This window comes from Sceloporus occidentalis, unplaced genomic scaffold (assembly GCF_023333645.1).
Source record: "Sceloporus occidentalis isolate IW3139 unplaced genomic scaffold, rSceOcc1.0.p SCAF_3, whole genome shotgun sequence".
NCBI lineage: Eukaryota > Metazoa > Chordata > Lepidosauria > Squamata > Phrynosomatidae > Sceloporus > Sceloporus occidentalis.
The window spans coordinates 17,387,438-17,459,526 of NW_028316983.1; the positions used below are offsets into that span (position 1 = coordinate 17,387,438).

At 41.0% G+C, this 72,089-nt stretch overlaps 1 protein-coding gene across 2 annotated transcripts; it reads right to left on the reverse strand.

Annotated features, from left to right (window-relative positions):
* Positions 1–4,022: 4,022 nt before the first annotated feature.
* Positions 4,023–36,293, reverse strand: LOC149315609 (uncharacterized). 2 transcript variants are annotated; one of them, XM_089513737.1, is made up of 6 exons: positions 36,181–36,293; positions 29,006–29,162; positions 21,691–21,760; positions 19,707–20,017; positions 15,825–15,924; positions 4,023–12,415 (listed from the first exon to the last, which is right to left on the reverse strand). In XM_089513737.1, exon 6 carries the CDS (start codon positions 9,851–9,853, stop codon positions 8,693–8,695), a length of 1,161 nt encoding a protein of 386 aa, XP_089369863.1. In that variant the 5' UTR covers positions 9,854–12,415; positions 15,825–15,924; positions 19,707–20,017; positions 21,691–21,760; positions 29,006–29,162; positions 36,181–36,293; the 3' UTR covers positions 4,023–8,692. The 2 variants fall into 2 exon arrangements, 1 of the variants encoding a protein (XP_089369863.1); XR_016280379.1 differs by lacking the exons at positions 19,707–20,017; positions 21,691–21,760.
* Between the last annotated feature and the right edge of the window lie 35,796 nt (positions 36,294–72,089).

Here is a 72,089-nt window from a genome sequence, read left to right on the forward strand (position 1 = left end):
TCTTGACTGCAGTCTCCATTCTGATTAAACTACAAGAATTCTTTTACTATTTCAGTTTCCTCATTGTCTAGGATGAATTTATGTAGATCTTCTGTAGTCATTATTTTTGTTGTCTTTGTTCAGTGGCAAGTCTGCTTTTGCACTTTATTTTTTGACCTGCCTGGAAACATTTCATAGTGTAAACTTTCTCCCAAAATGTGAAGTCCAAAGAGTTAATTTGTCAAATAGGACAAGACAGAACCAGCTTGTGGGTCTCTAGTCATTGTCCATCTCCTCCACTTTCAGCTGTTAACTGCATGAGGGAGAATGCCTTCATATACATATACCAGTGTATCTCTGGTGCTTAAAAAAGTTTAAAAAAAACCCGTTTTTGTAATCATGCTCAGTTTCTGCAGAACCATACTTAACCCTCTGATCTGTCCTATCCAAAGTCTATTTTTCTGTTTTACAGTCTGAACATTCATCTGGAACTTGCAATGCTCCAAATGCCTTCTTAGCCAAGTGGTTCTTTGCCTGAGCCTTTTGCAGCTGGGTTACATCACTCTCTCTTACTTGGAAATGACTAATTTAATACAAAGATGATTAGATTAAAAATACATTGGCGTAGAAGACTATCATTCAGTTACTTCTTTGTTCAGTGTTTGGAGACCAGCAGAAAATTTAAGGATTTAAATTAATCATCCTGAGATTAAATAAAAATCCAACTCTCAGTTAACCAGCGGGTGATCCCATATACTGTTATTATATGTCTTTCCAATGAGAGCCTTGTCAGTCAAATTGCACATAGACCTTGTTTGAATGATGTGTCGGTGTCCATTTCTAGCATTTGTTTTGGCTGTTAACCTTAAACGACTTACTCTGGCATAGTCTCCTTGAAGTTTTGCTTACAAAGACTTTGAAAAGGAATGAGCTTTCAGTGGTACAAGCAAGATATCCTTAAACCATTTATTTGAAACCACATGCATTGATTCGTTCAAGGAGCCTACAAGGAGTCCCCAACTATTTCCCATTCAACATTTGCCTTTTTGCCTGTTGCACAAAGTTTCAGGGAGCATCAGTATGGAGCAAATGGGCTGCTGGGAAATCAGAGTATGCAAAGTAATATGAAATCAAGGCCTCATTTACACAATTAAGATCTAGACACTGCTATCTCAGGATTGCTTTTCTGAGAGAATATTACTCCAGAGTTCACTAAGAAAGAGTTGCAAGGGTGCAGTGCCAGATCCAACATTTTAGAAGGGATTCAGATTGCAAGACCCTTTTCTGAGTGAACTCATCTTATTCTAATTGCTGCTTCCATTGTCTGTATTTCCTGATCCATTGGACCCAAATATCACCAGCTAGCAGAAAGTAGAGGAGGCCAGACTAAGATATGGTGAACACTTGTTCAGAGCCAATAGGCAGAAAAAGTCCCCAACAGGAGTCTGACCACCATTTAAAAAACTTTTTAAAATTTAATTTTAGCTGAGCTTTGTATCATAGAATCATAGAATCGTAGAGTTGGAAGAGACCACAGGGGCCATCCAGTCCAACCCCCTGCCATGCAGGAAATCCAAACCAAAGCATACCCGACAGATGGCCATCCAGCCTCTGCTTAAAGACCTCCAAAGAAGGAGACTCCACCACACTCCGAGGGAGTTTGTTCCACTGTCCAACAGCCCTTACTGTCAGGAAGTTCTTCCTAATGTTGAGGTGGAATCTCTTTTCCTGGAGCTTGCATCCATTGTTCCGGGTCCTAGTCTCTGGAGCAGCAGAAAACAAGCTTGCTCCGTCCTCAATATGACATCCCTTCAAGTATTTAAACAGGGCTATCATATCACCTCTTAATTTTCTTTTCTCCAGGCTAAACATACCCAGCTCCCTAAGGTGTTCCTCATAAAGCATGGTTTCCAGACCCTTCACCATTTTAGTCACCCTCCTTTGCACATGCTCCAGTTTCTCCACATCCTTTTTGAATTGTGGTGCCCAAAACTGGACACGATATTTCAGGTGGGTCCTAACCAGAGCAGAATATAGTGGCACTATTACTTCTCTTGATCTAGACACTATACTTTTATTGATGCAGCCTAAAATTGCACTGGCCTTTTTAGCTGCTGTGTTACACTGTTGACTCATGTTCAACTTGTGGTCTACTTGGACTCCCAGATCCCTTTCACATGTAGTTTCATTCAGCCAGGTGTCCCCCATCCTATATCTGTGCATTTCATTTTTCCACCGTAAGTGCAGTACCTTACATTTCTCCCTGCTGAATTTCATTTTGTTAGCTGTGGCCCAGCTTTCAAGTCTATTCAGGTCATTTTGAATTTCGATCCTGTCCTCTGGGGTATTAGCTATTCCTCCTAATTTGGTGTCATCTGCAAATTGGATAAGTATGCTCCCAATTCTGTCACCCAGGTCATTGATAAAGATGTTGAATAATACTGGGCCCAGGACAGAGCCCTGTGGGACCCCACTGGTCACTTCTCTCCAGAATGAAAAGGAGCCATTGTTGAGCACCCTTTGCGTTCGGCCAGTCAACCAGTTACAAATCCATGTAACAGTTACTTTGTCTAGCCCACATTTTACAAGCTTGTTTGCAAGAATGTCATGGGAAACCTTGTCAAAGGCCTTACTGAACTCAAGATATACTATATCCAGAACATTCCTTTCATTTACCAAGCTAGTAATTTTATCAAAGAAAGAGATTAGATTTGTCTGGCATGACTTCTTTCTCTGAAACCCATGAGAAATTGTATTGAATTATTGAAAGCCACTTTGAGTCCCATGCTGGAAGAAAGATGGGATATAAATTAAATGGCTAAGTAAATAAATACAGTGTGTGTGTGGTATTGGGCATCCGTGTTATCTCATAGTAACTGAGAATATCATACACCATAGAATAAACATTACCTAGGTCCTAAACACACTGCAGAAATAATCCAGTTTGAGACCACTTTAACTGTCGTCTGTAGTTTATTGTTGCACCAGAGCTCTCTGACAGAGAAGGCTAAATGTCTCACAAAACTACAGTTCTCAGAATTCCCTAGCATTGAGCCAGGGCAGTTAAAGTGGTCTCAGACTGGATTATTTCTGCAGTGTGTTGTGGACCATAGTATTTGCTAGTGGCTTTGCATTTCAGGTGAACATGATACTTACTAGACAAGGATGTAGATACTGCCTCCTGAAATATGAATTCTGCCCCTCTAATAATTTTTCATCATTCTCCAAATTTCTTGCATTGTAGTAACTTGAAAGTTCAGCTGAGCATTTGGAAATGGAGTATGGGCATCTAAACAAAAGGGACAGACAAAGTTACCAAGTAACCATAACACACAGCAAATAGGAGTTTTAGGTGTGAATGATTTGCCATGACTCAGTTTCCGGAATGCTAGAAATTTTGGGACTGAAGGGAAATTTCACAGAGAAGGGCAATGTCCTCACCACACCACCACTACCCCTCAGCTGCATCTGTTGTACTCTTAGGAAAGGTTGCATGCTACTACTTACCGTCTTTGTGAAAAATGATAGACGGCATTTCCCAAAACATGGTGTACAAATTAAACTTATAAAATAATACTAGGGCCACCATCTCTTTGGCTACATTGGCACTGCAGAAACAATACAGTTTGACACTATTTTATCAGCCAAACTGCAAACTACAGTTCCCAGAATTTCAAAGCACTGAGCAATGGCTGATAAAGTGGTGTCAAAGTGGATTTTTTTTTTTTTTTTTTTTGGTAGCATGGATGCAGACTCTGTCACTGGAATTCCAGAGATACAGAAACCCCTGAAAGACCAGGAGAGTTAGCAAGGTCTGTGGCATAGGCTGGCACCATAATACACCTGCTGAGACCCACATGATAAGTAGTAGGGAGTCCAGGCCAGTCTCAGGAGTCTCCAGGCCATGCTGTTGCTGCTGCTTCTCCTCACTGTTGGGGACTTTTGCCTTCATAAGTGGACACAGTGGCATTACAACAACAACAACAACAACAACAACAACAATAATAATAATTTATTTATAGCCCACCCAATCACAAGGAATCCAGGCGGGTTACAACAGTAAAAATAAAGATAATAAAATAAAATACAATAAATAAATAAAATACAATAAAATTAAAGAGAGCGAAGTGAGAACATTCACAGTTAGGCCTGATGGAAGTTGGGCCTCTCTTTTTCACTCCCTCCCAGGTCTGATGATGATGTCATGGAGGGAGGGCTCTTCTTCTTGAGGCAAGGATTTTATTTTAATTAATTTTAATTTAATTCTTCTCATTAAATTTAAGAGAAGAATTGGTGGACAGAGTGACATAAGTCACAGTAAATGGGGAGTAGAACTAGGTAGGGAAGGCCTGCTGGAAGAGATCCGTTTTAAGAGCCTTCTTAAAGGCTGTAAGAGTAGAAATGTCACGGATCTCCTTCGGCAGGTCATTCCATAGCTTCGGAGCTGTGATGGAAAAGGCCCTCTGGATGACTGAAGTTAGCCTAGATTTTATTGGCTGAAGTAGATTCTTCCCCGAGGACCTTAGACATTACTAGGGGGTTCAGGGGATGCAGATCGCACCAGGTAACACCCTAAGGGGGGTGCATAGGGGGGGCTCCTCACACATCTGCATTTTGGCAGAAATGGGTTGTGGCATTCACCTGTATCCTTTTTTTTTAAAATATAATCTTTATTACAATATATAATTTAAAAAAACAGAGTATACAGATTTATGTTCTAACAGACCAATTATTATATACTTGTACTCTGTGCCCCCCTCCCCCCTATTTCGCCTCTTAATCTATCGTTACTTGCTTAGCTAAGTTACATTATTCCTCAACAGTGTTAATCACACTTCTCCTATGTCTCTCGAATACCCCCACCTCTCTAGCTTATCTATTGAGATTATACCTTTATCTTTCTTCTTCGTGCACCAACTACAAGACAGTATAATATATCATCCATTTCTATCTATTTCCTTGTGTCTATTATCCCTTTATATATATCTCATTCAGTTTTAACCATGCTGGATCTTCCTCTGTCCCCTCCTCACCTTTAAGCTTCATTGTTAATAAATCCATTTCAATCACCTCTAAACATTTCTCTAACCAAAGATCTATTCCCGGTGGTTCGTCCCTTCTCCAAAATTTTGCCATTATCATTCTCGCTGATGTGACTAAATATAATAATGGCTTGATTTTTTTCCTCAGTTCCTTATCTTCTACTATATTTAATAGGTACACTTCTGGTAACATAGAAAATTCTATTTGTATTATTTTAGTTATTTTTTTATGTACTTCTGTCCAAAATTTATGAATTTTTGAACACGTCCACCACATATGGTACAAGCTTCCTATACTTTTTCCACACCTCCAACACATATTTTTCCCGTTTTTATACATTCTTGATAGTCTGTTTGGGGTCAAATACCACCTATATATCATTTTGTAATAGTTCTCTTTTAAGTCTGAACATAATGTGAACTTTAGATCCTGCCCCCATGCTTTTCCCCAGGCTTCTAGTCGAATATTCCTCCCTATGTTTTGTGTCCATTGTATCATATTTTGTTTTATTTGTTCCTGTTCTAGTTCTAACTTTAATAATAATTTATAGAATTTTGAAATTTTCTTTTTCCCTTTGTCTAATATAATCAAGTCTAATTCAGTCTTTTTTGTAGTTATTCCAAATTGCTTTACGTCTGTTTTGTATCTTTCTTTTAGTTGATAGTATAAAAACCAGTTTATTGTAAATCCTTCCCTATTAAGTTCCTCTCTTGTTTTTGGTATTAATATCCCTTCATCCATTTTCAATAAATCTTTATATTTAAGCCAATCCTTCCCTTCAATTTTGCCTCTTTTAAGAATCGCCTCGTGTGGAGATGCCCAATCTGGTAATTCTCTATAAATTTTCTCTTTGTACATTATCCATACTTGCCATAACACTTTTCTTAGTATATGGTCTTTAAATTCCTTATTTAAATCAACTTTGCCCCACCACAAATAAGCATGCCACCCGTATCTCAAATTGAAACCCTCTAAATTTAACAATTTTTCATCTTTTAATTCTATCCACATATTAACCCAGTCCAAACAGCTAGCATAAAAATATAGTTTTAAATTTGGTATCCCTAATCCTCCCCTATCTTTATCATCTGTCATTATTGTCCATTTTATTCTTGCTTTCCTTCTTGCCCACACAAAATTTTTTAGGTCTTTTTCCCATAACGTAAATATATTTCTATTACATATTATTGGTAGATTTTGAAACAAATACATAATTTTTGGTAATACACACATTTTTATTATTGCTATTTTACCCAATAGTGATAGTTGCAGTTTAGACCATTTTTCCATATTTCTCTTAATCTCTTGCCAATTTACTCTATAATTATTATCAAATAATTCGTTATTCTTTTTTGTAATGTATATTCCTAGATATTTTACTTTTTTATGAATTTTTATTCCTACTTCTTTTTGTAACCTGTCTTGTCTGTTTTTTGTCATATTACATATGATCATTGCCGATTTCTCTTTATTTATTTTAAGACCTGCATGTTCTCCGAATTCGTTAATTATTTTTAAGATTTTGTTAACATTTTCTAAAGGGTTTTCCGTAACAATCATCACATCATCCGCATAAGCTCTAATCTTAATTTCTTTCCCTTTAAATTTACACCCTTGGATTTCCTCATCTGCCCTTATTTTATTACATAATATTTCTAAACACATTATAAAAAGCAATGGTGATAGTGGACAGCCTTGTCTTGTTCCCTTTTTTATATCGCACTTTTTTGTTCTAATTCCATTAACTATTATTCTTGCAGATTGTTCTTTATAAATTTCTTCTATCCACTTAATCATATTTTCCCCTAGATCTAATTTTTTGGTTAATTTTAACATAAACTCCCAATTCAAATTATCAAATGCTTTTACAGCGTCTAAGAAGGTCATCGCCGTTTCTAAACTAGGATTTTTTTCATAATACTCAATTAGATCAATAATTATTCTTATATTTTGTTTGGCCTGTCTCCCTGGGAGAAATCCGCATTGGTCTTCATTTATCCATTCCTTTAATACTATTTTTATTCTTTCTGCCAATATTGTTGTTAATAATTTATAATCTGTGTTTAGTAATGATATAGGTCTGTAATTTTGTGGGTATTTAGAGTCTTTCCCTTCTTTTGGTATAAGAATTATATTTGCCTCTTTCCATGTCTCTGGTACCCCCTCTATTAAAATATTATTGAATACTTTTTCCAAATACTCTACTAAATCTTCCTCAAATATTTTATAAAAATATAAAGAGTACCCGTCGGGACCTGGCGCTTTCCCTTTTTTCCCTTTCTTTATCGCTTCCTTTATCTCTTCCCTCGTTATCCTTGAATTTATTCTATCTTTAATTTCATCTTTTATATTAATTTTTTCTATTCCCTCTACATACTTTATAAGTTTCTCTGTCTTGTTTTTGTTTTCATTTTTCCTTCCATATAAGTCTTTATAATATCTAAGAAATATCTCTCTAATCTTAATTTGGTCCGTTACCCTCTCCTGATTTTCTGTCATCATCTCTGATATCTGTCTTTCCTCTTTCATTTTTTTCACTTTAAAAGCTAAAAATTTCCCTGCCTTATTACCATGTTCAAAAAATCTCTGTTTGGCAAATTTCATTTTCTTTACTATTTCGTCTGCTGTGTTGGTGTTTAATTGATTCCTAAGTGTCTTGATCTCTTTTTCTATCTTTTTACTATTGGGTTTTTTAATTTTTTCCTTTTCTTTTTCTTGTATTTTTTCCGATAATACCCTAATTTCCTCTTTTTTTCTTCTATTCTTTTCCGCTTTTTTCTTTATCAAATGTCCCCTAATTACTGCTTTAACTGTATCCCATATAACTGTCATTTTAGTATCTTTTTCAGTGTTTTCTTTGAAGAAAAATTTCAATTGTTCCTTTATCTCTTTTACGATTTTTTTTATCTTTTAATAGTGAATCATCTAATCTCCATCTAAAATCAATTTGTTTTTGTATTAACTCTAACCAAATTTGATTGTGATCCGAATTTTTATTTATTCTTATTTTGCTTTCTTTAACATTTTCTCGAAGTTCTTTTGAAATTATAAACATGTCAATTCTTGATGCTGAGTTGTGTGGGTGTGAGAAAAAAGTATAATCTTGGCTTTGTCCATTTTTGTATCTCCAAACATCTGCTAATGACATTGTATCTACTAAATCAAAGATTTTTTTTGGTAATTTCCCTTGTTTATCTTTTATCTTTTTTGCCGATCTTCTATCTACTTTTGGATCTACTACCCCGTTCCAATCTCCCATTAATATGTGCGAATCATAGTCTAATTTTTTTATCTCTTTATACAATCTCTTATAAAATTTTGCTTTATTCTCTGTGGGTCCATATACACCTAATACCAGAGTTTTTTTCCCATTTACTATTATTTCCAATCCTACAAATCTTCCTTCTTTATCATTCATTACCTCCACCACCGGGATTTTATTCCTTATGTAAATTGCTACTCCATTTTTCTTTTTATCCCCCGCTGAAATGTATACCTCGCCTAATTTTGGGTTTTTCAGATATTTTTCCTCTTTCTTTTTAATTCTGGTCTCTTGAATGCTACAAATATCCCAATTTAATTTTTCTAATTCATGGTAAATTATTTTTCTTTTATATACGGAGTTCATTCCTTTTATGTTCCAAGAAAGGAACTTCATTGTCCTGTCTTCTTATGTTCCTTCTGGGTCTTTGTTGCTTTCTTCTTCCTCCTTCTCCCAGTCCTTCTTCCATTCACATAATAGTTCAGTATTCTCTTTCATTAGCTTGGTTTCTTCATCCCATTCAAGGTCCACTCCTCCAATAGCTCCCAGCAGTTGTACTTCCTCTTCTGGATCATTCTCTTTTCCTGGATCTACCTGTCCTTCTTCATGTTCTTTTTCTTCCTGTTGGGTCTTCTTTTTTTCTTGTTCTTTCTCTTTTCTCCTCTGCTCTTCATTCATGTCTCTGTTCATCTTTTCTTCTTCTTTGAGCCATTTATTGTAGAACACTTTAGCCTTTTCTATTGAATCTATCTTGTAAAACCTCTGTCTCCACGTGAAAGATATTCCCTCTATTGGTTCCCATCTGTATCTTATATTCTTCTCTTGTAATATCTTTGTTATATTTGCGTAGTCTCTTCTTTGACGTAATATCTCTCCAGGGACATCTTTAAACACTATAATCTCAACTCCATCTATTGTTATCTTCTTCGCGTAACTTTCCTGTATGATTTTATCTTTGATCCTTTCTCTAGTAAAGTACACCACAATGTCCCGGGGCAAATTCTGGTTCCTTGCTGCAGCTGAATTAATCCGAAAAATTTTATCTATATCTAGATCTAGATAATCTGGCGTGCAGTCTATCAATTTTGCTAATACTGGTATCACCTTATCATATATGTTTTCATTGTATTTCTCTTTTAATCCTCTTATTTTAATACATTTTCTTCTGTCCTTTAAGTCTCTCAATCTATTTTGTTCCTTCTCTTGTCTTTGTGTTATGGTTAATTCTTGTGTTGTCCTCTCAAGTTCCTCTGTCTTCACCTCTAATTTAGTTGTTTTCTTTTTCACTTCTTTTACATCTTCTTGCATCCCTTTTATTGTATCTTTCAATTCGTCTATCTCTCTCTTAAAGTCCCGTCTTAATTCATCACGTGAGTCCTTAATTTCTTGCCTTATGTTAGTTTCAATTTTTTGAATAGCTTCTAATATTTTCCAATTCGGGTCAGTTGTTTTTAGTTCTAAAGATGGCCTTCTTGTCAGATTATGTTTTGCTTCTACTTGTTGCATCATCTTTCTTTCCTTTTCTTTTTCACTTCCTCTTGTTACTATTGTCCTTTCTGGTTTTTCCATTTTATTTTGATTTCTGTGGTAAACTCCTCCAATCAATGGGTGGCACTGTCCTGTTTGTATAGTCTTATTTTGTTTTCTGTAATAAATTCCTCCAAGCACTGGGTGGCGCTGTCCTGTTTGTATAGTCTTATTTTGTTTTCTGTAATAAATTCCTCCAAGCACTGGGTGGCGCTGTCCTGTTTGTATAGTCTTATTTTGTTTTCTGTAATAAATTCCTCCAAGCACTGGGTGGCGCTGTCCTGTTTGTATAGTCTTATTTTGTTTTCCGTAATAAATTCCTCCAAGCACTGGGTGGCGCTGTCCTGTTTGTATAGTCTTATTTTGTTTTCTGTAATAAATTCCTCCAAGCACTGGGTGGCGCTGTCCTGTTTGTATAGTCTTATTTTGTTTTCTGTAATAAATTCCTCCAAGCACTGGGTGGCGCTGTCCTGTTTGTATGAAGTCTCTCACAATACAGTCTTTCTCTTGCCACCTCTCTTATTTAGCTTATCTTCCGGCTTCTCAGCTGCAATTATTCCTCCTAACCTCTTGGTGTCTCTGCTGTTCCACCCGATTCTTCCTGTTAGCCAGTTATCTCTCTTGCCTCCCCTCCTTATCTATCTCCTTCCCTTCTCCTCCCCCACTTCCTGTCTTACATGTGGTTCCCGACCTTGAAAACGCCGAACCCGGCCGCCATTCCAATCCCTCTAGTCTCACACAGGCCCACAGGTAGACTTAAATTTGAGTTCCTTTTAAATCTTTCTTTGCTTCGCTCTGTCCACCGTCTACTTCTCTTCCTCGTCCGCCGCCGTCTACTTCTCTTCCTCGTCCGCCGCCGTCTACTTCTCTTCCTCGTCCGCCGCCGTCTACTTCTCTTCCTCGTCCGCCGCCGTCTACTTCTCTTCCTCATCCGCCGCCGTCTACTTCTCTTCCTCGTCCGCCTCCGTCTACTTCTCTTCCTCGTCCGTCTCCGTCTACTTCTCTTCCTCGTCCGCCGCCGTCTACTTCTCTTCCTCGTCTGTCTCCGTCTACTTCTCTTCCTCGTCCGTCTCCGTCTACTTCTCTTCCTCGTCCGTCTCCGTCTACTTCTCTTCCTCGTCCGCCTCCGTCTACTTCTCTTCCTCGTCCGTCTCCGTCTACTTCTCTTCCTCGTCCGCCGCCATCTACTTCTCTTCCTTGTCCGTCTCCGTCTACTTCTCTTCCTCGTCCGCCGCCGTCTACTTCTCTTCCTTGTCCGTCTCCGTCTACTTCTCTTCCTCGTCCGCCGCCGTCTACATCTCTTCCTTGTCCGTCTCCGTCTACTTCTCTTCCTTGTCCGTTGTCTTTTGATTCTCTTTCTCTTCCGCTGTTATCTTATCTTCCCTACTCGCCGATCTGCTTTATTCTTATTACACTCCCCCTTTATTTTCGGTCGAGTTTACTGACTGCCTTGTTGTTTCCTCTTAACGTTTTACCGACAGGCAAGCCTTCTTTCATATAATCTCAATCTCCTTCTCCTCTCCTTCCTTTCCTTCCTTGATAAGTCCTCCGACAAGGTCTTCTTTATGAGGACCTTCCAAAAACAAAATAACTGCTTCTTTCCAGGCTTGTTTTCCCTCCCCTAAAAACCGGCTCAGCGAGGCTTGGTTTCCACCCCAGTCTTGCGGTTGCGGTCTGCTCTCGTCTTCCAACTTTTTTGCCTGAATTAGAGGGTATATTTACCCAATTCCGGGCTCAAAAGCTGTGTGAAGACCCCGTGAGCCCACCTGGGTCCCCTTTAACTGGGGGAACGATCTTCCTTTCTTAGAAAAACCACAAAATGGAACAGCCAATCCACCTGCTACTGTGGGTTGCTGTTAACGCTTCGCCATCTTGGCCCCTCGCCCCACCTGTATCTCTTTAAAATGCTGAAGAGCGTATGTAAATGGGGTGAGGCTCAGTGGGAGGAGAAAGGAGAGGGCCCAGGTTTGTTTGTTTTTTTAAATCAAATTTCAATTTTTATTTCAAATTTCAAATTTTATTTTATATTGGAGAGAGTTTGACAACCTGGAAGCAGTCACTGAGAAGGCTCTCTCCTGAATCCTCACCAAACATCCCTATGATGGTGATGGAGCCTAGAATGACCCCAGAATCATCTGTGATACACAGCAGTCCCATGGCAGATGTCCAGGGCTCTCTTAACAGATGTAGCAGTATGAAAAACTATCTTAGAGGTCAAACATGGCTTCAAGTGTGAGTAGGGAAGGTTGGTGGCTTCCATGATAGGTTTAGTATTTTGGATAAATCCTTTTTGGTTTTTAGACTAAGACCCAGAGCACATTTATTTCTGCACTGACATGGGAGCCACCAGCTACCACTGGGTGTGAGATGGTCCTTAGCAAAGTGTTCTCTGTTGATCTACTCTCTGCATTGATGTACAGCCCTACCAGCTGTACATGAATCTTCATGGGCTTACCTGGTGGCAGCAGAAAACAGAAGCAGCACTCTGATTTAATTTCCCATTATGGTTCTGAGGTCATGTCACTCCAGCATGCTGTGGATGAAATAAACAGCAGCTCCTAAGCCCAGCCATTCAGCAGAGTTGCTTGTTAATCCCACAATCAGCTGAAAGAGAAATGACAGCTAGAGAACCGGCAGCAGTTCATGGCATAGCTCTTGATGAAGGGTACCACTTCAGGGTCCAAGGGAAGATGGAGACATTATTAATGTACTTCTATACTCATGTTTTTGGATTATATATTTTTAAAAAAGCTCTGGACATATTTTAGCTGTACTGATTGCCATAGCATTTGATGTCAGAAATTTCTCAGCATTTCTTCCTATGACTTCTCCTGGCAGGTACTTCATGTTATGAAATTTTAGTAAAGAAAACAAAACACATCACTAAATAAACAAATATAACTCACCGAAGTTGGGGGGGGGGGGAGGTGACATTTTTCTAACCTTGAAAAACTGCAAAGAGGCAAGTGCCCTCTAAATTTCCACAGGAGGTAAAAGTCATTAGTGAACCCATGAAAGACAGCAAGCAGATTATTGTGAAAAAGATATTTGTGCAGTTACTTCAGTGCCGCTTTATTTAAAAGTTTCAGGTTGCTCGTGTTTACACAGTCTGTTTGGCTGCGGTTGCTGGATGGCCATTGCCAAAAAGCAGACAGAGCCAGAACCTGGCCCAGACATTTAGAAAATCAAGAGAGAATGTGTGTGGTGGAGGTGGATGTAGAGGAGGAATTAAGGACAGAGTGAGTTAGTTTTAATGTCTTTTAATGAAACTGAAGAGAATCATTCTCTCATATGAACTTGACTGTCAGTTGAAATCATCCTCAGAGCCCCTTTTCTGTGTCTTTCTGAAGTGAAGTAGGTGGTAAGCAGAAAGAGGGCCTTTTTGTAGTGTTACCATGCTGGCTAGGAGATACTGGGAATTAGAGTCCACATGCTTCCTAGCTCTCCCCAGATTCTGGAGTTTCCTCCCTACAGGTATGCATTTGGCTTTTTAAAAAATTACGTTTTAGGCAGAAGTCAGACTCTGTGGTATTCTCTCTTGCTACTTTTCCAGGGACAGTTTAAACTAGCAGTTTTATTTGTTTTCTACTCAAGGCTTTAGTCTGCCAGGCTTGTGATTATATCTAATGCTTTTATGGATTTTAATACTGTTTTTACTTAGTGACACACACACACACACACACACACACACCATGGCTTTCAGCTTGCATTAATACAGCTACCTTGATGCTGTTGTTGTTGTTAACTGCCTTTGAGTCAACTTTGACTCATGGTGGGTCCTTGGATGCGACACCTCCAAGACCCCTTTCTGCATAGTTCCTTCAGGCTCCTAGCGATAGTCTCCTTGATTGAATCTATCCATCTGGTAACGATCAACCTCTTTTTCTCCTACCTTTTACGATGCTATTAATAGGATGCTATTATATACATGCAACAGTTTACAGTGTTGACTTAAAACGAAGTCCCATTGAGTTCAGTGCAAATGGACTCCCAAACAGGTCTGAGTCCAGGTTTTGGGAGGCTTTGGGTAGGCTGCCTTCAGTGCTCCACTCCATTGCTGACCCTGACCCAGTGCCCTTTGTGAAGTCAAAGGCTTTCATGGCCGGCATCCATAGTTTTTTTGTGTTTTTTTCGGGCTATGAGGCCATGGTCTAGAAGAGTTTGTTCCTGATGTTTTGCCAGCAGCTGTGGCTGGCATTTTCAGAGAATGCAGACATAGAAGAAAGTGGGGTATATATACTATTGGTTGAGAAGAGGTGATTTGTATGTTAGTCTGTGTATTGTTCTGTTGCTGAATGGCAAGGCCTACAGGGTGTCCATTTACTTAATGATCTACTGTCTGCTGCGAATCCCTCTAACCTTGGGTGGTTTTCATTTGCATTTGCTGGATCTTGATTTGGTGTTTTTCAGGACTGGTAGCCAAACTCTGTTTACTTTAAGGGTTTCTTCTTTCCTCAAATCCCTTCGAATCCCTGATCAGCCATGGAAACTCACTGAGTGACCTTGGGTAAGTCGTACTCCCTCACCCTCAGAAAAAGCCAATGGCAAAGCTCCTCTGAATAAATGTTGCCAATAAAATCCTTATAATTGGTTTGCCTTAAGTCATAGTTGGCTTGAAGGCACATAACAACAGCTAGCTCCTTGAGATTTATCACAGGGAGAAAAAAAATACTTCATTTCAAGAATCTGCATTCTTGTGAGGCTTATGGGGAATCCAGGGAGACAGATATGCACAAAGTTTAAATGGCTATGCACTAAAAATGTATCCAGTCAAATAAATATGTGCAAACACACTCTAGTTAATGGAGAAAAATAGCTACAAAAGATTAAATGTATATCTAGAAGACTCAATGTGACATGAAACAAAGATGGAAAGAAAATCCTGGTGGGAATAAGAGAAACACAGTGGCATGAAGACACTAACGGAGAACTGAGGTGGGGGGGTGTCCCCTTAGGCTGTTGCCTGAGCAGCCACACTAGACCCTGAAGGGAAGGCACTCCCCCCATGGTTTGGCCCACAACAATGCCACTATGTGATGGTGGTCATGGAGGATGAGGCAATCTGGGAGTCTGCCCTGGTGGATCCTGTTGAGATGCTTGAGCCTCATTATACCAGTGCTGATTACCAAACCTTAGATACACATATATAGGTACACAGACACATTCATACACAGAAAAGTGGGCAGTTGCCATGACGGAGACAGACAACACAATATATCCATCATTGGGATGTGTTTTTTAATTACCTATTTTTATCTATGAGAGTCAGTGTGGTGTAATGGTTTGAGCATTGGACTACAACTTTGGAGAGCAGGATTCACATCCCTGCTTGGCCATTCACTGGGTGACCTTGGGTGAGTCACATACTCTCAGCCCCAGAAAACCCCATGATAGTTTTGCCTTAGGGTCACCATAAGTCAGTAACAACTTGAAGACACACAAAAGCAAATGTGTATCCATAAGTGACAAGCTTTCAAAGCTCTGACAACTTTGAAGTGATAGACAGCTGAGAAACTTGTATGCACATTGAGTCCCCAAACTGGGGAAAAGATGGGAAATCATTATCAACAGCATCTCCACCCACACATCCATCCCTCTGCAGCCGCTATTGAAGCAGAGATTGTTAGTGATGACAAATGTCAGCAGTCATGCAAAAAGGCTCTGTGTGGTTTGTGATCTAATGTTAAAAACATACACATGAGAATTAGCCCAATTGTGCTAATTAGGACAACTCAGTAGGGTGTGCACAGAATTATGTTACATGTCTTCTTCTCCAGCCAGGCAGTTTTGTGTTTCTTGTTGTGGAAGTTTGGGATTGAAAAAGATGTGTTTGTAACAGACCAATCCTGCCTTAACCATGATGAAGTTCAAGAACTCCTTCTGCCAGTTTGATCAGCACGGATCACCAATTATGTCAACAAGCTATCATTTCAACTAGTAATTAACACACTGCTTAATCACAAAAATCAACACTTTATGGTTCTAACACATAGTTTTATATCCTGTCAATTACCTGATGGTTTTCGTCTTCTCTGTGTCAAAGGGAAGCTCAAAGATTTCCTGTTCTGTTATTTGCTGTTATTATTAGAGTAGCACCTGGCACCTCTCACAACCTAAGATTTAAATATTGGAGACAGAGGTAAATGGGAAAGTGAGGCAAAACTGTTTAATATGGGCACATATATAATCTTATAGTACAGTTATAGTAGTTCATAGTACAATCTTGATCACTATTTTCTTTAATCTCAACAACATCACTCCTTTCTCACTCAGACAAGTTGTACCAGTTAAATCTGCTTTGGGGTACACACAGCTAGAGAATCGGCAGCAGTTCATGGCATAGCTCTTGATAAAGGGTACCACTTCAGGGTCCAAGGGAAGATGGAGACATTATTAATGTACTTCTATACTCATCAGTAAGAAGATATTATAAGGAATGCTGTTATTTAGGATACATTGATCTAAAATTAAGATCCTAGATTCTAAACTCTTTTGCCAGTCCTCACCAGAACTGAGCCACTGAATCAACTGGATTTTCTCATGTGTTGACTCATCATTCAACAAATAGTTCAGTAGTTTATTCTAGTTAGGACTAAGCAACAAGATTACAGTTATGGTGTTTTTACAATATTTGCAAACTTTCCTGAGGGCATTCCCAGTTGGGTGGTATTTAAAAATTTGAAAGAAAGAAAATTAGTTTGAGGCTTTTGGGTGTACACACTCCCTTCACCTTTTTTTGCAGTTAATGCTTAACATATTTCAACAAGTTTCTCTAGCCCTGACTGTAAAAATGTATTGCTTAACTAGCAACAAACATAAAGCATATGCTTATTCAGACTACATTATACAACTTTTATGTCATCTGCACTTAAAACAACAAACCTGGGCAGACTTGTGCTGTTGGTGTCTCTGTCTGTCTTAGAAAAGGTATCTAGGATGGTAAAAGAATGCCAGCAGTTGGAGTTTTGTTGCATTTATTTAGCTATTTGTCATTCCAGTTGCTTACAACATAATTTACCTTGCCTTTTAATCTCAGAATTCCCGAGGCAGTTTACATCAAAAGAATTTAAAGTGATCCTAAGAATAACAGTTTAAAGCTGAGATTGTGTATGTGTTTAGCTGAAAGAAAGCACCTCTGAACACATTAGTAGGAGTTTGTGCTAATAAAAATCAGAGGGGATTGCATCAACATCCCTGCACCCAAATTGAAGCATTTGCACTATTATAACACACTGTCTTTGAGGACATAGTTCAGAAACTTCAGCAGGGTTGCTAACAAGACCAAAAAGCTGCAGTCAGAATACTTGTTAAAACAGGCATGGTACAGCCCTCCTAAATGTGGTGTACTCCTGGTGATACTAGGGTTAGGGACCATGCAGCAATCACATGGTCCCTAAACCTAGTACGGAGTGGTGTCATAACAATGGCCATGTCCCGTGTACTTCGCCATTGTGATGTACATTGCCATTGTGATGTAAGCGGCGCCACACATCACTTAGGTCGCGAGTGCACCATTGGCGCACTTGTGACGTCTGCCCTGCGGCGCAAAAAGAACCCATTTTTTCCGGGTTCTTATTACTCCGGAGGGAATCTGCGCAGTTTGGTGGCTGTGGCTTCCCTCTGGAGGGAATTAGGCCGCCGGCAGGCCACCCCTTTGGGGCAGTCAGTACCGCACCACAGTTTCAAATGGTTCATTTCTGTGAAAATTCATATATGGATTAGGTCCAAACTATGTGAAATACTTATTTCCCTATACAAACCTGCATAGGAGATTATCACATCTCTGCTGGGATAGACCCAGGATGTAACTTTCTAATGGATTCTAGGTGGGGCCTGACCAAAGCAGAATACAGTGGCACTATTACTTCTCTTGATCTAGACACTATACATCAATAGAAGTATAGTGTCTAGATCAAGAGAAGTAATAGTGCCACTGTATTCTGCTTTGGTCAGGCCCCACCTAGAATATTGTGTCCAGTTCTGGGCGCCACAATTCAGAAAGGACATTGAGAAACTGGAGCGTGTCCAGAGGAGGGCGACAAAAATGGTGAAGGGTCTGGAAACCATGCCCTATGAGGAACGACTTACGGAGCTGGGGATGTTTAGCCTGGAGAAAAGAAGGTTAAGAGGTGATATGATAGCCCTGTTTAAATATTTGAAAGGATGTCATATTGAAGAGGGAGCAAGCTTGTTTTCTGCTGCTCCAGAGAACAGGACCCGGAACAATGGATGCAAGCTACAGGAAAAGAGATTCCACCTCAACATTAGGAGGAACTTCCTGACAGTAAGGGCTGTTCGACAGTGGAATGCACTTCCTCGGAAGGTGATAGAGTCTCCTTCCTTGGAGGTCTTTAAACAGAGGCTGGATGGCCATCTGTCAGGGATGCTTTGATTTGGATTTCCTGCATGGCAGGGGGTTGGACTGGATGGCCCTAGTGGTCTCTTCCAACTCTACGATTCTATGATTCTATGAAGGCAGATCTTAACACATTTATCCATCACTGGGCACTATGCAGCCCATAAGCAACTTGGGCTTCTCCGGGCTTGTTCCACATCTTTTCAAGAATGGAAAATTGCATTCTTGAAAAGTTGTGAGAGAAGCCCAGGTTGCATACAGGCTGCATACTGTCTGGCTATGGGTGAATGCAATAAGATCCGATTTAAGAAAGTTACATCCGGGTCTATCCCAGCAGCAAAGTCTCAAGATCCATAATGGGTGATTTTCAGTGTGTCATCCTGTACAATGTTTAGAAATATGGAGGCTGAAGGAAAATTTTATGGAGGCAAAATTCTTATTTGAGGGGAGAATTCCCTCATTTTGCCCCCTCTCCACTATATCATCTACTTCTGATATTGTGAAATGTAGGTCAGATGGTGATAAATTTGTTTATTAACTTAAAAGTATTGTCCACAAAGAACTTGGCAGACAACCATTTAAAGAGATTTCTAAAGTTGGGGAGAGAGTAATTGTTTCCTAGGGGTATACAATACACATAGATTTAATTTTGTCTTTCCCACCAATAATTACATGCATTCTTGCGTGCATTATCTACATAGAACTACATATGTACTTGAAACAATTACTAAAGAAAGTCAGAGAGAAAAGTGTTAAGGCAGGCTCGCTGTTGAACATTAAGAAAACAAAAATAATGTCCACAAAAGAGGTGTAGGAATTCAATATAGATGGAGAAGTGACTGAAAGAGTTAAAGATTTCCCATACTTTGGATCAGTCATTGATCAAGATGCGGACTGTAGTCAAGAAAACAGAAGAAGACTAGGATTGGCAAGGGCAGCCATGGAAGAAATGGACAAGATTTTAAAGTGCAAAGATACTAAACTGAATATCAAAAGCCATTGTCTTTCCCATCACCATGTATAGATGTGAGAGCTGGACAGTAAATAAAGCTGACAGAAAGACAATCAATTCATCTGAGATGTGATGCTGGAGAAGTGTGCTGTGGATACTGTGGATGGCCAAAAAGACAAATGAGTCCTAGATCAAGCCTGAACTCTCCCTGGATGCCAAGATGACTTAAGTGAGGCTGCAGTACTTGGGCCAAACAGCCACATTGTGAGAAGAGATAGCTCATTAGAAAATGCAATAATACTAAGAGAGGTGGAGGGCACAGAAAGAGAGGAAGACCACATGTCAGATGGATAGATTTAATCAAGGAGGCCATGGCCTTGAACCTGCAGGAACTAAGCAGAGCATTTGAGGACAGGGGGCTTGGAGATGTCTCATTCATACGGTAGCCAGGAGTTGAGGCTGACTCAAGGGCAGTTAACAAAAATCATGCAACACCAGTTCAATAGTAGCAAAATAAAATGAATGTTCACACCACAAGCAACAATCCTAATTTCAATCTGGTTTCAATTCTCCAACAAGAAACTAACCCATCTTCAGCCAAAAATCTGTTTTATTCAGTTCTGTTCTTTCCATAAGAACTTGCAAATGGCCTTGCTGGACTGGACCAAAATAATCCATCTCATTCAGTGTTCTTTTTCCAGAAGCAGTCAGCCAGAGAGCCAGTGAGCCAGCTTCCTTTCCTTGCAGTTTGGAGTCTTCTTTACAGATTTTTTCAGTAACAATCACCACAGAGGTACTGGACAATATTTTTGTAATCTTCTTCCCTGCATTTCAGTTCAAACATTGTTTTCTCAGCAACAAAGATAAGGGCTGATACTCAGCTTCTTAATGTCTGTGACTGGCAAAATGCAAAGCAGACAGAGAGCCAGTTAATATCATATCACCAATTTGATGTACAAAGAAGGAAAGAGGCTGTTAAGTGTTTTAATGTGTACAAAGCCTAAAGCTGGGGAGGGGAGAATGAAATAACATAGTGTATTATCACAGCTTTCTAGTCTCCCCCCCCCCTCACACTTTCTGAAATAATCTGTACATTTTAAGTTTCCCACAGTGATATACTTTAAGTTTTTAAAACAACACAAACATTTATCTTGGCTAGCAGCCTAGTGCCAAGAACAAAAATTATCAGCACGGCTAAATGACTTAAAAAGACAAGGTATTCTCTCTGAGGAGACGCCGAGAATGTAAAAGCACTCTGTGCAGGCGTGATCCTATTCACAGGAGGCCAGCGAAAACAAACCCGTCCAGCCTGCTATCTCCTTTAAAGCTGAACAATTTCTTTCATCACCTGCCCATCATCTCAATAGGAGGCTTGTGTACTTTTTCCTGACTTGGACCTACTTTAAACACAATTAAATATATGTTTCAGGGACGTAGCCAAGGGGGGGGGGGTTCTTGGGGTCCGGACCCCCCCCCCTTCCATTAGAAAAATGAATGGTGTGTGCTGCTGCGCTGCCGCACTCAAGCCCCATTATAATGGTGGCACTTAGTCTGGACCCCCCCCCCCCTTCCTAAAATCCTAGCTACGTCCCTGTATGTTTTATGCCCTGTTGGGTGTGATTTTACGAAGTGTCCAGGTCTTTAAAGGGGAATGGTTATCTGGACACAAAAGGCACAGTAGAATTGATATCATTTGCTGTGCACTTTTATGACTATGCTTCCAGCCTAATCCCAGGCTAGTCTACACTTAAGTGTACAATGCAAATGAGTGCATATTTTTTCACATTTGCATTCATACTTAATTTGCTTCACTTTCCTGTGCAAATTTGCATCTATTCACATCTAGTCACCCTCCTCTGCCAAAAATGCTCAGCCATCTCAATGCATGCAAAGCAGACAAATGGCCACAGGTGTGATAATGCACATTTCTGAGGATTTCAGTGGATGCTCTGGTAAAAAATGTGAAGACTTTTTTTACACAGTATTCAAGGAGTTTTTCGAAGGCCCCCATGCAACCCCCCCCCCAACCCCTGAGAATTGCATCTGGCTGGATCCCATTCTATTCAACTGGAACAAGGAATATTTTAAATGTGTAGACAAGCCCTATAAATGCTTACTTGGAAATAACTCCCAATGAGTTCAGTGTCATTTACTTCCAACTACATTCACATAGGATTGGAGCCACAAACGGTTGCATGCCTGTTTACTCTGATGTAAATCAGATAAGTTCACTGGGACTTCCTCTTAGGGAAATGTGAAGATCCAGGGAGACTTAGAGGCTAAACAGACTGGCCAAAAGGGCTAGCATAGTTTCGGCGCTCTGGCACTGCGGCAACTTTGCTACACATCAGAAGGAGCACTGAAAAGTGCTGCCACAGCAGCAAAACCACATTTTTTCCTCTCCTCCTTTTTGGCCCGGAAAAACACGAGATCAGGACTGTGGCGTGCGGTTGCTGTGGCCCCAATCTGGTGCTCAAAAAGGCGGCATCATGGCCTGTAGGATGGTCTGTTTAGGCCCTTAGTTCACTTTCAAACTACACAGTTATAGCAATATGATTCCACTTTAACTACCTTGACTCCATTCTTCCTTTTAAATTTCTTCTTTTTTTACTGAATGGGTTGCCATTACTCTGAAATTGCACTAAAAATAAAAATAAATACAGATTGAAAGATATGCTCAGACAGAGACCAGGGCAGAAGCAGCACCATGGTGATTTAGAAGAGCCATGTGATAATAACTGTCCCAACCTGGTATGTTTGCTTTTCCTACACTGATTGTGGTGTCTTAAGAGCCTGATGTGATAAAGTTCTTTTTAGTGTAACGTCAAAAGGATCTCAATGCATTTTCCTCTCAGATGGGTGGACAGCAATGGCCCTGTTAACTGGTGGCCTTTTGACCATGGTTACTTGACTTCTAACGGATGCCTCTGTACTTCAGTATGTGTGGAGTCTTAAGGCACCTTCAGACTGGCCAGAAGCAGTTTGGCAGCAGTTGCAATTTTACTATTAGGATTGTTAAACATATCCATATATTATACCTTCTGTCCTAGGCTATTTCCTGTGAATTTCCAGGACTACTTACAACTTCATAAACGCAGGGCAGAGCGTGCATTATCTCTCCCCCCTCCCCCAGCCAGGAATAAATTCCCACATCTTTATCCATTCTCTCAGTTCTTTCTCTACCATCCCAAGGTGATGTGTTGCATGTGTTTCTAACCTTTGCTACAGAGGTTTTCCACTGACCTTCCTTTCCGCATTGCATTTCAGACGGAACACTTCTTCCACCTTTCTTCTACAATTATATTGCTAAAGTGATACAGCAATTTAGCACTATAACCATTTAAACATAATAATCAGATGTGCAAGGGAGGGAATGTAGATGCTTTTGGTGGAGCATAGGAGAAGGTGTTGGGTTCATGGAGGAGGTGAGAAGGAAGCCTTGCCCATAACACAGTTGACCACTCCTTAAACAGGAAAAAGAAAGTGGTTGAAAGCTCAGTGTATGTGGGGCACTGTTGGCTGCAGGAGCAGAAACAAACATTACAAGATGTGAAATTCAGAAACAGAATAGTTTACTGGAGCTATTGGTCCATCTGGATTAGAGTCTATGGATTATACTATTTCAAGCTGTATGTTTGTATGCATACAGGGGAAAAGCAACTATTTCCTCCCTGTCACACAGCAAATCAGCTTGTAAAGAAAATGGTCACACCTTTCTCCCTGACATTCATATTTTTTTACTTATTGGGTAGTTTCCTGAGCATTTGTGGGTTTTTTCTTTCTTTCTTCATATTGTGAACATTTAATCTGCTAATTCTCCCACTTGCATTCTATAGTACTAGGAACAGGACTACTAAGGCTTGAAATCTTTATCTTTATGGAGTGTGGCAGTGAGAACAGGGAGTCCAAGGACATTATCATATGAGCCCTGTTCTCACTGCGATCACACTTGTTAAAGTAAACAGAATCCTGCCTATTTCTGAGCAGCCATTATTGTTCAACTGGGGTAGCTTCTGCCATCATGCTCTCTTCCCTACTTCCCCTTAACCTTGCCTCTCTGCCCTCTGCCTTATCCAGCATGCCTTCCAATTGTTGTTGTTGTTGTTGTTGTTGTAATTATTAATGTTATTATGTTCACACAGATCTGAAGTTCTGCTAATATGATTTAATACAATTTAAATTTTAAAAAGAAAGAAGAAAAATAGAATAAATTAAATCAGGTTCGTTGGGAATAACAAGGTGGAGAGGGGACAGTGGGACAGTGTGGCAGCAACATTCCACATGTGAGGACTAATGGGAATGCTGTGAGATTCATAGAATCATAGAATCATAGAATCGTAGAGTTGGAAGAGACCACTAGGGCCATCCAGTCCAACCCCCTGCCATGCAGGAAATCCAATTCAAAGCATCCCTGACAGATGGCCATCCAACCTCTGTTTAAAGACCTCCAAGGAAGGAGACTCTATCACCCTCCCAGGGAGTGCATTCCACTGTCGAACAGCCCTTACTGTCAGGAAGTTCCTCCTAATGTTGAGGTGGAATCTCTTTTCCTGTAGCTTGCATCCATTGTTCCGGGCCCTGTTCTCTGGAGCAGCAGAAAACAAGCTTGCTCCCTCTTCAATATGACATCCTTTCAAATATTTAAACAGGGCTATCATATCACCTCTTAACCTTCTTTTCTCCAGGCTAAACATCCCCAGCTCCCTAAGTCGTTCCTCATAGGGCATGGTTTCCAGACCCTTCACCATTTTTGTCGCCCTCCTTTGGACACGCTCCAGTTTCTCAATGTCCTTTCTGAATTGTGGTGCCCAGAACTGGACACAATATTCTAGGTGGGGCCTGACCAGAGCAGAATACAGTGGCACTATTACTTCTCTTGATCTAGACACTATACTTCTATTGATGCAGCCTAAAATAGCATTGGCCTTTTTAGCTGCCGCGTCACACTGTTCACTCATGCTCAACTTGTGGTCTCCTTGGACTCCTAGATCCCTTTCACACGTAGTTTCATTCAGCCAGGTGTCACCCATCCTATATCTGTGCATTTTATTTTTCCGCCCTAAGTGCAATACCTTACATTTCTCTGTGTTGAATTTCATTATGTTAGCTTTGGCCCAGCTTTCTAGTCTATTCAGGTCATTTTGAATCTTGATCCTGTCCTCTGGGGTATTAGCTATTTCCCCTAATTTGGTGTCATCTGCAAATTTGATAAGTATGCTCCCAATTCTGTCATCCAGGTCATTGATAAAGATTGGGAGCTCATTGATGGGTTTTCCCCATCAATGGAAAGGGATGCTCTCACCATGCATAACAGGCACAGCAGTTACTTGTTGGAGGCAATGTAATGTGATAAATATCGCCAAAGGCATTATTTTACAACTATAATTCCAGTTTAAAAGCCACTTGTGATAATCTCCTAAGAGTAAGGCAGACGGTGTCAGAGTCCCGGGTAATCAAAAAGTCCTAAGTTTTCAACCTTTTGAGACCTGGTTCTGCTACGTTCCTCCCTCTGAGGTGCTTATAACATTAATAGGTTGTTACAGTGTGTTCCATTTAAAAACCACTTCTGTACTTGGAAGTCTAGCAGAATGGCAGTTCACTCATTCACATCATCACTAAATTTACGCTTCACTGCAGTTGGCTCCTGTGTTTGGTTTGAGTCTCTCCAGACAAGGAAAAAAATCTCTGAATGTCCCAGGTTCCTGTATGAATCGATTTTATTTTGGAGATCTACATGATGCTTTCTCCATCTTGAAGTATTCCCAGCGAACTCCAGACATTACCAAGGACTTTTCATTCCCATTCCCTGGGTCAGTTTAAATTAACCCAGCATTTTCCAAAATGAAATGTACCTCTCCATGGCTGTCTGTTTGTGTTATACTGGAACTGGCTAAAATGGCTGCTGCCAAGAAACACAGCGATTATTTCCAGGACTCAGATTCAACAGAAATCAAGAAAGGGAAAGAGGAATGCTAGCAATAAAAGAAAATGATCCAAATGCTTAAATGGTTTAATTTTGCTAAAACACTTTGACTATATCTCCTGAATAATAATTAAAAGGGAAATTGGGAAAAGTCAATTTCTGAAATATTACCTGTGTCTAGATGTGGAAAAGGCAAGGGGAAGAACACAAGAGAGTGTGGAAAACCCAGGATATTTCTATAAAGAGTTTGGAAGTAAAGTATGCAGGTAAAGTCAAAATAAAAGGAACCAGACAAGCCCTTTCTTATACTTGAAACAGAACAATACCATTTACAACCAGCCTCTTCCACCATGCTTGGTGTTTTTTTAACAACAAAAACAACAGGAAGCTGTAATTGCAGATGTGCGATCACATTTATTAGAAGCAGTATGCATTTCTCTGCTGGGGATCCTCAAGTGAAGAGCAATGGAACCACACCTGTACCATACACACTTTTGTTGTTGTGTGTCTTCATGTTGTTTCTAACTTATGGCAACCCTAAAGTTAACCTATCATAGGGTTTTCTTGCCACATTTCTTTAGAAAGGGCTGTGCCATTGCCATCCTCTCAGTCTGAGAGAGTGTGACTTGGCCAAGGTCACCCAGTGGGTTTACATGGCCAAGCTGGAATTTGAACCTTGGTTTCCAGAGTCATAGTCCAACACTGGCTCTCTATATCCCATATTGCAATGAAGTGTTTGAATCCAAAGCAATTATTAAACCATAGTATGGTGGAGGTGTGTGCCGTTAAGGGTTTATCTCCATTGGGAAGAACAAATTTCCAAATGACCCAACAATGCTACAGCACAGCACAGCACCAGGAGAGCCAAGATGTTGTGTGATAAACTCCTGGCAAAGATGGGATTTATACAGTGCAATTGCATATAACAGTGTTATGCCATAAGATTTTGACTTCCTGATTTTGAATGGGGGATAGAAGCAAAAATGAACAGTGTTTTTTTAAAAAGAAAACCTAGTAGATGTATAAACCTTATTTTTTTCTTTTTCTTTTTTTCTGACTGCTTGGATTTCATGTGAAAGTGGGAAGAAGGCATAGTGAAGAATAAAGCTGTGGTGAAATCTGTCCCTTTAATGGCCAGGAGCCTATCGGTCTGCATGTTTAACACATTTCTTCTCCTCTAATGTTTAGCACAGGCTGTGGAAAGGAGGCAGGGATAGCCAGAAGAAGCCATAAAGTTCCAAGTTCTGTCGCGCTGAATTCCTTGGCACTTTCCAAAAGGCGCCTGGGAACCACAGCAATAGCTTCCAGCATCAGATAATGACTGATATACAGCATGTGTGTCACTCTGAGCTGTTTGAATGTGAAATGCAGTGTGACTATAAAATGGGTTTACTAGACAGTAAATAACTTCTCAAATAGGCAGTGGGAGTATTCAAATATTCCTTTTCTTTTTTCTTCCATCTTGCTTTTTTCCCCCTCCAAGAAAACATTATTTCTACGTGAATGGAAAACAGAGCAAATTAGGGAATGGAGCATGGGGAACATGACTTTCATATGACTGCAAAATTGGCCTCTATGCCTTTTGGAGAAGAAGAAATATGTCTCTGTAGTCACTGGATTGTACTGATCAGAAAAAGATTCACCAGCCAAACATATCTATGAGGCAGTACACACTAGCAGTGAAACGCTGCCCCAAACTACGGGGCAGCCCTATGATGCCGCTTCCTCTAAAAGACGTGGGCACTCAGACTCCCACACATCATCTATACGTGTGGGCGGTGCATTCAATAATGGCACTACCTGCATGTCGTAGGGCTTGGGAGCGTGGGGTTGGTGCGCACTCCAGAGCCCTATTGCCGCCAGGACACAGCTTCCTGGCAGTGTGTTCCAGGCCTATATTATGCACTTTTAAAAAAGCACAGAATCATTGTTGGAGGCAGAAATGGGAATCATGTGGCCCTCAAGAAAACAACTTGAATTAATCAAGGCAGGTACGAATGTGTAACTACCTTAGTTCCATAGCTACATCATGTCTCCTGACCCAACCCCTGCCAATCCCAACTAACTGGGCAGCAGCTACTGTGATCAATGGGGGTTGGTTCCTGTATCAGTCTGGAAACAGATGAATGATGTCCTCACCCCCTCCCATGAGTGATCTCTGATGCAACAGCCAGATGCAGGGTCCCTTTTGCAATGTTCCCTCACTCAAGCGACTGTTCACACAAAAGAGAGTGGGACTGTTTGCTTCCCAATCAAGTGGGAATTGTTTTTTTTATTGGATATTTTATTTGTTTTATAACAATAATATAAACAAACAATACAAAAATAAGAAAAGGCTTTGAAGAGTCATATAATCAAGTGGGAATTGAGAGACTTTCATAGTCCCTAACATATCTCCTAAACGGAGATCGTGAATCTGAACCAGTCATGAATAACTCTAGGGCTGCTGCCACGCAACAAAAATAAAGCAGTTTGATACTACTTTAACTTCCATGACTCAGTGCTGTGGAATTTTGAAGTTTGCAGTTTGTTGTGGCACCAGAGCTCTCTGACAGGGAAGGCTAAATATGTCACAAAACTACAAATCCTAGAATTCCATAGCACTGAGCCACAGCAGTTAAAGCTGTGTCATCCTGCAGTGTGGCAGCAGCCTAGGTTATACATTCTTAATTGCCTTAGTGATTTTTCTCTTCATGTTGATTTGGAGCTCCCAGCATTCCTGACCATTGGCTATATTGGTTAGGACTGCTGGGATCTGCAGTCCAAAAACATCTAAAGGGATGCATGATTCCCATCCCTACTTTCAGGTAAGAAACTGGAAACCATGAATAATCCTTCCAGACCCTTCTTTGTTCAGCTGATGATTGCCTTCTGATGATTGCCTTCTTTGTTCAGCTGATGATTGCCTCCTTGACCACATCTGAAACTATTTCTGTTATAGGAGCCCTGGTGGCGTAGTGGTTAAATGCCTGTACTGCAGCCATTCACTCGAAACCACAAGGTTGCGAGTTCAAGACCAGCAAAAGGGCCCAAGCTCGACTCAGGCTTGCATCCTTCCGAGGTCGCTAAAATTAGTACCCAGACTGTTGGGGGCAAATTAGCTTACTTGCTAATTAGCTTACTTGCTGTTCACCGCTATGATCTTTGGAATAGTGGTATATAAATAAAACAAATTATTAATTATTATTATGTGTTTTCAGCTAGGCAGCAAAAAAACCTGTCTGAGCATGCAGGTGTGTTGTTATAGCCCTCCATCAAGTCTTTAATCTTTTAGGATTCATGGTAAAGGGAAGCAGAGGGATAAAACAGTTTGGAAATGCTCTTGGAGTCAATGTTGTTTGATTCTCAGGTGGGGGTAACAGTGACCAGCTGTTAGGAGAGCCCTTCTGATCTGTGCCATAAGCAAGCTGCATCTTTTTGATACCATGCAGTTCCTGTGAATTTTGCTTTTAAAAATATATTGCCATTCATTTTATACCATCACCCATCAAGCATTGCAGACAATTAGAAACTCTGCAAAAACATGCATTTTAAAGCAGGTAAATGAAAAACAACACAACATATCCAAAATTAAAATGCACATTGTTATTGTTGCTGCTGCTGTGTGCCTTCAAGTCACTTCCAACTTGCCCAATGTCACTTCCAACTTGTGGTGATCCTATCTTTCTTGCCCAATGTCACTTCCAACTTGTGGTGATCCTATCACAGGGCTTTCTGAGGCTGAAAGTGTGTGACTTGGCTCATGATGTCCCTAAATTCAAAGCACTAACAAGACAGCAATATAGGAGCTGCCTGACAAAATGTCTATTTTACTCCCAAAATATATTTGCTCCCAAAGTCCTGGGATTAATCTCAAAACATTCCTGCCTTCCAGAAGTTTATCTCCTAAAATGTAGTCCATTGCTCAGTTCTTCCCACTCATAAAATGTTAAACCTTTGAAATAAAATCCAAATATAGCATACCATATAGTTACAAAATCATACCCTCCAACTGTCCTGATCTGGCAGAAACAATCCCAGTGAATCATCTGTTGCCCCATTTTTTTTTCAGCTGCTTTTAAAGCATCAGTTCCTCTGTCTTCTTCACATCTCCTCCTTTGTCCCTGGCTTGTTTCAATTGCTGCAAATTGAGGACAAAGTGCAAACATAATTTCCATTCAATCATCTCAACAGGGGAGGAGAGGAAAGGCAAGGAGGGTCATAATCTTGCCCTTTCCAGTAAGCTCAAACGACTCTGAGCTTCTTGTAAACTGGGCGCTCTTCCTCATTAATAATTTGTCATCTCGACCACACTCTGACATTGCTTAGCCACAAGTGTCCTGGTTTTCATTTGTGAAACATTGGTAAGTACGCAAAGAATTTGGCCTTGCACTCCTCTCTGCTCAGATAAACAAAAATTTCTTTACTTTGAAATCAAAGTAAGAAGGTTTTAAATTCCTAGTCATGGAGGAATAGTATCTCTATTCACTATCGTATCTTATTCCATTCTATCTTATTTCCCCTCTGTCTCCCTGCCCCAACATTTTACAAGGTGTGTCCTCCCTTTATTATTCCCAACAGGGATAAACCAATTAGTTTATAGGGGTTAACCCAATTCTATGCTGTATGGGGCTGTTGGACAAGATAAACATTACAGGATCCTCTCTGAGTGGACAAACCAACAGTAATATTCAGATGCTGGAAATGTTACTTTTTTGGACTGCATCTTCCAAAATACCCTTACCCCACCTTTCCTCCCAAGAGCTCAAAGCAGTACACTTTGTTTTCCTCCTCTTATGTTGTCCTCACAACAACCCTGGAAGTAGTTCCAGCTGAGAGAGAAAGTAAATGTTGAAGGTCACACCCAGTGAGTTTCTTGGCTGAGTTGAACCTGGGATGGTCCAAAAGCTGATCTAAACATCTAATCCAAGGGTGGGCATCTTGAAGGGGCAGGGGCCCACTTTTGCTTCTGTACCCCCCTTCCTGCCATATGTAGTGACATTCCTAACACACCAGGCTGTGATGTAACATCACTTCTGGTTTCAATTTTGGCTGGCAATCTGCCTAAATCGTGAAGCCCATGAAAGGGTGAAGGGGTGGTGGTACAATAGCACTGACAAGAGAATTACTTCCTTTCAAAACGCCACCAAAGTGCATTTAAAAATAACACAGGCCTGCAAAATTGAGGATCATGAAAACTTTTTTTTAAAAAAATTGTGCTGGTTTCATTGGAATCTGATGCCCTAAATCCAAAAATGACCTCTTATTTGCTCCATCGGGTACAGTTTTTTCACAACTTGCTTTGGCATTTCTATGTTGTAATTTGTGACTGAATGAAATTATCCTGCAAAGAACTATCCTTCAAAGAGTGAGAAAGGGGTAAAAGTCTTCTAATACGCTTTAAGTTCCTGAAATGAAACACAAAAATTTGTTCAAAACAACTAAAAGAAATTGCACTGGAACATCAGTGTCTGTACTTAATCAAAGCTGGGTAACAACTGAATTGATTAAAAAATATCAAATTTGTAAAGCAACTGTGTGTAGTTTGACAGTTTTATTGTGTTTTTCCAATTCACACCCAAAATTACATTAAAACAGTTAAAATATTGAAAAAAGTTTTCCCCCCATAATAGGCCTATGTAAGAGTTAGAATTCAGCATGGGTCTTACATCTTCATAATTGAGGATGTGTGGGAAATAGAACAGAGCAGTTTTGCAACATTTATATTTACCTAGGGGCTGCCATGATGTTTCAACATTTAGTTATCTGTTGTGCAATCACAACCAATGGAGTGACTGATAGGTCACAGTCCCGATGTGCAATGGATATTGATGTGCACTGAAGCATTCCCGATGTGCATCTGGACACTTGTTAGGAAGTGCCAGAGTGCAACTAGAGTTCCCTTGCCCAATGTGCATCAGAAGGACCATTTTGTACCAGAAATGTACAGTGCACATCAGAAGTGCCCAATGCATGCCAGAAGTGCCTGATGTTTATCAGGAATGCTTGATGTACAACCAAAGCTACTTGATGGATATCCAAAAACTCTTCCTGGTACCTGGATGTGTGTCTTCACAATTCAGTAACAGGATTTCATTGCTGTAGAATTCAAAGATATACCCGTGTTAGTGTGTGGAATCAGTATGTAGAGAAATCTTGTAGTACCTTTGAGACTAACTGCAAGAAAGACCTTGGCAGCATGAACATCTGAGGAAATAGTCTGAAGTCTATGAAACTCAAACTGCCAACTTCTTTCTTTCATTTAGTCTCAAAGGTGCTACAAGATCTCTCTACTAAGGATTTCAATGGATTTCTGTAACATAGTTACAGATTCATAAAGTTACAAAATGTAGACTGTGATGCAGAATCTCAGCCAACATTTGAAAGCAACTTTTTGTGTGCCTTCAAGTCACTTTTGACTTATGGTGATCCTAAGGCAACCTATCATGTGGTTTTTTTGGTAAGATTTGTTCAGAGGACATTGTACATGCCTTAGTTACATCCCATTTGGATTACTGTAATGTATTCTATGTGGGGGTGCCGTTGAAAAGTGCTCAGAAACTTCAGCTGATCTAAAGAGCTGCAGCCAGGCTATTAAATGGAGCTGGCTAGAGAGAGCATACAGCTTTCTTGTTGCAACAGCTCCTTTGGCTGCCAGTCCATTTCCGGGCACAATTCAAAGTGCTGGTTTTGACCTATAAAGCCCTATACAGCTTGGCTCCAGGGTATTTAAAGGACTGTATCTCCCTGTATAAGCCCCCTCAAAGTACTGAGATCATCTGGAGAGGCTCCTCTCTCTGCCCGACCACCCTCTCAGAGGTGTTTGGTGGGAACAAGAGAAAGGGCCTTTTCAGTGGCTGCTCCTAAACTCTGGAGCTCCCTCCCTAGGGAGGCCAGGGCCCCATTCATACTGGTCTAAAAGACCTGGAAGGAACTGGGCTGATCCGGATGCCCCTCCCCCGAATCGCTCCGTTAGCAAGTGCCCACTACAAATTTGAAATCGAATGCATTTTGACCTGCAAATTAGAAATCGAATGCATTCTGTGTCTGCTGGCGAGGTGGCTGCTGCCAATCAAGCTATCGTCATGGTGACGTTTGCAGGGCATCGGGGAAAGTGTCCTCCCTTTTTAAAGAGCCAGGCACAGGGGTTTCAGCGGCTGAAGCAGGGAGAGAGATGCCTCTCTCTCTCTCTTTTTTTTTTATAAACCTGTGGGCTTTGGGGTCAGATCTGCCCCTGTCCCAGGCAAAGGATGGGATTGCCATGCATTTTTTTTATGCTTTTAAAAGCAACATTAGCTTTCCCTTTGCTTCCCTTGCTGTATCTGCTCAAGAAGACAAACCATGCGCATATTTGCTCCAAAAAAATTGTTAAAAATGTAACATTGATTGTTTGCAACATTTGTAGCTTCCCCCTCTGCAGAAGGCAAGGAGATCCAAGGATATAAAGTGCAAGCCCAGCTCCATCTGCCTCTGGAATACAAACATAATGTATTCAATGCGCATATTTGCTCAAAAGAAATTGTTTGAATTTGAAAAAAAAAGGGGGGGGTTGCCTGACATGAGCTCTGTTCGTGACCTGAATTTTTTCCTCCTGCAAGGGAAGGAATGCCCAGCGACAGAGGGCTTTGGGCAGGGGATGCAGGCTCCTAAAGAATGCCTTCCCTTGCTCTCTTCTTCCCAGGGCTCTTTCCTCCTCCCCCTCCCCTCCGATGAGGGGAGGAAATGCCTTGCCCTTTGCCCACCCTCTGACCTAAATCCCTCCCTCAATTTGCCTCGATCGTGATCGAGGCCAAGTTCTCATTCCCAGAACCCGGGGTTTTCCAAAAGAAACGGTATTTGCGCCGATTTCAAAAACACCGCGCTAGGGGCCATTTAACACGGAACGGGTGTGCAAGCCCCGGATTCGCTTGTGTGAGATTCGGGGTGAGTAGGAACTTCACGTGATTGAATCGATTTCAGAACCGATTTTTTTTGTAATGTGAATGGGCCCCAGGATAGCTCCATCCCTGCTGTCCTTCCAGCAGCAGGCAAAGACATTTCTATGCCACCAGGTTTTCACATGACAGGGATGCTGTTTTGTTTTTGTTTTAGAGAGTTTTTAAACTTTAACTTTTAATAATGTAATGTTTTTAATTGTTGGAATTGTTTACTTGTTTTTTAAACTTATATTTTGCATGTTTTATAGTGTTTTAACTTGGACTGTTTTAGATTTGTAAGCCGCCTTGAGTTCCTGTACTGGGAGGAAGGTGGGATATAAATGATAATGATAATAATAATAATAATAATAATAATAATTCTCCTGAGGCTGAGAGCATGTGACTTGCCCAAGGTCACCTGGTGGGTTTCATGGCCAAGCTGGAAGTTGAACCCTGGTTCCAGAGTCACGGTCCAACATTCAAACCACTATGCCATGCTGGCTTCTAACTAGGAATTATTAATCATTATGCTGATGAACTAATTTCAGCATTGCTCATTTTTGGCATGCTACTTTCGAAATGTAACGTTGTTCCCCCTTACCTTCAAAGTTAGAAGTTACAATTAAATGTTGCTTGTAAGTTCTTACTTCCAAATCTCTGGCCCTTGGTTGTCATTCTTGTTTCCTAGAATGTTCAGTAACAGCTGGGATGTAGGCAAGCTTTTTCTGTGGTGGTACCCCTCCTCAGCCATTTGCTCCAGAAAAAGGTGTTGTGTTCTGTTTTCTATTTGAAAGTGGCTAAGCTTATACCCAAGTAAGTAGATTTGCATAGGATTGTGCTGTATAGCAGGGATGGAGAACTGCATACAATTCCCACAATCCCTGCCTGGCTAGGGTTGAACTATAGACCAAACCTACTTTGAGGGCCAAAATTGCCCAACTCTGACTAATACTGAAAAAGGCATTTGGAAAAGGCTGCGGACTGTTTATGAATGTAGCATGCATTTTACATTCTCCGTGTTTATCATTCGGAAATTGTTAAATAATTTTATGGCATTTTAATCAGAAACTAATTTTTCACATTATGGTTATGTTGACCACTTTGAGAGCCTAGTTTAGGGTTAGTAGGTGGGACAGAAATGAAACAATAAAAATATTATGGAAGTACAGTTCATTCCAGCTCCCTTTATTGGACAGCCTGGGACATATCCATATTGCAGCACAATGCAGTAAAATACAATATATGCCAGTGAGCATCGATGAGAAGGAGCCTGTTTGTTCCTATTTCTGCATTCTAGTCTTTCACTCCTTTTCATTTTTAACTTTCACATTAAGTAAGTTCACTGACAGGGCTGTCTTGCTGTTAACATCATTCATCATTATTCCTTTTATGGTCTTTCTTTGGGAAATGATATGTTGTTTAATTTATTTTATTTACAGTCTTTATAGATCTTCGTGTAAAAAAATGTTACCAAGTCAGCTTAGACAGAAAATAAAACATGGTAAACATTAAATAAGAGTAAAAGTAAAGCCAACAATAAAATACAGTGCAACATGGTCTAAAACTGATTCAACAGGCTTTCCCCATGGCTTTTAAAACTTGTGTTTAGCCTAACACAGATTTTAAAGGCCTGGGAAAATAAAATGAGCATTGCCTAAGCTGAAACAAGAACAAATTATTCAGAAGGCTTAATTTGGGGGAAGGATAGTTCACAAATGGGAGAGCCACTACCAAAAAGGCCCTTTTATTAGAAATGGTCACCAGTGGCTTCCACTGTTTCAGCTGTCCTGGCTCCAACCTATGGAACACTGGGATTTGTAGTTTGTTGTAGCACCAGAGCTCTCTGACAGTGAAGATTAAATATATCACAAAACTACATATTCTAAATTTCCATAGCATTGAACCATGGCAGTTAAAGCAGTATCAAACTGCATAAATTCTGCAGTGTAGATGCACCCTATGTCAGTGTGTGAGTGGATACATTCCAGGTTAATACCTGTAAAATACGTGCTACATACTAAGGACATCAGGAGTGAACAAAGCTTAAAACAGACTGAATGAAAGGAATGAAGCAGGAGTTTGCACTCACATCCTCCCTGGGAAGATATGAGTAGTGTCTCAGCTGTCCCTCACTCACACTGCATCTACACTGCAGCATTAAGGCAGTTTCATACCCCTTTAACTTCCATAGATGATGATGATGATAATAATAATAATAATAATAATAATAAATTTTATTTATATACTGCCATTCCAAAGGATCAAGGTGGTTTACAAAAATACATAAACAATTACCAAAACATTTACATAACACATACACAACTAAAAATTCAACCCCTTACCTTAACTAAAATACTAACATCAAAATACAGTTACATTAATTGCATTAAAATATATTAAAATATACCCTTCCCTGCCAGCCAAATGGACTTGCCCCGGCCCTTGCTGCCCCTGCATTACATTGCTATGAAATTCTGGGATTTGTAGTTTTGTGAGATACTTAGCCTTCTGTGACAGAGAGCTCTGCTGCCCCAACAAACTACAGTTCACAGGATTCCACAGGAAGGAGCCATGACAGTTAAAGTGGTGTCAAACCGCTTTAATTCTGCAGTGTGGCAGCAGCCAGAGTCTTGCTTTGACTCCCTTCCCATCTATCCAACACTATATGTTGGCTAGTTAGTTGCTATAAATTTTATCATCGCTTTAGTGGTGTGGCATGGGGACTAGATCCCAGTTTGGAGGACAAGATGATGTTGGAGTATTTCATCTCCACCCCCCACTATATAGGGCTTGGGGGACCTTGGCATACAGTAGGTCTGTAGGGCATGTCTCACCACCAGGTGGCAAGAAACCACAAAGTGGCTGTGCACCCATGTGGATTCTATGGCTGTCACTCTGGATTTTCCTCTGACAATTGGGTGGAAGATAGGTTATCAAATAACAATCAGGTTATTTGATCACTGGATCCAGACCTCTTGCCAAGCCAACACTATGCAGCTGTTTGAATAAAACTGTGGCCTTGCTATACATAAAGCTTTAAGTCTGTGCATTCATTTTAATTTTTTTATCCTGCTTCCAGTTTCTCCACAGGAACATTTATGACAGAGCTGGAAGCAAGGTTAGCCACCTGAGCAGATATAAAATGGAGGAAATAAATAATGGGAAAGTTTCATCATACAGTCCTACTGCTCTGTTAACTATTAAAGCCTTGAGAGCAGGGCCAGTAAAAGATGACCAACTCACCTGAAACGTTCATTCTTTCTTTTTTTCAAAGTTAACTTTCTAGTCCTTACAATTGTGAAGATAATAGCAGCAAGATCAGGCCTTCCTCTGCATAAGTTTCTTGTTTTTCCTGCCCTTCTGCACCTATCTGCACCATCTGTGTGTACCTTGCTCCTGACAAACATCCCATTAAGTGGTCTTTTCAAGTTGTACTTCAACCTGCTTCCTGGAATTCACTGCAAAGCGCAAGAGCACTTGAACTTTGAAAACTTGGTTGAATTGTAATGCTGAAAGAGATGTTCCACCCACCCAGCCACTCACACATCATTTTGTGGCCAAAGCTTCTTGCACAGAAAGAGTTGGGAACTTCCAGTCCTGGAGCCAAAATCTGGCCATTCTGGGGGCTAAATCTTGTTCTTTAGGAGGAGATACTACCTTCCCCATGACACTATTGTTTGGTGGCTTTCCGCCTTTGCTATGGCTTCGAAAAGGCTAAAATGCCTCTCCCAGGTCTTAGTAGCAGGAAATGTTTTAAGCTAAAATATGCTGATATTTTCATCCTACCATTTTGCCTTCAGTCTTTGGCTCCACAAGAATGTTCCTTCATTAGACACCAACAAGATGGAGGTGGAGGTGGAGATTCCCTGCAAATAGTGAGAATTTCCTTTTTTTTTTTTTTTTTAGCTTTTTTGAGTTGCATCCAATTTCTTTCTTGAAATAGCCTGGATCCTACCATCTCCCCCTGATCACATGTCTCATCCAGACATTATTTTTTAAATTCAGAAGTTATAGTCCAACTGCTACAGTGTGTTAGCAATAATATACGAATTAAACATTAGGATCCTTTTGTTTTGGTGCTTACATTTTTCATTCCCTCACTTGATCTCTTTTGAATCATGCCCTGGAAATGATAGCTGGGTTTACTGGCAGCAGCCATCTCAGTTAATTCTAAGAATGTGGAGACACACAAAGCAAGTACAGATACATTTCTTTTTGGAATGTACTGGGTTACATTAATTTAAGTTAATTTAAACTGAGCCGGGGAATGGGAATGTCCTTGGAAGTCTTTGGAAATGTTGGGAGCTCCCATGAAATACTTCCAGAGGAAGAAAATGTTCTACAGGAACAAAGCTTTGGCCTTCCAGAGGCTTTTTTTTTCATAGGTGGAGGCACTCATGATCTTATTGGAAACTGAATCCAAACCTTAGTCTGAAATAGGGTCCTCACCCTTGCCCTACTGTAGATTTGAGAACAGCAGCTTGCACTAGATTCTTTGAAAATGTGACCATTAATTATTACAACGCTCCCAGAAAACACAGAGGAGAAAAAATGGAATTGGTGTGAAGAAAAGCACTTCACCTGAACAGACTATTGCCCTAGTAACTGGTCCATCTACACTACAAAATTGCCCTAGTGCATAAGATGATTTGTTGTTGTGTGCCTTCAAGTCATTTCTGATTTATGGCGATTCTAAGATGAACCTATCATGGGGTTTTATAGGGCTAAGAGTGTGTAATTCGCCCAAGAGCACAGTGTAGGTTCCCATGGCTGAGCAAAGAACCAGGCTCTCCAGAGTGATACTCCAATGCTCATGTGACTACACCACCAGTCACATGTTCAGCCTTCTGCTACAAAAGCTGAAACCTTTCTTCCAGACCATTCACCTGGTGATGCTGGGAAGTCTTTTGAGATGCTGGGGAGTCTTTTGATTTGCTTTTCTAAAAGACAGAGTATAACACCCCTTCCTCAGTCTTGTCCTGTTCACTTACTCAGAATTTGCCCCATATCTAAAAGCATTGCAACATAAAAACCCCGAGAAGGGGGGGGGGACCAACCCAGAGAAATTAATTCAATATGAAGGGTCACCTTAAGTTTCCTTCCTTTCAAAGAAAAATTATTTTATTGTTCTTAAAGGTCTCCCCCTTTTTAAAAAAAAAATGCAGTAAATAGTCTTGTTCTGAGCTTTTCCCCTTTCTTTAGACTCTCAACATAAGGAGGCTATAAATTAGTTCATTCTGTAAAAGGCAGGAAGGTAAATCCTCAGCATATGTGCTGAGAATTAGCCACTTACCTCCTATTTGCATTAATGGGAACTGAATATTTATTTACTCCACAGCACATAAATCGTGACCTTGTAACTTCTACAGTTTCTTAACTATAATGTTTTCATTGTTCCCTTGGCTCCTGGTTGTTGGCCTCAAGTATTTATCGAGGTGCTGGCTTCAAAGAAATGTAGAGACCTTACAGAGACTTCTCTCCTTTCCTGTCATCATAGAAGCTGTAAAAATCAATTCTCATCGTGATTTGGTGTTGGGGAGTTTTCTGAAGTCACTACCGATTCACAGACTGGACTGAAAATGTGATGTTTACTCAGAAGTGGGTTCCATTTAATAGAAATCAGGGGGTGAGCAATGTGTGACCTTCCAAGTGTTGCTGGCCTGCTAACTCCCAATATTCATCAGCATCTGATGTGCTGGCAAGGACTGATGGGAAATGCAGTCCCATAATATCTAGAGTGTCCCAACTCCAAGCTAGATGGAAATAGATCAAGTCACGTGAATGCACCAATGGTGCAGTTCAACAACATCTAGAAGACAACAAGCTGCTCACTTCTGAATCAGCTAGATATTGAATACTATGATTGGAAGTAGATCTTTGGCAGAGGATTTCTGAAAGGTGCTCACAGGGAATGGGCTGGGCATGGTCACATGCCTTGTTTTACATCAAGTATGGGGAAAGTGTAACCTCTAGACTGCATGCAACCCCAGGGAAAGCATTTTGCAGCCCCTGAATCCCCCAAAGCAACCCACAAATCTACAAGTCCCTCTTTTGTTTAAAAAAAATGGTCAAACATTTGCCCTGTCAGTTGGAGATAGTTTCAATCAGAGAAGTTATGACCATGAATCTGCAAGAGCTGAGCAGGGCACTTGAGGATAGGGTGATTTCTCTCATTCAAAGGGTCAAAGTCAACTTAGAATCATAGAATCATAGAGCTGGAAGAGACCATAAGGGCCATTCAGTCCAACCCTCTGCTGTGGAGGAATACACCATCAAAGCACCCCTGACAGATGGCTATCCAGCCCCTGTTTAAAAATCTCCAAAGAAGAAGACCACCATCCTCTGAGGAAGTGTGTTCCATTGTCAAACAACTCTTACCATCAGGAGGTTCTTCCTAATGTTTAGGTGGAATCTCTTCTCCTGTAGTTTGCATCCATTGCTCTGTGTCCTAGTTTCTAGAGCAGCTGAAAACAAGCTTGCTCCATCCTCAATATGACATCCCTTCAAATATTTAAACAGGGTTATCATATCACCTGTTAGCCTTCTTTTCTCCAGGCTAAACATAATGAGCTCCCTACGTCATACCTTATAGGGTATGGTTTCCAGACTTGAAGGAAGTTAACAACAACAAAGGTTAATACCATGTATAGAATGACATCAGAAAGCCCAAACATCAACAGTGAAACAGAAAAGCTTTATTCATTCAACGAATGATGTTCACAGCAGACATATGTTGTCATGACTGAAGTAATATCAGTTACATGGTATAGTAAAAGCACACAGCAATTCATACTTTTGATCAGGCTTTCACTCCATTTACCCTAAAATGAAAATATTCCCAATCATTTCATTTCCCAGGGTCATCCCTCCTCCCGCCCGTACCAACGGTTCTCCTGGAACCAGCCTTGAGGCTCCTACCATGATCTCTATTCCCCACACATCTGCTCCTTGAATAATAACTAGCCATTATCATAAACAGTATACCGCATCCTAAGTGCCAATGTGAAAACAACAAAACCACTACATCTGGAAGCTGCAATTTGCCCGCCTCTGCTCAAGACAGAGGGAGCATTTGTGCAACAGAAGCTGAAGAAGTAAGGCAGGTGCTTTTGAACAGGACCAGCCCTATTGTTAGGTGGAATAATACAGCTGCTTCAGTATGGCATATGTTGGGAGGTGAAGGGCTGCAGAATGTTTTTTGGAAACATTGCTCTTTGTGCCCTATCATTTGTTTTCTGCCCTCTAACATAACTCTCTGCCCTCCACACAGTGGAGGAGCTATCTTCTCTTCAGCATGGATGAAAGATATGACTGCAGATCAAATCAGCCAGCTTTTGTCCATAGAGCAGAATGGGGCTGAACAGTGTGGAAGTGCCATTTCGTCCTTGGTCTTAGACAGCAAAATGGCTTGGGCCAACCATATTTTGGAGCATAATAGGCAGAGACTTTATCATATTTACTGATTATTTATTGACTCAGGCAGAACCAGATTGTAGCATTGTAGAATTGTGATTATGTGAGGTGTGATTATCACCTCAAATGTTTAGGTACAAGTCAGAGATTTATAGGTTTGCCCCAAAGCAGAGCTTGGAAAAGTTACTTTTGAGGGGGTTACAACTCCCAGAATTCCCCAGCCGGCATGGCCCAGAGCACGGAACTGTCTACTTATAATCCAATACTCTGCAGAAAGAAACTCACCCTAGATTTAACTCAGCAAGAATTCACACACAGCGTCTTCAAGTCTCTCCTTGTAAGGTATTCTTTTATAAATTCTAATAATGTAGTGCTCAGTGTCCCCATAGATTGTTCAGTTTAGACAATATTTAGAGTTTCCTTTCTTCTGGTGTTCCAGAGCTGCAGCTTTTATCATAGTTGACCTTATTGCTAATGGCACCTGTCAGATTCCTACAGAGACTGGAATGAGCACAGTCTCCAGACTTGTTTTCATAGCCCAGAAAACACAGACAGGGATTCACCAGGAGGTCGTTACACAATATTCCACCATTTGTTGCAGATCCATTTCCCTTTCTGAACAAAGAGGCTATTTTCAGTCATTCTGTGGAAGGGTGCTGAAGTCATGTCTGGACTGGCACAATATGGGACTAATTCGTGTGGTATCAATATATATTGAGCAGTGCACACAAAGCATATGGCATAAGGGAAGCTATTTTGAGAATAGGTGTGACTGGGCTATACAGTCGTTCTTCCCAATTCATGGGGGATCTTTTCCGAACCCTCTGCAAATCGGAAAAACCTCAGATATCCAAGCCCCATTGGATATAATGGCCATGTGCTCCCACATGCCATTTTGTCCTTCTTGGCTTCCCATATGTGGAAATTCAAGACTGTGAATGAGACGTCTGCAAACTAGGAGGGACAACTGTACATACAAAGTGTACTCTTTTACATCTTATTGTTCAACATGACATTTCTGCTAGGGCTGCCACCATGGGTCGAAACTGTCTGGCATCTGCTCCAAATCCTGGAGTCCCTTGGATTTCTTTCTTCTTTGCTGTTGTTACTTATTCATGCCCTTGTGAAATGACTGTGAAGTCACACAGGCAAGAAAGAGTAGCAGTCTCCTCTCACCTTGCTCTAATTTGAGGAGGTTGACAGGGTATATGATTCAGATTGGAGCAAGATTAGCAACAGTGCTGATATGAGGCTACTGAGCCAGGGCTCTTCCTGAGGGTCTCTTGACCAAGGCTGTCTCCTGGAATCATCACTGATTCATGCCTTCTCAACTTTGAGGGTGGACATCTGCAGTTGATTCTGCATTGATTGCTGTTGGTAATAGCTTAGAAATGGCTTCAGCTCAGATAAATTATGACCCATTCACTGATGCAGGCCTTAAATTCATGACTGATACTGGGGAATAGGCAAATGGAGTGCAGCCTTGAACACTTGGAAGCTTTCAACACTATTGACCATGTTTTCATTCTGGGGTGATTAATCTCTTGCATGGATCTCTTTAAACCACAACCTGGTGACAAATCCCAAGGGGAATTTGTGGCTGACTGAGTTGGTCAGAAGGTCTTTCTTAAACCAGGGCTCTCCAACTGTGTTGAACTACAACTTCTTTTATCCCAACTCATCCTACAGATGGCTATGCTGGAGGGTTCCAGCTTGGAGAAGGCTCAGTTATGCAGGTTGAGTCTCAATCTGTACCTGTGGTATTGTGGATGTGCTTATTTGTCTCCCATACTAAATCCAAGAAGGTATTTATATGTGATCCTGAGCACATTCTTTCTAGTAAGTGTAGAGTTAGATCTATGGGAAGAGGAGGAGGAGGACCAATGCAAGACTAATCACTGTCTGAAATATTAATACAAAGGTCAGTTTTCCACCCTCATTTAACCCCAAGGCCAATACCATAAGACATTGCTTATCATCCAATCATAAATTTTAGCTGCATGTTCTTTTAATGAATTATAGCGCTCTAACGTAGTGTTTCAAAGAGTAATCGTTCATGGGGGGGGCTGCCTTTAGATATATAAGGCAATATAGTTACTTGTTCCAGTTTAAGCCAATTAACTCTGGTCTCTCTAAATTGCTAGAAAGATGTTCCTAACTTCTGGGTTTCACCCTTAAAACAGCCCTTATTTCCCAATTCTTAACTTGTCAGAAAAAAAAAATCAGGTAACAAAGGTAACAAACTAGAAAGGGGGCAATTGGTGGTGGTCTGGTGTCTAATTCATCGACCCATTTCTTCAAGATATCTAACGCATTCCTGAAAGGCTGAATAATAGAATTTAACATCTGGTACCATCAAACCCTGATGTGCTGAACGAATGTGCTGAACTGATTTTACAGATCTGAGATGTTATTTTATTTTGATTTTTGCTATCAAATATGAATCTATTGAAGATTTCTTGCTAATTCAGAAATCTCTGCTTTAAGGGACATAATGGGATAATTTGAAACAGAGAAAACATTCATGGCATTGAGAACATTTTCACTAGAGTGACCAAGAAGAGAAAGCTTTAAGATAGACCAAGCTGTCATTATGATAAAGCAGTTGATTTTAATAGACAGAGATTATAATACCAAGATACTTAAAACCCAATAGGTCTAAGCGCAGCCTAGTTATTGCCTGTCAACATAACTGTTACTTTAGTTGTGCATTTAGGCACACCATACCTGACTTATTAAAATTTATTCAAATATCAGCATGCAAATCAAAAATTAATAATCTTTTTGAGATTGCTATATGTTTTACCAACTTTAGTTAAAAATGACAGAAATGCATCTGAATAAAGAGGTTTTTTGCTGGTGGCTATTTATTTATATTTTCTGTTGATGGCCATTTATATAGTTGGGCCTTTGATTATGGGGTTCTGATTTAGTCTTGATGTCCTGCATAAAGAGCAATGGAGAGAGTGGGCACCCTTTCTTGATGCGGTAAGTTAAACTGGTGCAGGCTCTAGCCCACCAATATGAATCAAAGCTTTGAGAGTCCATAGATGTATTACTGAGTATCCTAAGAAATTTCTTCCCAATTGCTATAAAGCAGCATGGTGTACTGGTTTGTGCTTTGGATTGCAACTGTGGAGACCAGGGTTTGATGCCCAGCTCAGTTATGAAATCCTCTGGGTGACCTTGGGCAAGTGTTACCAAAAATGCCCAGGAGGGCATCCACAAATTAATATGTTTTAGGAGGATTTTAATAGCTCAAATAAAAATTACATTTTGACTGGGGCAACATTTAGCCTAGGATCAACCTTGTGTATATTGGTTCCAAATCACACAGAACTCCAGGGGCAATCCCAAACAGATTTTGCAATTTTATTAATAAAATAATCAACACACTCATGGACACACATTCATGCACACATAAAAGAATTAACGAAGCAAAGGTGGGAGAAGGTGAAAAGTGGAGGCCTTGTTAATAATAGTACTGTACTGATCTTGAAGCCTGGTTTCAAACAAGGGGCGTCCGAAATGGAAATGGCTCAATAGCTGCCATGGCAAGTGGAGTGGCCACCTTATTGAGGAATCTAGTAGGAGTTGAACAGGGTTTCTATCCTGCTTCAGACTAGACCAAATTTCCAGTGTTCAGGCAGTGATATATATATATATATATATATATATATATATATATATATATTCAAAATCATATCCCAGGGCAGTAATCTCAGAATGCATGGATTACCTCACTGTTAAATGGTTTTCCCAAGAGAAAAGAATGGTTGGGAGATTAAGGAAAGGTTCAGACAATTGGCAAGAATATCTCAAACAAAGGAAAATTCCTACTACTGGAGAAGAGTCCTTTGTCTGTATATGCACAACCACCTTCTTTGGTCAGAATCCCATCATCACCCTCCATAGATAAAGAGATTATGCTGATACTGTAGCTTGAGTGATCTCATTGTGGTGGGTGCCCTTGCTTCCTCTTTTGCTAGAGCCAACTGGATTTCTAAATATGATATGGCCAGGTTTCCGCAGTAGAGTTGCCTTTCCAAGTCACCCAACCAAGCATCCTTTTTAATATTAAATTGATATCAATATTGAAGGGTGATCTTGACCTTGAGGTAACACAAGTCACATGCTTTCAACCTCAGGGGAACTCAGTGGCAAACCTCCTTTGAACAAATCTTGCCTAGAAGACCCCATAAATCAGAAACAACTTGAAGGCACATAACAGCAACAATAACAAAAAGCAATATATTTCAATGCCATCTTGCAGATTAGTGTCCTGGTCTTGAGAATGCTATTTCTGGGTGGAAAAAGTCTTCCAGGTATGGATCAGCTGCATGTAATGTTTTTGAGTCTGCAAATATAGGCAGCAGGAATGAGAGCTGACATAAAACATAACTTAAACCTGATGTTTGATTTTAACCTTTAATACAGCAGACTCAAGGCCTACTGTGGTTCTAGAACTATGTGATGGCTGTATATCACCTCTGCTATCAGAAGTAGTTTGTGTATCCGTTGCTAGGAAGTCTGACGCAGAGGGTGAAATTGCACTCAAGTCCTGCTGACTAAACTTCCGTGGGATCCTGCTGGGCCACTGTGACAAGGAAATATTGGAACAGATAAGGTTTGGGTCTACGCCAACATGGCTCTTCATATATTCTTATGTGATGCTAGGGCATGCCCACAAACCAAGGCCTGGAAATAATTAGTTAAAAATCAATTTGTTACCCTAATTCATTACATTTTCCAGCAACAAATGTAAAGTTCATTATTTTAATTGCTAAAATTCCCAATGATGATATAATTTTCCAGTTTCCCATCACATTAATTAATTACTGTCATTGCCAGAAATTCTAAGTGGTATTTCAAACTTGGATGATTTAATGAGTTATTTAATACTTCAACTGATTAATTATATTGCTTGATATAGGTATATTTCAGTTAATGAAACAGGATGTATTCCTGGGCATTACTTCTTTAACAGAAGACTTGGTACCAGAGGCAGAAATAAGAGGGAAAGAATAGGGAGAGGTTCCTGCACCACAAAAAAGGAGAGCAGTTCAACATGTTTCAGCAAATCTTTTATCCAAAATTAACAACATGCATATGAGAAGTGAACCAATGAGGTCAGGATAACCTTGCCTCGGTTAACAAAAACACATTGAACCTTCAAATGACTTGAAAATTTCTTCCAAGGTGCATCCTAAGAATCCTTTTCCCCCCATCAGTCTCCGCTTTGCTTATGATTTCCATTTTGGTAACCAAAGATATTTTGATCTTTGTTTAACATACTGGAGGTGGGCTTATCTGTGAGACAGACATATCCGCTTTCCCCATTTTCCTCTGCTTTGTTGTTTATGGATGCTCAGTAAGGGATTCTTGAGGCAGCTGCTGTTTACCTTGCCTTTTGTAGGCAGACACATACAGGTAGAGTGGAATCTGCTGGAATAGAATCCCACTCTTTCCCAGTTTAACCTTTGTTACATTGTTGAATATGACACTGGAAATCTGTTTCTTCAGCTTTCTGTCATCATCCTCCCAGTGCTAAAGATAAAGTCATGCGGGGGTCCCCACTAGCAATGTTTTCTTAGAATTTTGGGGAAAGCTCAAAAGGAGGCCAACAAAAGGAGGGTAATTCTGAGAATCTTTTCACCTGTGGATACCAGTACTAACTGCAGAGTGACTCTGGTTTCAGTAAATAGAGTGGTTTTATTTGGAAATGTGTAGAGGTGCATGCAAATCAACCAGCCGGTGCAGCCATAAGAACCATACAAGGCTGACAGAAAGAAAGATGCGGAAGGTTGGATAGCAAGAAATCAGGATTTAAAGAGGGCAATAATGATTTAGATAATAATTTAAAGAGGGTAATAATTACTAGTCCACGGAAAATGGAGAGTGGGTGGCTCAGACAGCATCTGAGGGCAACACAGAGACGGGAATCTGAGTTGCATACAGGTTCCATTCACCTGATTCCCAGAGAGTGCGGTAGCACCCGGTTTTAAAATTAAATGTGCCTTTATCCCATCTGGGATAATTAGGCTTGCCATATCCGGCCTGGGGGCGGGACTTTCCCAGTTTGGGGCGGGTCCACATGGTCCCGCCCCGGTTTGCCCCTGCCCCCGGGCTGAGGGGAGGATTCCCTCCCTGCTTGGGCTCCGCCCCCGCTGAGGGCGGGGGCCCAGGCCAGGAGGGAAAGCCACCCCTCAGCGCGGCTCCTATTCAAATGTAGGACACCAAAAAAATGTGTCCTACATTTGAAAATTTTGTCCTACATTTGTCCTGGTTTGGAGGTCCTGATGAATGGCAACCCTAGGGATAATGCACTTTAAAAGCAATGTGATAATTTCTGTGGTCTCCATTGTGAGAGCAAATGCAAAGAACTTGGGTGGGTGAAGTTGATCAGAAAATTCATTCAGCATTTTACTCCTGTCTAGGTCTCCCACATGCCCTTAAATCAGCATGACCCTTTACATGTGTAACTTTCTACAGGTTTCTACAGGTCATTGTGATCTTCAAAAATATGTTTGATGCTAGATATTAATTATGAAACTTCATATCCAGTGAGAGGGATGTAGGGTATGCCAATAAAGGAGAGGAGGGAAAAGGCAGAGTCTGGTGAATGTGAAAAAACTTTGTAAAAGGGAGCTGCTTTGTCAGATGTTTTATTCACCAAGGCATGCTTGCAATTTCAGTTCAGCCAATTAAATCTCCTTAACAATTTAACATTAGTGTATAAACATTGCCACCAACAGTTTCAAGCTCAGCCACAAATTATTTCTCCAAATTATTTGCTAGGGCCTCACGTAAATATTCCTAAATATTTATGTGGGAAAACAGCTGGACCTCTTGAGAAATGTTTTTTACCTTTGTTACCCGTGAACACCTTCACTACCTTTATAACAGAAGAAAAAACAGTGTAGTTTTTTGAAATTTTTTGGATGACCTCTTAGTGAGTTAGAATGGATTTTAAAATTAAAATATTTGGACCCCAGAGAATTCTGACCTCCTCCCATTCTTATAAATTTCCTCTCAGTTTTCCAACGGTCCCCTTTCCTTCAATCCAATTACACGGATGTGTCCTCGAAGGTTATGTTGTTGTTGTATGCCTTCAAGTCATTTCTGAGTTATAGGGGCTCGACAGACAGCCCCTAAGGAGTGGCTCTGTGCCAACCCTGGAAGCATTGGATTTGGGTCACAGCAACTGCACGCCATAACCCTGATCTGGCCTTTCTTAGTTTACAGTTGTAAACCGCTTAGACACTGTTAGTTTAGTATGAAGTGGTATATAAATGAAGCTGTTTGTTTTGTTTTTGCAGCTCAAAAAGAAGTCACAAAAAGCAGCTCCTTTTTGCGCCACAGAAACGGTGCCCTAGCCACTGTGGCAGTGGCTTTTCTCCACTTCTTCAGTGTAGCACGCTAAATGCTGTGCGAAAGACACGGCATGATGCTGCTCACTGTATGGTTGCTTGGGCGGTGTCACGCCGGCATGGAGGCAGAGTCGGGGTGGCTAGCATGTGGTCACCACGCCCCCATGCCAGCTCTTTATGCCTGTCCGTACAACCCCATAGTGACCCTAAGGTGAACCTATCACAGGGTTTTCTTGGCAAGATTTGTTCAGAGGAATTTTTCTATTGCCATCTTCTGAGGCTGAGACTGTGTGACTTGCCCAAGGTCACCCAGTGGGTTTCATGGCTGAGCTGGGAGTAAAACCCTGGTCTCCAGAGTTATAGTCCAACATTGAAGCTACTACTCCACAGAATCCATTTTTCTTCTTCTTGACCATCTGCTGGCATTAAAAAATAAGCCTTACTTCACATTTCTTCTTTTTGTCCAGTAAATGCTGTGAGAATTCAGCTCAAGGAATTTCTGATGCTACATTTCAAATATGTATGTACAGGTCATAGGGAATGTACACATGTAATAAATGATCTCATACATTGTAAAATTATTCATTGTTTTATTGCATAATTAGCTGTTGTCTATTTTTATGATTTAGCTCCTGAAGATAGCCTTTGAGGGCATAAACAGGCTGCAACACATTGAGCTTTTTATCAATAAATCATTCATCCGTTAAGCACCTTGAAATATGTCTCCAGTTCTTTAATACTCAGCTCTCCTTATGCAGCCAATATTATACCTGCTGTGCATAAGAGGAAAGTATCAATATGCTCAAGGGAATCCTGATATTGGGGAGAAGGGTTAAATTGGGGGAGGGGGGAATCCTAAATATGTTGGGGAGGACCTCAAAAGAATCCAAGAATGACAGTGTTTGCTCAGGAGCCATGGGATACTGCCTGCCTGTATTGGTTGGTAGGAGCATGGATGGAGGATAGGATGGAGTATCCGGTATGGATAGATGGATGGATGGAAGTTTGTATGGAAGCACTATACACAGTAACATTTTGTTGCAAGTCACAGCACTAATGAGTCCTCTGAATTGTTTTATGGCCCTTACATAGCTATATCTAGCCCTTGGAAAAGTTGTGGGGGATTTTTTTTTGGATTACAAAACATTGACAACATGAACATCATGTTCCTGGGAGTTGCAGTTGAAGCAAATTCATGTTTCTGAATTCTGGTCAGAACAACATAATCCATACTCAAAAGGCACAGGGTTGCAGAAATGCCCCACCAGAACCATCATGGCAAATCCTTACACACACACATCCAATAGCTCAATGAGGCATGAGCATGTTTAGTGCTCACAGCATATTGGCAACATAGCAAAAGACCAGCAAGGGGGGGGGGAGGGGTCAGAATGGTATGTCTGAAGTCCTGAAGTATTCAACACTACAATATTTTGGTACAGATCTGACTCATAAACCCTACGATTGTACAAATCCTAATATAATTGGGACAAGGAAATCCTCATGCAGCAATTCAGTAGTACATGTGATATCATGTGTTAGCCCAGGAACATCTCCTTGATTATTCATGTATCCCTTATTTTATGCTCATTTTATTTTATTTCTCAGAATATTTATTTAAAATAATTTCCAATATTTTCATTTCTTAAAATATTTACAAGCTGCCTTTTGGAATTTTAGGTGTAAAGGTACCTCAGTCAATTTAAGTAAAACAATGTACAATCAGAAGCCAAATGCTACACTGGGTAAGTGGGGGGAGGTGTGGGAGATGCAAGGAGATCAATCCAAAGGCACAGCACAAAGGCACAACAATATTTTAATAATGCCAGTAAGAAGTCTATATCTTCCAAGGTAGGAGTTCTATAACTGCCCTTCTCCATGTTCTGGCTAACTGAACATCTGAAAGCTTGGGAACACTGACCTTTTCTTTCAGTGAGTGGACAGGCTCGAGTGGGAACAGAGGATGGCATTAATGGATTTTGGACTGAATCTACATTGCAGAAATAATGGGGTTTGACCCCATGCTGTAGAATCCTGGGATTTGTAGTTTGTTGTGCTACCAGAGCTCTGTAAAAGAGAAGGCTAATTAGCTCACAATATTGCAGAACCTAGAATTTCATGGCACTGAGTCATGGCACTTAAAATGGTGTCAAACTGCATTCTTTCCTGCAGTGCAGATTCAGCCTAAGCGTGTTTACACTGTTAGTCAACAGTAGCTTTGTTGTTATTGTTGCATGCCTTCAAGTCATTTCTAACTTATGGCAACCCCATCCTGGGGTTTTCTCTGCAAAATTTGTTCAGAGGACATTTGCCATTCCCTTCCCCCGAGGCTGAGTGCATGTGACTTGCCCAAAGTCACCAAATCGGTTTCATGCCTGAGTGGGGAATCAAACCCTGGTCTCCAGAATCCTAATCCAATGCTCAGACCACTATACCATACTGGCTTCACCAAACTTCAGATCCCAGGATTCTGTAGAATGGAGCCATGGCAGTTAAAGTGTTACCAGGTTGCCAGAACTATGCAATGTTAATACCATGAGTGAGATCTCAAATTGCCCCTAGACTTTCTACTTTGCCTTTTCCTTGCATCTGTGGAGAGAGCCAGAGTGATGTGCTGTTTTGAACGCTGGATGAGGACTCCAGGGTAGCAGGCTTCAAATTGTCACTTGCCACAGAACCCAGTGACTTTGACAAGTCACAATCTCTCAGCCTACAAGGATGGCAGTGGTGACTTTCCTCTGAAGAAATCTTGCCAAGAAAACTTGCATACAGCTGTTGTTATTATTTAGGAGTCTGTTTGTTAGTAACATTCCCAGGTGCCCACAGAATGACAGCATACACTCCCTCTTCTTTGTCAGAAGCAACAATTATTAAATTTTCTGCCACATCACAAGCGTGTACAAGCTTTTTCAGGATCAAGCAGGCTACTTGTAATTTTTGTACTGTATTTGACTAGCAATAGAATAATGAAACCACAGCTTGAAGAAAACGTTTTCAAAAATCACAAAAGCCTATCTAATTAAAGATAATATGCATTGAGAAAACTTGTCTTCCCTAACTTTTGGTGGGAAACTAGCCTGAAAATTACAGAATAAAATTGGGTCAGGTTGGAGCTGAGATAATTAACTTGGAAACTGCAATTATACTTGCTGTTTCATTTTGCAATTTGATGTTAAGGGATCAAAGTCTTTTCAGATCTGTCACTGTTTTTTTGAAGACTATATGGCCACATCAGTCCGAGTTAGATCTACAAATTGATGACATACGATACATGCAATTGATAATTACAACCCTTGTTGTGGACAGGTATAATTGCTCATGCAATTACAAGTTCAGAAAAAGAAAGTGAAGCAATGCATCTCATTCAATCAACCTTTTGGGGGGTGGGGGGGCATGCTTGACTCAAGCTCCCAAGTCAAACTGATAGCCTTTTTCACACATTACATATCCAGGCTTATCATCACGCATGCTCAAAAGAGGACATCAAAGCCACTTAAAATATATGAATAGCTTTATCTGGAATGCCTTTTTGTACAGACTGAGCTGCTTCTAGAGGGAACAACTGAAAAGAGCGAAGTTATGAAAGAAGAGGAAGGCTAAGTGACATTGGATGAAAATGCTGGGTAGCTGTCAATGACTCAGACCCTTCTTCTTGCTGTGGGCCCCAGCTATCCTTATTCTGCCAGCTGTGTTGCAGTCATTTCCTCCTGGCTCCTTCCCATTTCTACATGTAAAGGTCTCACGCAGTCACCTATTCATTCAAAGCAGAATCTAATTGATGGGAATGTTAGGAGGACATGAAAATTTGCTATCACCCATTGTACTAAGTGTCACAATAAGGAATAGAGGCCATGCTGATGGTGGATATAAATCTGGAGCCAGCTTTGCAAAGGAGTACAGCTTGAGTCTCCCTTCTCTGGAATTCCAAAATATTCCAAAATGCAAAATTGTCCACATGGATGTCTAAAATAGACCTTTCTTCATTTTGAAGTTTCGATGTTCACAAACTTTGTTTCAAACACAAAATTATTTAAAATATGGTGTATAAAATTATCTTCAGGCTATGTGTATAAGGTGTGCATGAAGCTGAAATGAATTTCATATTTAGATTAGGATCTCATCTCCAAGATATCTTATCTCCAAAATATCTCAATCTACAAATATTCCAAAATCTTAAAAAAAAAAAAAAAATCCAAAATACCTCTGGTAGCAATAATTTTGGATAAGGAATGTTCAACCTGTACTTTACTGTTTTCTAGCTCCAAATCATCATGTTCTCCCCTTCCATTTACATTTTGATATCTTTGGAATTCAAGAGGGGTTTAATTCTTTACCATATACTGCATATGATAAGCAAAGGATGCTCAATAATGGCTTCTATTCATCCAGGAGAGAAGTGACCAGTGGGGTCCCACAGGGCTCTGTCCTGGGCCCAGTGCTATTCAACATCTTTATCAATGACCTGGATGACAGAATTGGGAGCATACTTATCAAATTTGCAGATGACACCAAATTAGGAGGAATAGCTAATACCCCAGAGGACAGGATCAAAATTCAAGATGACCTTAATAGATTAGAAAACTGGGCCAAAGCTAACAAAATGAACTTCAACAGGGAGAAATGTAAGGTACTTCACTTAGGGTGGGAAAATGAAATGCACAGATATAGGATGGGGGACAGCTGGCTGAATGAAACTATGTGTGAAAACGATCTAGGAGTCCAAGTAGAATACAAGTTGAGCATGAGTCAACAGTGTGAGGCGGCAGCTAAAAAGGCCAATGCCATTTTAGGCTGCATCAATAAAAGTATAGTGTCTAGATCAAGGGAAGTAATAGTGCCACTCTATTCTGCTTTGGTCAGGCCCCACCTGGAATATTGTGTCCAGTTCTGGGCACCACAATTTAAAAAGGAAGTGGAGAAACTGGAGTGTGTCCAAAGGAGGGCGACTGAAATGGTGAAGGGTTTGGAAACCATGTCCTATGAGGAACGACTTGGGGAGCTGGGGATGTTTAGCCTGGAGAAAAGAAGGTTAAGAGGTGATATGATAGCCCTGTTTAAATATTTGAAGGGATGTCATATTGAGGATGTTGTAAATTTGTTTTCTTCTGCTCCAGAGAATAGGACCCAGAACAATGGATGCAAGCTACAGTGGGGTTTTCTGGCTATGTGGTCATGTTCTAGAAGAGTTTCTTCCTGATGTTTTGCCAGCATCTGGCTGGCATCTTCAGAGAATGCTTGCCTGGAAAAGGAGATTCCACCTAAACATTTGGAGGAATTTTCTGACAGTAAGGGCTGTTCGACAGTGGAAGACACTCCCTCAGAGTGTAGTGGAGTCTCCTTCCTTGGAGATCTTTAAACAGAGGCTGGATGGCCATCTGTCAGGAATACTTTGATGTAGGGTCCCTGCATGGCAGAGGGTTGGACTGGATGGCCCTTGTGGTCTCTTCCAACTCTATGATTCTATATGTCAAGTTCAGCTCTGGAGAAATCATGATCCGATAGAGCATTAAAAACATGTATATCCCCAGGTTCTTTCTGAAACCATGCAATCTCACAGACATGAACTACATGCTGATCTGGAATTAGCATAAATCCACTCCATTTCAGCTTATTTTCAAGCACTATGATACAAAAGAGTATCAGTGTTGTCTAATGGTTTGAATGACGGACTATGTCTCTTGGAATCCAGAATTCAAATCCCTTTGGATTATCTCAGGCTAGCCACATTTCCACATTTCAGAGGAGGGCAAACTCTCCTGAACAATCTTGTCAAGATTACCCTATGATAGGATCACCATAACTTGGAGGACTGTTGAGGGTACATCACAGCATCAAAAACAAATAATAATTTAAAAAGTTCTTGCGATACTAAATCCTGGAATTTCGGGGATTAGTTTCACATTCTAAAAAATGAGGGGTTGAATGTATTATAAACTGCCTTGAAACTACTATTGGGGGAAAAATTCCATTGCTGGGAGGTGAGAAATCTGCTACCATGGCTGGCTCATTTCAATTGTAGTTTGGCAGAAAATAGCTCATAACAAATAAAACAGTACATGAAAGGAGAACATTCTTCTTTTTCATAATAGCAGAACTCAGAGTCATGTAATGAAGCTGAGGACAAGAGGAAGTACTTCTTCACACAAAGATGTCATAGTGGAGCCAACTTAGACAGCTTTTAAAGAGGATAAGGCAAATTCATAAAAGATAAGACTTTCAATAGCTAACTACTGAATGTGACCTCTAGTAAGAGAAGCAGCTTAGTTTTCAGTACCAGGTGTCAGGGAACAAAAGCAGAAGAGTGCTATTGTGTTTGTGCCCTAACTGTGAGCTTCCCAGAGACATTTAGGGCCTTTTTACACTACACAGCTATAGTGCTATGATTCCACTTTACCTGCTATGACTCCATCCTATGGAATCCTGGGATATGCAGTTTAGGGAGGGATATTTTGAATTCTTGGATGGAGAGTTTGAGTATCTCACCAGACTACAAGCCTCATGATTCCATAGGATGAATCCATTGCAGTTAAAGTAGAATCACAGTGCTAAAATTGTTCAGTGTGACAGGATTTCTAGCCAATGCGGGAAAGTGTGTCATGTTAAATTGGCCACATTCTCTGATATTCTTATATGCAACCCATTGATCTTTGATAATTACAAAGTCTCTGAAGCACATGTTTGTCATTCAAACTTCAGTAACCTTCGGTCATCACTGTCATCATCTTTAATTCTTACTCACCTCTGTGGCAAGTGGGCTCTGTGCACTTGAGGTGTGGAAAAGCAACAAATAACACAACATATAACATCAATTAAAAGAACATATGAAAGCAATACATATTGAAATCCATGAATAAATACTTTAAAATCAAAATGTAAAAGTAATCTGAATAGTCTTGACAGAAAAGACTGGTCTTTCTAGTGGATTTAAACTTTAAGTGGGGCTGCTCTTCAAAAATGTCCAGAAATGTCAACTGGCACAAAATGATGCTGCCAAAATTGATTTCTAGGACAGGGGCTTAGCTCTGTGAGAGAGCTACAGGATGTCATAGGTTCAAGCCATGATGATTCCCATTTTAAGAAGAAAAGAAAAAGGTCAGCTGATGTAAAATCATCACTGCCACAGAATAGCTGAGATTCTACACCAAACAGGTGGAAAATAACACTCCGCCCACAAATTCTGTGTATTCCTCCTACACCAGCACAGGGACGTAGCCAGGATTTTGGGATGGGGGGGTCCAGACTAAGTGCCACCATTTTGAGATGCTAAGAGCCCCCCAGACACAAAATGTAGGAAAAATGTAGGACATGATGCACGACAAAATATAGGACAAATTGTAGGATGTTCAAAAATGGAGAACACACCCAACTAAAAGCCAAAAACATTAATAAAAAACAATATAAATTCATGTTTCTCAGTCATGCTCAAAATGGAGAACATTTTGACATTCTTCCTGGATAGGAGGTTGGGATATAGCTTTGTGTGTTAGACTAGGAGGAACTTCCTGAGAGTAAGGGCTGTTCAACAGTGGAACACACTCCTTCCTCAGAGTGTAGCAGAGTCTCCTTCTTTGGAGGTCTTTAAGCAGAGGCTGGATGGCCATCTGTCAATGGGGATGTTTTGATTGAGAGTTCCTGCATGGCAGAATAAAGGAGTTGGACTGGGTGGCCCTTGCAGTCTCTTCCAACTCTACGATTCAATGACTCTGGAGACCAGGATTCAATGAAAATCTGATTCTTTCCAACAGAGAAGGCTAAATATCTTACATGGGGTACGTGTCGATGACGTGGCTTATGCATCATGTCCAAATTGTGCGGCGCACAAGGGACATCACAGCGCTTGTCACACTCTCTCAGCCTTAAGGGAAGGTGAAGGCAAATCCCCAAAAACCATTGGGCAAGTCACATTCTCTCAGCCTCAGAGGATGGCAAAGTCAAACCCTCTCTGAACAAACCTCCCAAGAAAACCTCTTGAAGGCACACACTCGCACACACTCAAGTCACCAAAGGCAGACTCTCTGAACAAACCAAGAAGACCCACTAGGCAAGGAAGTCACACACTCTCAGCTTCAAGGAAAGGCTGGCAAAGCAGGATGTTTTGAAATTCCTCCTCGGCAGAAATGTAGGACGTGTCCTGGATAAAGGATGATGTCTGGTCACCCTGATAAAATGGAGGATGTTTTGACATTGCTCCTGGGCTGAAATGTGTGCCGTATCCTGGATAAAGGAGGACGTGTGTTATCCTACCAAAAATGGAAGACATTTTTACATTCATCCAGGCCAGAAGGTTGAAACATAGGACACATCCTATAAAAGGAGGACATCTGCTCATCTTACAAAAAATGAGGACTTTTGAAATTCCTTATGGGCAGAAGTCTGAAATGTAGGATGTGTCCTATAGCCATGAGCCAGAAAAGAGCCAAGCCTCAATATCTGGACCCCAGAACATACTCTAACTCCCAGAATTCCATAGCAATGAGCCAGAAAGGAGCCAAGCCTTGATATCTGGACCCCAGAACATACTCCAACTCCCAGAATTCCATAGCAATGAGCCAGAATAGAGCCAAGCCTCAATATCTGGACCACAGAACATACTCCCAGAATTCCATAGCCATGAGCCACAAAAGAGTTAAGTCGCTGCCAAACCTGGTTATTTCTTGAGTGTGGATGCAGCTTAATGCAGCCTCTTGTCCCTCCCTCCCTCTCCTCCAGCGCTTTTTGGCTCCTCCCCCTCAGGCCCCGCAAAAAGTTTAGGAGCGGCACTTGTGCTCCTCCTGGCTTTGCCAGGGCCGGGAAGAGAGAAAAGGATGCTTGTTGGAGAGTGCGTGTGCACGCACACAGCCCCAAACAAACGCCAGGGAGAGCGCCACTTCTGCTCCTCCTGAAGCCTAGAGGAGAGCAAGTGGCACTCTTCCTGGCGTTTGGGGCTGTGTGCGTGCACGCGCACGCTCCAACAAGCACCCTTTTCTCTCCTGAAAGGGGGGTGGTGGACCCTGAAACCTTAACCTTAACTACGTCCCTGACCAGCAGCTGTGATGTTCTGGAAAGAGAGTCACATCTTTTGTTGATGCTTACTGGTGTGGAGGGCAGCAGGGAAGGCAATTCAGGTGATAAAGAAGCACCTGGTCTCAGCTTGCAGGGGGAAGGAAAAGTGCTCACTAACTGTGGAGTCTCCTTCCTTGGAGGTCTTTAAGCAGAGATTGGATGGCCATTTGCTGGGGAAGCTTTGATTTGGATTTCCTGCATGGCAGGGAGTTGGACTGGATGGCCCGTGCGGTCTCTTCCAACTCTATGATTCTATGATTCTATGATATAGTGCACCCTCCTTTTCTTTCCCTTCAAATCCCAGAGCAGCTACATCTTGATAAACTCAATTGGCTCCACTTTCCTTCCCCTCCCTACTGGTAAGCAGCAGCATTAGTCTCTCTCAGAGTTTGACAACTGTCACAGTGAAGGATGTTACAGATGGAGTGAAAAGGGCTACAGAATAGCTCCCGCCATAAATAAAAGAAACATATGTGTGTGCAAGCTGCACTTAACATTTGCATATGTCACTAAGAGCCTTATAGCATTGCAAACAACCCTGGCAAGCGGCGAAAGAGAGGCGTTTTTATTTTTCTGTCCCTGCACAAGATCAAACACTTTCGTTCTCTTCTGTTTGTAAAAGTGGCCCTTTTACCAAGCTGGAAAAATCAATTTGGCAAAAGGGACATTTTTATGAACCTCTCCCACACTTTTACAACCAGAAGAGAATAAAAGTGCTGCAATGTCATGTGGAGACAGAAATAGAAACAGAAAAACACTTCTATTTTGCTGCCTGTTGGGTTTGTTTGCAATGCAATAAGGCTCTAACAGGATGGCACCCATTGTGTTATATATGTTCTTATTATTTGTAATGAAGTTTTTTGAGGGCGGGATTAAGGAAGAACAATATTATTTGTGTTGCAATGCAACATAAAGGTGTTCCTTTGCTAGTGCAAAATGAGTCACTTTTTTGATTGTTACTCTTTGTGGAGGTTAGAGAGGAGTGTTATTTCTTACCTTAAATATACAAGGTGGCCAGAATGATGATGACTACACCATTTGGAAGCATAATAGATTAAGGCAATGTGAGATGCTCTAGCCACTCCAGGATATGTCTGTGGCAGACAGCCAATCTCAATCTCTTTCTCACTCCATAGTTATAGTACTGTCGTCAAGATGGCTAAAGCTATTAATGAGAAAGAATACACATACTGGGAGAGGCTGCAACAGTTTGCTTTCTCCTGAGCCTACTGGGAAAGGCAAGCTTCCATCCCTTCTTCTGTTCTCTGCCCATTGATTTAACGGAGGACAAATTACTTTTGCACTTTGAGTCCAGTTTGAAGAAGTTGAAGTAGGCTGATAATAAAGGGGGAAAGTGGGAGGAGGATAGAGAAAGTGGGATATTTTAAAAGCAGCTGAAAACATGGGACAACAGGGATGAATGGGGACTGTCTCAGCAAAATCGGGACAGTTGGAAGGTATGTAATAGTTTGATAACACACTAGAACTCACAGGTAGAGAATTCTAAATCCTTCACAGAATGGTAAATCCCGATTCCATAGAAAGAAGCCCCAGCAGTTAAAGTGACATCAATGTGCTATAATTGTGCAGGGTGAAAGAAACTTTACTCAGATAATTGTATAGTAGAACTGTAGCTTTAGGGAATTTTATTCAAGTCTAACTTATTGAACCAATTAAAATGATCAGTGTGAATACTAATGCTAAGCTTCAGTTTCCAAATGCAAATGTCAAATTTTTATATCAAAACTGAAATGTCAAAATTAATTGGATCTAGACTCTTTGCAACAAAACTTCACTTCAGCACAAATGGAAGACAGGTACGCATGAGAGTTTTACATATGTATTTTGCTGTGTGTTCAGGGCTCTGGAGTATGCTGCTAACACAGCTTATTTCATTCCCATCAAGACCTTAGCAGCATTGCATACACTCTATTAATTATCGTACACACCCCCAATTAAGAGATTAGGGGAAAATATATCTTAAAACTGTGAAATGTGAACCTAATGATTTGTCAGCAACTGATGGCACCCTTCCATATTGCTGCCAGGGGATTAAACTGAAGGCTCGTGTCACATATGAACATTGAAAAGTTACTATTGGCAACTGGCTTCAGAGCTGAGAGGCTGATTCCAAATTCTGCAGGAAAAATCTCCCTACGGCCATTTGATTTAAAAAGAGCCTAAGCTGTTCTAAAGCATATAATTAAGCTTCATCCTTGCAGTCTTATCTTGCATTAGATTTAATTGCTCTTGAAACTTGGCAACTTTCTCCCATCCATTTAAAAGAAATTAAACACTTCAGGGGTTTCTTTTCAAAGCATTTCTGCTATGACAGTGTTTTGGCTCTTTCTTTCATTTCTTTCTGATTCACTCGTGTTTTCCTCTGCTCTCCTCCCCAGAAAATGCACATAATCAGAAAGAATGAAACAGAGTGAAATGTGCCCACATGCAATGTGCCATCAAGCAAGAATTCGTTGTGATGAGTAGTGATTTCTGGTTAGTGTCTAAAATGGAAGATGCTAGACACAGCTCCTAGACTTTCTAGAGGCTTTGCCTTTTGATTCAAAGGTTTGTCACTTCTGGATGCTAGAGGTAATGCACTACAAGTAACAGAGGATAATATTAAAATGTTTTAAACAAATATGCTCAATTTACATAATTTTATACTATTTGCAGAATTTGGGTGGGGTTTTTTTTGGTACAGAATGTTGGCTGGGCACATTTGGAAGGAACACACTAGAACTAGGATGGAACTAAAGCAGTTAGAGTAATAGTGATATAGCAGCATAAGGTGATAAGGCTCTCAATTTAGTCAGTCTTGTGTCCAGTTAGAGTGTAGATTTGATTTGCTCTAAGGCCCATTCATTTGGTTTTTTAGCAGTCCATAGTATCTGTAGTCCTGCAGCCTAAATACCCTAAAGGCACCAGATTTCGTCTAATCTTGAAAGCTTAGCAGCGTTAGCCTAGTTAGTACTTGGATGGGAAACTGCCAGTGAATATCAGATGCTGTAGGCTATATTTTAGAGAGGAAGGAACTGGCAAAACCACCTCTGAGCATTCCTTGCCTAAGAAAGTCCTATTAAATTTATGGGGTTGCCATAAATTGACAGGCGACTTGAAGGCACATGCACACAGAAATGCAGTCTTCACAGAACCCTTCTGTAACACCACATTTAAAATGAGTTGAGTTTCATCCTTTCAGAAAGCACAAAAGCAGTTTCCCTTATTAAGATTTCATAGTAGACCTGTATAAAATTTCTCTGTTAGCCCAGCTATACACAACTCTGCTTCCATCCACCCTAACCCTTAAGCCTATGAAGACAGGATGCCCTTTTTGTAGATGAACAATGTGTGTTTATCTTGACATTCAATAAAATAAGAAGTCATGAGCTAAGGCAGGAGGATTAGGCAGAGGGTGGAAACTTAGAATTCATTGAGTTACTACGGTTAACATATTGTGTGTGTTTATGTAAACTTTTAAAAAAAAAATTGAAAAGCTTATTTTTCAACCCTGGTGTACACTTAATCCATCTTGAGGCCTTGCATATCATGTGTGTTGTGATGATATGTTGCTTCCAGGAAAGCTTCTGGTTCACTTTACAGAGTGGGCAGGGCAAAGTCTTTATGGCAAAAACAAATGCTGTTCCAAAAATAAGCAACAGATTGGATATTTTTTGTTACAATGTCAGAAACAACATTAAATGACTGGGTAGAGACCCACGCATACAATGGCCCTAAAGGTTAGAGGTCCTCCTGCTTCATTTCGTTCCATTTGTTGTTATGTGCTTTCAAGTTGTTTCCAGTTTATGGAATGATTCCAACTTATGCTGATGAAGGATGTTTTGGAGATAATGGTTTAACATATCTGAAAGGCAACAGAATGAGGATGGCTGATGCTATCGCATTGTTGTGCCCTGAATCCATATCCTTGGTTGCCAGTAGTACTGGGTAAGTTATCCTTCCTGTCGTACAGGGAAGATGAAAAGAATTTGAACTGTGGATGCCATTTTGTGTTTTTGGACAGAATGGGAACATCATGCAAGGGTGCCCTGAATCCATTACAAATGGAAGAGTGGGGAATTGCTTGTTTTTTGCACAAATCCTTGTTGTTGTTGTTGTTGTTGTTGTTGTTGTTGTTGTTATTGTGTGCCTTCAAGTCATTTCTGATTAATGGCGATCCTAAGGTAACTCTATCACAGGATTTTCTTAACAACATTTGTTCAGAAGAGTTTTGTCATTACTGTCTTCTGAGACTTGTCCAAGGCCACCCAATGGATTTCCATGGCTGAGTGGGAATTTGAACCCTACTCTCCCAGAATCCTAGTCCAGCCATCAAACCACACCATGTTAGCCGTTATTCCAATTCTACACTATTTAATAATAACAGTGCACAGTGAATAGAATATGTGTTGCTGCCACGTTTGAGATGTGTTCCCCAGTCTAGAGTGTTGGTAGTTTATTGCACCGGGGTTAAAACGTTCCCCGGTGTGTTCTAACGTGCATGCGTGGGGCCGTGCACGGAGCGTGATGGGAACCCAATGGGGCTGAGAACACTATTTTTCCGCACAGTGAAATGCCGCAGTCGCCGCCAGGCGTTCCCATCGCGTTCCCATGGAGCTCCAGAGGGTGCCATTTCTGGGAATGCTTTGAAACAGTTCCCAGACATGTCACCCTCTGGAACTCCATGGGAACGCGATGGGAACGTCCGGTGGCAACTGCGGCATTCCGCTGTGCGGAAAAATAGCGTTCTGGGCCCCTTCGGGTTCCCATCACGCTCTGTGCGCGGCCCTGCATGTGCACGTTAGAATGCACCGGGGAATGTTTTAACCCCGGTGTGATAAACTTCTTGTAGTGATCAGAGTAATTTTTCCAAGCTATGAAATTCACCTTGAGCAACTCATTATTTCTAATTTGCTTTTCGTCATGGTGAGGACAGGCAGAGGAAATGCAGCTCTAGTTCCTTGTATCATCAGAGTCAGGTGAGACTGTGGTGAATGTGGACCTGCTATCTGGACTCAATAATTGGCTGGATAAGGACCAGTACATTGTGGGTCAATCCTGACAAGATGGCTTTATGCATTGGTGGTTACCAGCTTTGAGCATTTGGGGTATTACCTGTTCCAGATGGGACTGTGCCCCTCCTGAAGGCACATGTACACCACTTGCAGAGTGATTAGAAGCCCAAGTAGGATCGCCAGGTCAACGGCATATGATTCCTTGACATTTCAGAGCGAAAACTGGAGACCAGAAGTTTTATGAACCATGCTCCAAGCAGCACAATGCAGCAAATGTATCCACCCCATATCTCTCTCCCTAGTCCCCTTCCTACATCCATGGCTTTTTGGGGTGCTGACGTGTGTGGAAGTGCTACACATATTCATACACATTTGTGCTGAGCCAGAGACCACCGGTGCCCACTGAAAATGGGCAGAGATGTAAGTGTGGGTTTAAAGCCACCTTGTGCCCCAAAATAAAAGATTCTTCAATGGTACTTGCCCTAGAATTTGCTTCCTGCTTGGGGACCCAAGGGAGCATAGTAATTCCCTGAGAACACAGCTAGTCCTGGAGACCTGGAAACTCTAGACCTGAGTGACCTCAGTGACTACCCATTTTGGTTGGTTGGTTAGCTATGAGCAATGGATAGTTTGAGGGAGCAAGCATGGTGTAGTGGTTTGAGCATTGGACTGTGAATCTGGAGATCAGGGTTCAAATCCCCTCTTGGCCATAGAAACTCCCAGGGTCACCTTGGGCAGGTCACATTCTCTCAGCCTTAGAGCAAGGCAAATACAAGCCACCTCTGAACAAATTTTGCCAAGAAAACTCTGTGATAGTTTCGCCCTAGGTTCGCCATAAGTCAGAAACAAATTAAATGCACCCAGCAGCAAGCAATAACAAGCCTAGTCATAGTGATCCATATTGCTATTTTTTTATTTATTTGGTTTTTATCCTTAGATCTAAGGAGGCTCCTACATCTTGATTAAACAGACTGGGATCTTGTTCAGTAGATATGAGATTGTAAGCCAGACTTAAAAATCTCATAACTGCTGAGGATTTACTTTTATGGTTGTTAATGACCAAACATGACGCCCAAACCACCTTTTAAACCCCAGATGAAGATTGTTCTCAGAGGGGCGGGATACAAATAAATTTATTATTATTATTATTATTATTATTATTATTATTATTATTATTTCTGAGTTGCTGTCAATTTGGGGTGCTGGGGAGCAATGTCTGCATGCCCTCCCAGTCACAGATGCACTGCTAGTCTGAGAGGTCTCTGCAGCTGCCTTTTCTCAGTGCACCTTCCAAACTGCAGAGGCACTTCCCACTGCCTCACTCTGCAGCACCTTTGGATAGAGTGCTGCCTGTCTGAAAAGATAGGTTTCTTTGTTTGGTGGGTGGGTGTGACACTGTCAACCATAACTATGATGAAATATTTCTATTATTGCAGTTATGTCTGATGATGCAAGATCTCTGCCATGGCAAATTATCAATTTAAAACAGTATTGAAGAACTATAATATTAAAATACAGTTAAGTTAAAAACCATTTGAAAACCTGGGAAAATAAATAAATAAATGTAATACCCTCCCATTAAAAGCCCTTCCCTTAGCAGCCAGATACTGTAATTGCTGAAAGTGTGCCTGTCATAGCAGAAATGCTTTGGAAAGCCTCATTCTCTTTCAGACACACACATCCCCCCTCTCACTTGCTCACTCACTCAGTTCCATTGCAAAGCCTTTGCCACCCACCCACACACACACACACACACACACACACACACGTTTCCTTCCTGGTGATGCACAGCACATGTGTCAAACAATGCAAGGCAAGAGGTGGTGAGCAGTTGCCATGTGAGGAAACACATTAGTGCCAATGGATGCAATGGTTCTGGAAGTGTGAAAAATAAGAATGCAAACCTGGACTGCTCCTCTTTTTTCTTTTTTCTTTTTCTTTTTTTGCAGAAATGCAATAATAGCATTGTAGGAGCTTCATGCAATATGACCACGAGTAGCAATATCTTGGGCCCAAAATAGATGAGCCAAAAGTGCTCCTTTTGGGCTGATTTGGGGGTGTGGTGTACAGATGACATATGCCCATAGATTGGGTTGAAGCTGTGCCACAGCTGCCTAAGGCAGCCTAAACCCGGCCACAAAAGGAGTGCAAAAAAGTGCTCCTTGCTGGTGGTCCATTATGGACTGAGGAGACAGCTGGCCTCAGGATTGCAACATCTGGTTGCCTGTGCTGAATGGGCAGCAACAAGTGCTGGAGTGGCCAGAGGCCACCACAAGCTGCCAGTCTGCTTGACCCCTTTATCTACCACCTTGGAATAATACTAATAATAATAAATTTTATTTCTATACCACTTTTCCAGAAGATCAAAGCGGTGTACAGAAAATTTAAAACCAATTACAATACATCATAAACAGATAAAACCAATAACAATATACAAATCTAAAATCTAAAAACAATCATTTAAAAGGGCGAGGCAAAAAGTTGATAGGATCAAATACTCTAGTTCATTTTCCAGAGGGGAAGGCTTGGCAGAAGAGGAAAGTTTTTAGCCTCTTTTTAAATGTTTCCAGGGGGGTGATCAAGCGGAGTTCCTTGGGAAGACTGTTCCAGATTTGTGGGGCCGCTACTGAAAAGGCCCTCTGGGATGTAATAGCATATTTAAATGATGGAATTTCTAGCAAGTTCTTCCCGGTTGTTCTGAGTGTGCAGGGCGGATTATATGGGGAGATGCGGTCCCTCAAGTAATTCGCGCCCAAGCCATGTAGGGCTTTATAGGTAATAACCAACACCTTGTATTGTGCTCAGAAGCGAATAGGCAGCCAGTGCAGATCTTTCAGAATAGGTGTTATATGGTCAAACCTGGAAACACCAGTGACCAGTCTGGCAGCCATATTTTGTACTAGCTGAAGCTTCCAGGCTTGGTACAAGGGTTGCCCCATGTAGAGTGCATTACAGAAATCTAAGTGAGAGGTTACCAGAGCATGTACCACAGTTTCAAGGTTACAAAGTGTTCATTTCAGGCAAGCTATTAGATAAACATAACAAAACCTAAATGCACTAGCTAACACATTTCCTAGCTACTCACATGGTGATGGGATTTGCAGTTCATGTTGAGTTTCTGGGTGCAGGAAGCTGGCCCTCCTTTGGGCTGAGCTCCACCTGCATCACTTCTGCCTGCCTCAGTGCAGGCAAGATGGAGAACAAAGAAAGCATAGGGTTCCCCCCCAGATGAGGAAGGGGAGAGACAAAGGACCACATGGCCCCCAAGGGCCTTTTAAAGGCTTTTCATGGAATGTTCTTGAATCGCGCGGTCCTACTCTTTGATTGGTCAGTTGGGTCTTACGTCAGCTATGATGTAGCTGTTCATTAGAATGTGATGTCAGCTCTCATTAGCATGTACTTCCCCCAAATTAACCCTTTGTGGTTCAGGAGAAGTCCTCAAATGACTGGAGGATCCAGTCATTACACGCCCCCCAAATCTCGGACGGTTTGGAAGAAACTGCAAGTTGAGACCAAGCTGGCTGAGATTTCATCCTGTAACAGAGAAAGCATATAAGCAGACATGTGACAAGCCCCCCAAAGTCCACTTGTCCTGGAAGAACTGGATCAGAGCCACAGTGGCTGGGATGTCACCTTGAGACCTGTGAAAGAAAAGTGTAAACAGCGACATAATGCATAGTATCACAAATTAACTAGAACAACCCAAATGAGAGGTAGGAAAACAATAATATAACAAGTTCAGGTAGTCCAAAGATGTGCAGTTTCTTTGGCATCAGTGGCCCACTAGCCCTCTGCGGGAGAGACAGTCAGCCACAACATTAGAGGTTCCAGCCACATGTTGAATGTCAAAGTCTTGCAAGGATACACTCCAGTGGAGCAGTTTTTTATTTGCTCCCTGCACTGAGTGAAGCCATCACAATGCAGCATGGTCGGTCTGAAGAGTGAAATGGCGGCCCCATACATAAGGCCTCAGCTTGTCCAGGGCATACACGATGGCATAGCACTCCTTCTCTGGTATGGACCAGTTGGATTCTCTGACAGACAGTTTTTTACTGAGGAACAACACGGGATATAAGAAGCCATCTGGGCCCTCTTGCATCAAGACAGCTCCGATGCCCCTGTCCGAAGCATCAGTGGCTATTGTAAAGGGTTTGTCAAAATCTGGTGCCATCAAGACTGGATCAGATGTCAGAGCCCTCTTCAGTGTGTCAAAAGCCTCCTGGCACCCTGCTGTCCATTTCACTATCTTGGGTTTCTTCGAACCCGTGAGGTCTGTCAGAGGAGCTGCAATCTGACTGTAGTGTGGTACAAACCTCCTGTAGTATCCCGACAAGCCAAGGAAGGATTGGACTTGTTTTCGGGACTGTGGTCTTGGCCAGTCCTGAATCACTTCGACCTTTGCTTGCAAAGGCATGATAGTCCCTTGTCCCACCTCATGACCGAGGTAGGTCACTCTGCATGGCAGGGGGTTGGACTAGATGGCCCTTGAAGTCTCTTCCAATTCTATGATTCTATGATTCTAGGTAGGGTCACATCTGGCGAAGTTGATAGCAAGCACTTCTGACCATCGCATCCACTTGAGATGACAACTGTAGAGACGAGTCCAGAAGCACTCCTAAACTGCGAACTTTGTCCTTCAGGGGAAGTGTGACCCCATTCAGGACAGGTGGATAAACTTCCTTCCCCGGGCCTGGGGAACTTATCACCAGTACTTACGTTTTCTCTGGATTCAAACTGAGTTTGTTTTCCCTCATCCAGCCCATTACCAACTCCAGGCAGGCGTTCAGAGGAGAGACCCCATCCTTAGTCACTGAATCAGTCGGGGACACAGAGAAGCATATTTGGGTGTCATCAGCATACTGATAACACCGTGCCCCGTGTCTCCGGAAGATCTCTCCCAGCGGTTTCATGTAAATGTTAAACTAAGTTGGGGACAAAATAGCTCCCTGAGGGACACCCAATGTCAGCTCCCTCTTAGAGGAGCAAATGTCCCCCAACTACATCATCTGGAATCTGCCCGAGAGATAGGATGGGAACCACTGGAGCGCAGTGCCCCTGATACCCAACTCTCTCAGACATTCCAGAAGGATACTGTGGTCAATGGTATCGAAAGCCGCTGAGATGTCCAAGAGCACCAACAAGGTCACACTTCCCCTGTCGATACCCAGACGGAGATCCCCTACTAAAGCAAACATGGCAGTCTCAGCTCCATAACCCGCTCTGAAGCCAGTTTGAAATGGGTCCAGATAATCAGTTTCATCCAAGACAGCTTAGAGTTGGAAGGCAACCGCTCTCTCAATCACCTTACCTAAAAATGGCAATAGTGAAACTGGCCTATAGTTGTTTCTTATCAGGGGTCCAGGGAGGGTTTTTTGAGACACGGTTTAACTGTTGCTAATTTTAAACTAGATGGAAATTTACCCTCCCTAGGCAGAAGTTCTCCTGCCTAGAAGCAGCTACCAAAAAGACCTTTCTATACATCCTATGTGAGTAGCAAGCCTTTCCCTCAGATGTCATAGTTCAGGAAGGACTAAATGGAAGGATATGTAGTCTTTGGTTAGTGACTGGATTGCTGTCAGGTATTGTAAGTGGAGATGCTCTTGAAACAGTTCAGGATATCTAAATAGGGCAGATTTCAATTGCTGGGATTCTGGTTCTTCAGAGAGGACACTGTTTCCTTTGTCCTTGTGAACTTCATTGCCTGTCTATCTGACTCCTTTAAAGCCCAATTTAACATGCTGGCACTTACCTTGAAGTTCTTCATAGCCTGAAGCCCTAGTATCTGAGAGTGTACCTTCTCTCCTGCCATGCATTAGATCAGAGGAGGCCCTTCTCTGTGCTCCATCTTTAGAAGTATGTTATTGTTATAGAAAAGAGAAGGCTGTTTCTGTAACAGCATCTTGACTCTGAAAGCTCAACTTCTACAGGAGATGTTCCTAATGCAAACACTGTATTCTTTTCAGGATGTGCCTAAAATCTTTTCCTTTGCACAGATACTTAAAATTACTGGACTTTCCCCTCAGCTTGAGAATAGCTATTCCTCTCAGTATTATGTATTGCCATTTACTGTTTTATGTTGGATTGAATTTTATTTATAATTTTATGTATGATTATATACTTTGCTTAGAAATCCATGTTTTTTGGGGAAGGGATGATAGTCCAGGCTACATGTTTTTTTACAAAACAACAACAACACCAATCCAATAACATACTATGTTTTCTTCCTTAATAGTATAGTTCCTGACATTCTGAATACTTTGTTTTCAAATTAAATTTAACTGCATGCTAGTACTCACCTATAGCTGGGGGGAAATTTATCCACTTTGCCTAGCATCTTGTTCAATATTTATGAGATTATGAACTGGATTTACAGTCTCATAACTTTTGAGATTCACTTTTATAGTCACTAAAGAACAAGCGTGAGCATCAAAACTTGCTTCTTAGGCCAGGCAGTACACCAACTGGAGGGTTTATGAGGCACTGGGGCTTGGGACACGACAAGTGAAGTACTCTCCGCATCATGGAGTGTGTTAAGACAAGCAGCTACAGTAGACCTTCAAGGAGATAATCTGTTGGAGTGGAATGTGAGAGCCTTCCATGGAAGAAGTATGAAAGTTTTAGGTGACCATGAAGTATGTGCATTTATGTTTGCATCTGCACTGCAGAAATAATCTATACTCATGAACGTCCAGGACTCCAGATCCCATCTGGTTGTGAGAAGCTAGAGAACTCTTTAACTCTTTTGTGTCAGGCTTAATGGTTATTTTGGTGATCTTGGTTGAAATGATCTAGACCAGTGATGGCGAACCTATGGCACGCGTGCCAGAGGTGGCACTCAGAGCCCTCTCTGTGGGCACATGTGCCATCATCCCAGTACAGTTTGCCAGAGTTTGTTACTAGAAAGCCAGAGGGACGTGGGTTTTGGGTTGCAGTTTGGGCACTTGGCCTCAAAAAGGTTCACCATCACTGATCTAAATGATTCTGTAACTTGTAACTTCTATTAAGTGTGCTTGAAGGGAGGTGCCTTATATCCTTTTGCCAGTGTAGATGTCTCACTTAGAATAAAGTTTTATTTTAAAAGTATTTCTCCTCTCCCACATTCCTTTCATGTGCCTTTTGCTCATTCTCAATTCCCCCAGGGTGTTGATGGTAAATCAGTCTCTACCGAGTCAGAAACAGAAAGTGCAAATTGAATCCCAGCAATGTCCCATTGCATTGCTGTGCAAGAGAGATTCAAATCAGTGGGTGGTGGCAGTTATGATAGATGGCCTCTGGAGGTCCCATCCAGCTCAGCCAGAAAGGGAAGAGGGGCTTGTGGTCCTTAATGCCCTGTAACTAGGAGGGCACTGTAATCATTGTTTCCTAGCTGCTGGATATGCAGTGCAGTAGAAAACCTTAAGTTGGAGTGCTTCCTGCCTTAAAAGATAGGTTTCTAGAAGGTGGTATGCAGATGTAGCTACAATGATGGAACATTAGGTGTGCCTAATATATTTGATAGCTGGTGTAGATCATTTTTAACAGCCCCCAGCAACAAAATTATTTTCAGTAATGGTCATGAAGTGAAAATAAGAATATTAATGGCCAGAAAAGAAATGCAGACAATGATAAATTCTCTTTTATTGAACTTTGCATATACAGACATGGTGATATATATAAATAAATAAATTGTAACCATGCCTTTGCACTTTTTTCCTTGCCTTTATTCATTAGTCGTCCCAAGTCTTTGCTATGTTTTGCTAATAGCATGGCATCATCTGCGTATAATGATGTTCCTTCCTTCAGTTTTCATGCCTCCTTCCTCCAAGTCTAATCGAGCTTTCTGTATGGTATGTTTAGCTTATAAATTGGATAGGGTGATAAAATGCATCTTTGCCTAAGCCCCTTGCCAATTGGAAACCATTCAGATTCTCCATATTCTGTCCTGATAGTCGCCTCTTGTCCTGAATACAGATTACACAGCAGGACAAACAAATTTTGTGGTACACCCACTTCTTTAAGAGCAATCCATATTTTTCATGAGCTATACAATCAAAGCACAGGCTGGTTTTCTTCTGAAACTCTTTGATGCTCTTCATTATCCCACATCATCTCATTGCTCCCATTACTAGGACATAGAGGGGACCCCCTTCATCAGACTTGTCCAGCACCGAGAGCAACTCCTCTTCCAGTGAGTAGCCCAACTTCCCCAAACCAGAAAATCCAGAGAGGCAAACTAAGATCCAAAACACTGCAGAAATAATCAAGACTGCATTAATTGCCCTGACTCTGTGCTAGGGAATCCTGGGAATTGTAATTTGTTCTGGCGCCAGCAGTGCTCCCTGACATAGAAGGCTAAATGTCTCACAAAACTACAGTTCACAGAATTCCCTATCATTGAGCCAGGGCAGTTACAGCAATCTCAAACTGGATTATTTCTGTATTGTGTTTTGGACCTGAGTCCCTTATTTCTGGACCTGATCAGGAAGACCTCAGTTTTCTTCATCTTTTTGAAGTAGAAAAAATCCACAGAGCTTGAGAAGTATTACTGTGTTTGACCATGCTGGTTGGGGGGATTCTGGGATTCCTAGTCCTAAAAAGTAACTTTTTGAGCTCTGTACTCAGATGCAGGTCAGTGCCTATTAAGGTATGAAAGGACTTGAATACACAGATGAATACTAGGGAGGTAGGCTTGTATGCTTCTAAAGACATTCAGCCTTCTCTGAAGGAATGTTTTAGAGAGAGCTATGTGTTGTTTCACTTGTGATTCGCAATAACTGGAAGGAGGGGGCAACTCTGGCTGAAACATAGCTCACCGTACGACAAAGACCTTTCTAGCAGATGTGATTTTTAAAATCCTATATCTGGCTGTTAAGGTGCAGGCATACCAGCTGGAAGCTCAGACACATTCACATATATGTCTTGCGCTTGCTTACCCTCCCTCTTTATTCCCCCCAAGGAATCTCTCAGACCTCACACTTTTCCAGCAGAATAAATATCAGATCATTAAAAAGAAATCTTGGGAAAAATTATATTGGAGCTGCTGGCATGGCTTATAGTGGGATACCTTGGAGTGGAGCTTGACTTTCATATCTCCCTTGAGCCAAATAAAGAATTTCATTCCTAGTAACAGTTACAAATGTAGGCTTCATGTTCTGCAGACTGCAGGTTATATCACAGAAACAGGTCTTTTGATTGCAGAAGATTGTTCACATTTCTTTAACAAAAGAAAATCTAACAAACCTACTCAGGTTTCTTCTGACTTAATCAGTTATAGTCAGAGTTATTCTCAGCTATGGTTTAATATTAGAACTAGAACTGTCTCCCCCATCTCTTCTGGTACAGTCATGGGATAATCAGAAGCTGCTTCCTCCATTTTAGATTAATTACAGTTTAGTGTGTCATCTAAACTGTAAACTGTGATTATCCTTATCCGTGGTTAGTTATGGTAACCATTTCCCAAACTACAGTTTGATGTTGGCATGTTTCAACAAGTCATAGTTAAGAATAACAACATATTTAAGGGTAGCCACATTGACTATGTAGCAAAATACAACAAAATCCAAAATGCACAAAACAGTTATATCCTTATTGGCAAGCCAAAATGCACAAAATACATCATGCTTCATTTGCTTCAGGCAAAGATGTTTAAAATCAATCATACAGGAGAAGGAAAGTGACAATATTAGAGTCAGAGGCCTACATTTTGTCTAAAATGTTACTTTGATGTCAGTTAAGATGGTTTGAAGGGACCTCAATGCAGACAGAGGCAATTTGTCTTCTTGGCCATGATCAAGGCTAACTGCCCTTTTGTAGGCCGTGAACACTGGATTTCTTAAAAAATCCATGTATTGTTACATCTGGAAAAATGTTTAGATGCCATATAGTAAAATTTCCCAACTGTAGTCCACATGAAAGAGTTTCCCCCTTGTTGGAGGTTATAAACCTCAAAGAGTTACGTTCCAGTCCATTGCTCTCTCTTGTTAAAGTTTCCCCTGTTGTGGCAAAATCTGGTACATTCAAATCCAGAAAACACATTGAGGGGCAGCTGTGCTGGCTGTGGAGCAAAGTACAACATGCTTTTTAGCAGGTACCTCCTTGGCAAAGTAAAGCATTCCAAGAAACCCAAATCTTTTCAGGTTGACAAGCTTTATCATGTTTGTCAACTTGCTTTCAGCTCACTAATATAACAAAATACAGGGCAAGCTGACACATGTTTACTCAAAAGTAATTTGCCCTGTTTTCAGTGGGTTTTCTTCTTTATTGAGTTTGCTTAGACTTATATGCACTCTGAATTTGAAGTACACCTTATTGAATTTGCTGGGTTTACTTCCAG

Coding starts and splice junctions, on each gene's coding strand:
- LOC149315609 (XM_089513737.1), bottom strand. CDS start 9,853: ATGGAAAAACCAGAAAGGACAATAGTAACAAGAGGAAGTGAAAAAGAA.